General features: G+C 33.4%; 6 protein-coding genes across 9 annotated transcripts; 4 read left to right on the forward strand and 2 right to left on the reverse strand.

The window, feature by feature from the left end:
- The first annotated feature begins 1725 nt into the window (after window positions 1-1725).
- LOC25483000 (protein NRT1/ PTR FAMILY 5.2) lies at window positions 1726-7610 on the forward strand. Its single transcript, XM_013611624.2, has 5 exons — window positions 1726-1843; window positions 4664-4881; window positions 5067-5632; window positions 6270-7098; window positions 7587-7610. Exons 1-5 carry the CDS (start codon window positions 1726-1728, stop codon window positions 7608-7610), a joined length of 1755 nt encoding a protein of 584 aa, XP_013467078.2.
- A 224-nt stretch (window positions 7611-7834) lies between these two features.
- LOC25483001 (uncharacterized) lies at window positions 7835-12621 on the reverse strand. Its single transcript, XM_013611625.3, has 4 exons — window positions 12565-12621; window positions 11509-11590; window positions 10202-10786; window positions 7835-9987 (listed from the first exon to the last, which is right to left on the reverse strand). The coding sequence occupies exons 3-4, from the start codon at window positions 10784-10786 to the stop codon at window positions 8053-8055; spliced, it is 2520 nt and encodes an 839-aa protein (XP_013467079.1). The 5' UTR covers window positions 11509-11590; window positions 12565-12621; the 3' UTR covers window positions 7835-8052.
- A 2322-nt stretch (window positions 12622-14943) lies between these two features.
- Window positions 14944-20477, forward strand: LOC11424939 (protein NRT1/ PTR FAMILY 5.2). 3 transcript variants are annotated; one of them, XM_024771954.2, is made up of 5 exons: window positions 15008-15142; window positions 18254-18313; window positions 18410-18627; window positions 18732-19297; window positions 19385-20477. In XM_024771954.2, coding segments are annotated over exons 2-5 (1671 nt in total). In that variant the 5' UTR covers window positions 15008-15142; window positions 18254-18312; the 3' UTR covers window positions 20271-20477. The 3 variants fall into 3 exon arrangements, with proteins under 3 accessions (XP_003589962.2, XP_024627722.1, XP_024627754.1); XM_003589914.4 differs by lacking the exon at window positions 18254-18313 and having other exon boundaries at window positions 14944-15142; XM_024771986.2 differs by lacking the exon at window positions 18254-18313 and having other exon boundaries at window positions 15010-15138.
- A 45-nt stretch (window positions 20478-20522) lies between these two features.
- LOC11429298 (NADH dehydrogenase [ubiquinone] flavoprotein 1, mitochondrial) lies at window positions 20523-25793 on the reverse strand. The gene is made up of 3 exons (XM_003589913.4): window positions 25619-25793; window positions 22689-24165; window positions 20523-20893 (listed from the first exon to the last, which is right to left on the reverse strand). The coding sequence occupies exon 2, from the start codon at window positions 24152-24154 to the stop codon at window positions 22703-22705; it is 1452 nt and encodes a 483-aa protein (XP_003589961.2). The 5' UTR covers window positions 24155-24165; window positions 25619-25793; the 3' UTR covers window positions 20523-20893; window positions 22689-22702.
- A 6238-nt stretch (window positions 25794-32031) lies between these two features.
- LOC11429296 (casein kinase 1-like protein 10) lies at window positions 32032-38115 on the forward strand. Its single transcript, XM_003589909.4, has 14 exons — window positions 32032-32506; window positions 32601-32641; window positions 33984-34053; window positions 34387-34535; window positions 34632-34727; window positions 35069-35139; window positions 35573-35634; window positions 35749-35812; window positions 35896-35980; window positions 36293-36419; window positions 36512-36585; window positions 36672-36732; window positions 36996-37114; window positions 37244-38115. The coding sequence occupies exons 1-14, from the start codon at window positions 32428-32430 to the stop codon at window positions 37520-37522; spliced, it is 1377 nt and encodes a 458-aa protein (XP_003589957.2). The 5' UTR covers window positions 32032-32427; the 3' UTR covers window positions 37523-38115.
- A 26701-nt stretch (window positions 38116-64816) lies between these two features.
- LOC11424937 (MATH domain and coiled-coil domain-containing protein At3g58250) lies at window positions 64817-67751 on the forward strand. Of its 2 annotated transcripts, none has more exons than XM_024781990.2 (4): window positions 64817-64901; window positions 65137-65260; window positions 65379-65542; window positions 67001-67751. In XM_024781990.2, the coding sequence occupies exons 2-4, from the start codon at window positions 65139-65141 to the stop codon at window positions 67642-67644; spliced, it is 930 nt and encodes a 309-aa protein (XP_024637758.1). In that variant the 5' UTR covers window positions 64817-64901; window positions 65137-65138; the 3' UTR covers window positions 67645-67751. The 2 variants fall into 2 exon arrangements, with proteins under 2 accessions (XP_024637758.1, XP_003589944.1); XM_003589896.4 differs by having other exon boundaries at window positions 64869-64901; window positions 65130-65260.
- Window positions 67752-72089: the final 4338 nt, after the last annotated feature.

The following is a 72089-nucleotide window of genomic DNA, read 5'->3' on the forward strand; positions in this document are numbered from 1 at the left end:
GAACCCTTTACCTTGTCTGGGTATTTATCTGTAATGGAGTGATTTTGTCATTTGATCTTTTATTTTTATTTTTATTTTTTGTTACCCTTTGTTCTGTGGTTGTAATTTGATACTCTTTCAGCTGGGATTTTTGCACTTCTTGTGCTAAAATTTCCAGGCTTCAGTATTATATTCCATTTTAGCTTCTTCAAAAAAAAACTATGACATTGATTAATTTACCCTACATAAATAAAACTAACAACCTATGAAAGCATAACACCTGTAAGACTAGGCGTGTTTTGGTGTTCGACGTCGGTCAAAAAACTCATACAAGTGTCCAATTTTGTTATTTTCTGAGCTTTAACTTTCCATAGATCGGTGTCCGAACCGGTATCAGACAACTAAGACAAGTTTAAAAAATAATAATTTTCTTAAAAACTTTTTAGACGTATCTCAAACACATCTATAAAGATAAAAAAATGTTGATTGTTTAGTGATTAAAGATATTAAATTTAGTGATCAAAGATATTAAAATTGATTACAATGTTTTTAGGTTTTTCAATTATTGTAGATGGGCAAATAAAGGTCAAACACACTTGACTAGATCCACGTACCCGTCACAGCCTACACGTAGACGGACTATAACATGGACTCGCCCTAGTCCGCACCAGAATAATTACCCCTCAGAGGGAACCATATATAACTTTTTTATGATGGATCCAATTATAACTTTTTTTTAATCTACTTTTACGTGTCCCTTGAGAGTCATAGACCATTCACAAGGTAAAGACCGAATAAGACCCAACTCTATCTCCTAGGTCTATATAAGGTTACCATAAAGACCTTACATGGTATGCCTCATTCTAACACTAGCTACTCATCTCAATCACATATTGACTTGTGCGTTGGAGATCTGCCCCCCTTCATTCATCCATGGACCTCGGTCAAGCACCATCAACATATCATCATTCTTTCAACGGTTCCTCGTCTTTAGGTCTCACCGAATTAAATCCGATAAGATCAACATCTTGTTTTAATTTTTATTTTAAATGAAATAAATTGTTCAAATATTTTGATTCTCAATTTTGATCTTTTATAAATAAATGTAGAGGTGTCAGTGTCCAATGTTTTTTAGTTAGCGATGTCGATGTGTCAAATCCCGTCACCAAATATGCACATCATAAAACTCATACAAGTTCATATTGTGGGATTTGCTTTCATTTAATCTTTCTCGTTCAAGTAAATAAAAAAGCTAATAACTAATAAGCAAAAAATGAGCAATTAATTTTATTATTTTACCGTTTTACACTCTTCTTTCATTTATTATTTTCTTAGTTCACTTTTAAATAGTTTCCAAATATTACTTTAATAAAATAAAATATAAACTAGACACAAATGTACAAACAATGTATGTAAATTTCTATGATAGAAACCTGCATTTAAAGGTGGTCAGCTACAATTCTTATTAAGGGAAAAAGTTATTCCATTTTCTTTTTTTTAAGTTATTCCATTCTGGTTAAAACTTTGTTAATGTAGTGATTATATAACTATATTTTATATAAACTTTTTATAAAAATTGATTACAAATACTTTTTATATTTGGCAACAAAAAAAAAACAGTATTTTATTATTGTTGATTATATCAAATATAAATTGACAGTTAATTGGCATCAAGAACATAAATCTATCTCTATAAATTAGTGTAGTTCCTTTGTTAGAGAAAACAAATATAAACAAAAAATTATTATGCCAATGGACGAAGGCATCACAATTGAGTACACACAAGATGGGACTATTGATCTTAATGGAAAACCTGTTCTAAGATCCAAGACAGGTCGTTGGAAAGCTTGCTCATTCCTTGTTGGTATACCATCTCCCTCTCACACAAAATTTTATGATCATGATTTTCATTATGTCTTGTCAAATATATTTTCTTCATTGCAAAACTTTGATTTTTTTTTTTTCCATTAATATTCTCATATTCATTTATATATATATGAATAGAAGTCAAGCGGGCAATAAGTTGCGCCGTTAGCTTTTTTGTATGGCAAAATCAATCCTCGTAATTAAGATGAGAGTTAAGAAATACAATCTAATCTACCTTTACAAAAAAGAATTATTACACCTTGATATAATTAAGATGGGGTTTTACGAAATTGTTTGTAATGGAGTATTTATAATCTTTACAATGAAAAATAAGAGACTTCATGGTCGTGATAAAAATATACATCAATTTTTTAATAGATAGATATGAATACTTTTTTTTTTTTTTTTGAAGGAAGATATGAATACCTTAGTGGTAAGATTTTTTAATTTTTATGTAAAAATCTTAAGGATACATTTGATGGTTGAGGTAAATGAGACATGTCTCAATCATGTCACTTTATCTATCATGTCTCTTTACTTAAACTAATGTGATAGAATAAAAAAAATTCACCATTTACTCTTATAGAATATATAATATAAAATATAAAATTTAATATCTAATAAAATGTAATATATTTTAAATGAATTAATATAAAATATTAGTCTTTTTTATCATGTATCTTATAGAATATATAATATAATGATTTAATTGTGTGAACATTTTATGTTCAATCATGAGTTTGAATCTAAGTCACCACATTTTCCCTCACCAAAGTGAATATTGTTGGTCACTAGGCCAATAACAAAATTAAAAAAATCACCATAATGGTAACTTTGACATTTTAGAAAATCTAAAAAACTTTTTTTTGAAAAAAAAACTATTAAATATTATTGAAAATAATCTATGAACTATAATATTTAAAAAAAAATTATATATTATAATTTTAATTTAATCTTTTTGCAAATTAAATATAATTGTCACACATTGTAATTTTTTCATTTACATATAATATATCTATAATTATTTGATTTCGTAAAATATGTAATAGAACATTATATGGTATATTCTAATTTATCATCAGATACACATGAACAAACATTGGATAAGATAAGATAAAACATCATCATGTTTATATTATATCATTATCGCTAAAACATTAGTAAATGACTTTTAATAAAATTATATATGAAATTAATTATTTAAATTAGTCATATTGGCATTAGTTTTTATAAAACGATGCTATTATTCACTTTCCTTTTGATAAATCTATAATTCACTTTCAAAAGACACAAAACATTTTTAAAAGACTTGTAATAAAATTAAATCTAGTTTATATTATTTAAATAGGTAGTATGGACATTAACTTTTATGCTATTTTTTGACCAAATAAATTAGTGCTGTTTTTTACCAAATATATTAATCCCACTGTTCACATTCTTTTTGAGAAATGTATTAATGATTTTCAAAAAGTTTTTTTTTCCCGACAAAATGATTTTCAAAAAGTTAAAAGATTATTGTTTTTAGAATTTGATGTTGTCTTTGCAGCGATTCTTCAAAAGAAAGAACATGGTCAGCAGCAAATAATACTACCTCCGTCCCTGATTATAAGATCCTTTAAAAAAAAAAATTGTCCCTTTTTATAAGACTCTTTTGCTATTTCCAACTACATTAATTATTTTTTTACATACATGCTCATATTTATTATACATTTTTTTCTTCAGTCAGTAATAAATAATATGTTGAAAACATAAACCAACTCTCTCTCTTAAAGGATAAATTTTTAAAAACAATAGTAATTACAAACATATTTAATACAAATATCCACTATCTTAATTCCCGTTATTTTTTCAAAAGAACCCTATAATTATGGACGGAGGTAGTAGGAAACATGACTATCTTTTCTTGAGGGAGAGAAGAGAGAAGAAAGGACAAATGTAGAGGGATGAGATTGATTTAGAGTACCGTTAAAAAGAGACGAGAGATGTAAACACCTAAAAAGAAATAAGTAAAAGGAATGAGATAAAGGGTAAAGAAAGACAAAGAGATAGGAAAACGATGCAGACGGATAAAAGATATAGGTCCTTATATATCTCCTTATATCTTTCATCGATTTACATCGCTTTCCTATCTTCAAACTAATTGATTTAGATGATCAACTCATATTTTTTTGAAAGAAAAAAAAGGGAATATACAAATAACCACTGCAGACAGGTTCTTCCAACACAAGATGTGCATAAGATGTATTATAAACGGGATTCAAGAGTCAAATAACTATAATAGTTATGAGCAATAAAGTCTTTGTGACCTTATCTCAGTTGGTAAGGACAATGCATAATATATACAAGGTCAGGGGTTCGAAGCCCTGAGTCCACCGGTTGTGATAATTGAAAACGAAGGTTGGGTATGTTCGCTTTCAACCACCAAAACACCTGAAGCTTAATTTTATCACTTAAGGTTTACATGCACTCATCTCTGTGTTGAAAAATTCGTTTGTTTCTTTCTTTCTAAATAATCCAAACACTACTCAAGCCAAATAATATCAAAACCTCTCCGAATATTCTTAGAGAAACATGCTATATAGAAGTGAAATGTCAAAAATGATTTGACATCGAGCCCTTGATGCACGTAAACCTTATTTCCCAAATCATATATGATCACATTCATCTTTAAATATGCACTATCATATATTGTTTTTTTTTCCGATAATTCACTATCATATATTGGTAATAAGCTTCTCATATGTTCAAACCTTATTGCCATTTCCCATTGAATTGATAATTGTTTTGGTTGAATAAATTCATGACATGTCTCATGCAGTGTATGGCATATTTGAAAGAATGGCTTACTATGGAATATCATCAAATTTGTTTGTCTATTTGACAAAGAAGCTTCACCAAGGCACTGTCACCTCTTCTAACAATGTCACCAATTGGATTGGCACCATTTTTATGACTCCAATATTAGGTGCTTACATTGCTGATGCTCATCTTGGCCGCTATTGGACTTTTGTCATTTCCGCGCTTATCTATTTATCGGTACGTCATTTCATTACATGGTTAATGAATACAACAATGTGTTATAATTCATTAATCATCTACCGAGTACAATTAAGTATGATTTTCGATGTCATTAACCAATATGTTAGGAGTGCAGAGACAAAACTCTTGATTTGTGTTTACCGGTGGTATTATGCTAATTCGTTACTTTTGGTGATTGGCAGGGTATGTGTCTGCTTACACTATCAGTTTCCCTTCCAAGCCTAAAGCCACCTAAATGCCATGAAATGGATGTTACAAAATGCAAGGAAGCTTCCACACAAACACTAGTTGTGTTCTATACTGCACTCTACATTTTAGCAGTGGGAACAGGTGGAACCAAACCCAACATTTCCACCATTGGTGCTGACCAATTTGATGATTTTGACCCTAAAGAAAAAGCACTTAAGCTCTCATTCTTCAATTGGTGGATGTCCTACATTGTCATGGGGTCACTATTTGCATTTACAATTCTAGTGTATGTACAAGATAATGTGAGTTGGACTCTTGGTTATGCTCTTCCAACAATTGGCCTTGCAATATCAATCATCACATTCTTGGCAGGAACACCATTTTATAGACACAAATTGATTAAAGGGAGTCCTTTCATTAGCATGGCTAAGGTATTTGTGGCAGCTATAAGAAAATTTGATATAGTTGTTCCTAATGACCCTAAAGAATTATATGAGCTTAGTTTGAAAGAGTATACAAAGAAAGGCAAATTCAAGATTGATCTCACTCAAACATTCAGGTATAAATTCTAGCATACTTTCTCATCACTTGTAATATGGTATGATTTTACTGCTAGCAACACCTACTCATGAACACTCTTTTCAACCATCTCTTTTAATGTGAGAAGTTTGTGTAGGCCTCATCACATTATGTGAGAATGATTTCCAAAGTAGTGGGACTTACATGAATTTCACATATAGTGTTAGAAACTATGAAGCATGAATACAGACACTGATACCAGACATTGGAAATGACACAGACACTGACACGCCGACGCATGTCAGTGTCATCATATGTGTCAGTGTCTTGTCGGTGTCAGATGCCGACGTGTGTCTGACACTGGGACACGCCTAATCCGAAGAGTGTCCGTGCTTCATAGGTTAGAAACACACTATCTCTCTTACTGTGTAAAATTTATGTAGGTCTCATCTCATTATGTGAGAACGATTTCAAAAATAATTGGACCTACACGAATTTGATCCAGAGTGTTAGAGTCCGATGTCCAAAATGTGTCGCAACGAGGCATGTGTGGACATTGGTTCAAGTACTAGTCGTTTTAATGTCAATGTTCACATATTAGAGAGTGTAAGAGTAAGTGTTGTTGTCACTCTTCTTACTATGAAATATTGATTCTTGTGTTTAGAATGCATATGCAGATTCCTTAACAAGGCATGTGTGGACACTGGTTCAAGTGCAAGTGATGAGTGGATGTTATGCACAGTAACACAAGTGGAAGAAACCAAACAAATCCTTAGCTTAGTCCCTATTTGGGTTGCAACATTTATTCCAAGTGCAATGATAGCTCAAATAAATACCCTTTTTGTAAAACAAGGAACTACTCTTAACAGATCCATTGGCAACTTCCATATTCCACCATCAAGTTTAGCTGCATTTACAATTTTGACCATGATTATCACTTACATACTCTATGAAAGTTTCATTGTCAAGATTATGCAAAAGTTGACTAAGAATCCTAGAGGGATTACACTCCTTCAAAGAATGAGCATAGGGTTCATAATCCACATAGTGATAATGATAGTTGCATTCATGATTGAAAGACAAAGACTTAGTGTGGTCAAAAAACATGAAGTTCCATTAAGCATATTCATTTTGCTTCCACAATTTATACTTATGGGAGTGGCTGAAGCACTTTTAGAGGGTGCAAAAATGGAGTTTTTCTATGATCAAGCACCAGAAAGCATGAAGAGCCTTGGAACATCATACTCATTAACTACTACTGGAATTGGTAGTTTTCTCAGCACTTTTCTTCTCTCAGCAGTTTCACATGTCACTGAGAAACACGGTCGCCGAGGGTGGATTTTGAATAACTTGAATGCTTCTCATCTTGATTACTACTATGCATTTTTGGCTATACTAAATGTCATAAACTTTGTCTTCTTTGTGGTTGTTTCAAAGTTCTATGTGCATAGAGCTGACATTTCAAATTCTCTAAAAGTTCTTGAAGCAAAACTAACAGAGAAGAAAGCAAATTTCAATTGATTGGAAATCAGAAACAAGAAGAGTATATACTACAGTTTTAAGCAGTGGTGGAGCAAGCTGAAGTTTTACAAAGGAGTCAAATATAAAGAAAATACAAGTTATATTTTTAGGAATCATATGTTGATAAAAACCATTTCAAGATTCTCTATATGCATCTTGTATCAATATGTATAAATTGACTCCCTCTGGTCATAGGTATTTTATTACTCTTGTTAATGATTTTAGTAGACCTTACTATTTGAAAGATATTCATTGTGATCTACTCAAGTTTAAACATAGTAAGAATGTATGGAAATTAGTATCTCTTCAATGTCCCGAATGATACTTTGGTTATTTGATGTGAATTTTTTCCGGTTCTTTTCTAACCCTAAGATGGAGTAGAAGCAATTTCAAACAAAGAACGTGATAAGGAGACTTACCCTATAATGTTGAGTTACAACGATTCTACAAATTAATTCGTCAAAAGCTATAAGATATCAAACCATATTTTACCATGAAAAAGTTGCAATGGTTCCATCCATCATGGATCTCTTCTATATCATATGCTACGCTATTTAAGCACACTCCCGGTGTAATGTTCAATATCCATTTAACAAAAGATAGATATTTTGGTACCCGTCAAAATATAACTCAACCTATGTTGTATAAATGAACGGAAAACCAACACATAACAAAACTTCCAACACTCATAAAATAAAACATAACCAGAGAAAAGGAAATTTTGGAAATCAAAATAAACCAAATTTTTTTGTACAGTATGTCTAGTCATTTGGCAGCCTTAGAACTCAATTTGCAAGTAAGGCAAGAGAAGCATTAATACATTCAAAACCAATTTGATTACAAAAGTCAGAAACTCCATGATGACAGATAGGCAGGTAACTTAAAAAATTACCACTATTGACCTCTACTCTTTAACTTAACCAAGTAGCTTGAAAACATTTAGCTAACACTACGATCTCCAATCAAATGTTTTTCTTCTTGTGCTAAAACTGAATTACCATGATCTGAACAATGATGAATTGATTTGCCTTTTGTTTGAGCACTGCAGCAAGGATTGAAAGGATCTTCATGTGTCTGGATGTCTTTCTTTTTTTGTCTCTTTTGTACGTGCAGGTATTCATTTGCTATACATTCTAATGCTCTAACTGTCAACGGTCTGTTTCTAGTGCTTTGTCGCCTAGGATTTATATCAGGCTGTTTTTCCAAATAACCAACATCGGTTCTCAGAGGCAACTCAACTACTTCCTGAGTGGCAGCTGTTAGACATGGATCTTTTTCCTTTAGGCGTTGCTCGCCTTCCTCCACCGTTGCCATGATTTTGCAATTTTCAGAATTCGACAGAACCTGAGGTACGTTGAAACTGAAAGATTCACATTTCGCATCTTTAGCACTAGAAACCCTCACGCATTGATTACTGTCGTTGTGAATTCTTTTTACATTATCATCCTCTTCCAAGCTTCTGTCTTCAGAAGAAGCAGGTGAACTTTGACTCTGCTGATGACTAATTGGATCACAGACGATTGGGTTGGCAACTCGGAACCTAGAAGACGGAGAAAATCCAAGATTATCTGATCCCAAACCTCCTGAAGAATTCTCAACAATGCGGCTTTTCTCTTCCTTGGCACAAGCAGTCAATCTTCTCCTTTTAATAGGAACAACTGTATTATTAGAGTCACCTGATCTTACTCTCCGATTGAACTGATGCTTTATGATCCTCTTCAGTCGATTATCATCAAACTCACAGGCGTGTTGATTTGTTTGGTTTTCAACCATCTTATTTGCATCATTATCATTTGCTTGTATTTTACTAATAGCACCGCTGTTAGATACACCTCTGTGACTGTCGGTTTTATTGATTTTCTTTTTGCCGCAAATCAGCCTTTTAGGTTCCACCATCTTTGCTGAATCATAAGTTGAAGAGCCACCCTTACTTTCTCTCCGAAGACCAGTAGTCGTCGTGGGAGCATCTTCTAATTCAACTGGGGGACTTTTCAGTTGTTTCACTTTAAGCTTCAATACTTTTCCATCAGAAGGTCGATTGGTATCAATAACTGTCAATGTTGTTGCATTCTGTTCAGGGATTTTAGACATATCCGTGCTATGGTTTACTTTCCTCGTATATTTTCGCCCTTTATATTTTTTACCAGCAGCATCTACATCAACTTTACTCACTGAATTAACAGGCATAGATTTCAACTCCCTTAGATCAGATGGATTTCCGCCACGTACCAAACTGGTATCAATAACCATGAACTTTATACGATCATTATTGTAAGTAGAAGATCGGGGCTTGAGGTAACATTGGCGATGATCATCAGATACATCATCTTCATTTGATCCCTTTTCTGGCCCTTCCTCATTACAGCTACCAACTTCAGCTTCTTCCTCGAGCACGAGAATATTCGGTTCAGCTGCTACTTTGCTCAAGACATCACTAACAGAATCAAAGTAATGATGACCTTTTACAAGTTTCCTCCTCGAAAACTTCTCAACACCAGGAATAAGAAAAACCAAATAATCTTTGGAGGTAATATAGCCTCGATTCTTTGGTTGCTCAGAGTGCCAACCTCTTGCCAGTAAGCGAGGCCAAACAGCTTCCCAGAAGAGATCATTACATTTGGTTTTGCTCAGCCGAAACCCTCCAGTCAAAGATTGTATTATATCACTAAGTCCAAGAGAAGACAAAGCTTTGCAAGTTGGTGCTAAAAACGCCTTACGACTGTTCTTCACAGGCTCGACACCAAGCCTAGTAAGGTCTCCCTTCTCCTTACCAATACCTACTGCTTCCACAAGAACACCAACTCCAACAATAGACTTCAAAGAAGATATGTATTCTTCTAGAGAAGTTCTTCCCTCCACATATGACTTAGAAACCTGAGTATAAATATATGCAAAGTGAGGACTGGAGAAAATTATATGTATATATATATATATAGCTGGTGTAATGTAATGAAAAAAAAGGTACTGGTGTGGGCATAGAGGTTCAAATAATCATGGTACATCACAATAAGATGCTTCAAAAACTAGTGAAGCTTTGACTTCGTAACATTAAATGAAGGACTACACATGAGATGTAACAGTTGAATACCTGTGACAGAGTATCTTGCGATTCTTCAGATACATGAGTAATCAAGCGAGACAAAAGTTCATGTTGCCTCGGTCCACTAAAAAGTTTCTGTCCTATCATACGTTTCCCCCCCTTTTTTTTCCTGCACTCTGACCATCTACGATATCCATCAGTTTTGTAAAACTTTCCATAGTAAAATGAGAGTATTTCCCCCATCCGTTTGTTATCTAAGAATCTTTTTATCTGCATAAAATTCTTCCCAAAAATAAACAAACCAAGTAGAAAACTTTTTGTATCCGCGTCACTCCAGGAGCTACTCAATCGGCCAGGGGCCAATTGACATGAATTGATGTCTCCACGATATCCACATTCTTCATTAGGTATCCATGTGACTGGGATGGGCAAACCAATTGCAAAGGAAAGTGATTTATCATGCACAGATTCTGAATCAGTAGGATTCATTCTAAGCGAAAGCTGCTCCGATTTCTTAAGCACGGAAGGAATTTCTGCCTGGTACGCATGACCTATTCTAGGACTCAAATCAAGACCTTCGTGAGAAACGTGCTCCATGAAATTATCATCATCATTCTCCTCAAACGACGACATCTGCCAAAAATATGTATGGAAACAAAATCTGATAACTATAAACTCAAATCATGCCTTAAGAATAAATAAATGTTATAAAGAAAATGAGTTGTTACTAAGAAATAAATGTTATCTAATCATGGAAGTGAGTGTGCAAAAGCTTTGCGGCTTCAATCAAATAAATTCCCTATATGTCACCAGCATATAGAGATCAAGATAAACAATGATGACCACTGACATCATTTTTCCCTGAAACCAAGCTAAAGTACAGTATTACTTTATTATTACCTTTTTCACTTTATGTAAAGTGTAGTCAATAATCTGTTTATAGTTCATATGTACTGTTGTAATCATTAATCAATAGAAAGTTAGATTCTGTGGTTTTCCTGTTGTTGACTGATATTGTACAGGTGATAATTTTGTTTTGGTCTGTGAGTGAAATTTAAGAGACGATCATATGTATTGTAGATCTGGTTTGATCACTGGAAAACCTCTTTGTATCTCAAGATTATTAAAACATGAATGATTAAGTTTTACTTGTATCTCAGAGCATTCAATTGCTGAAATGTTCAAAAGTCTGTATTGCAAGGTTTTGTATTCAAATTAGTATAAAGAAACTGCTTGTTTTTCATAACTTTACATGGACTGCTAAATAGCCCTAGCGAAAAATTGAGGATACCATTACGAAACATGTGAATCATAAACATAGCCATAAACATGTGATCCATATTGAAGTGAATTACCTTTACCAAATGTTTCAATAGGATCACCTCAGCTTTTACCACAGTAGTGCTGGTTTTGCTTTACCTCGTTTGTTAATTGTTCCTGCATAGATCACAATTCACATCAAACTCAGTAAGTGTTAGGTATATGTTGAGAAAGTGTGATAGACGACAAGATTACAATGTTCGTTGCATTAATTTTTGCACCTCGTCTATAACTGAAGAAAATATGTGAATGATTGCAGAGACAAAATTATTCCAAAACCTTGCAACAAACAGCAAAATACGGGATAATCTAGAATCTTGAATTCTGAATGAATGCACTTACAACAAGAGAAAGTGTATTTAATTAGCAAATTATAATTTATACAGAAATGGAAGGCAAGCGGGCAACAAAATGTGTGCTAATCCATTTTGAATGACAAAACCAAAATCGTCTTAAATACAACATTGCTAGGCATAACCCTTTGAACTCTTTGTAGAACACATTTTGTGAGTGAATGATTGAATTGGTTAGTTTCAAATCAGAAGATTGTGCATCTGAAATGCAATTAGGGTTCCAAGATAAGAAGAAAAATTGATTAAGTGTCGAATCGCTGTAGCTAAAGGTTCACACTCAAAATGGCCCAACAACAACCTTCAAAATTGTTCTCCATTCCAAATTTCTCCATCTCTTGATCTTATAACACATTTATTGTTAAGCCATGATTAGATAACTAACTCAAATCATGTAGATTAGATAACATAATCAAGATGCATACTTCAAACATGAGTTATTATGTAACTAGGAATAAAAGTAATATACGGTATTACTCACCACCCATCATATATACTTATATGTTATTATGACACGCATAGGATTAGGATAACAGAAGCATGCAAGTTAAAGATATTAAGGATTTGTTGATAAGAGAGAAACGTGAATGAATGAATATTAGTGTTGTTGAATGCTCTAAGGTTTTGTTTTCAAAGGGTGCATAGTAGTAACAAAAATAAATAAATAAATAAACAAGACAATAAATAAATGGATGAATATTTGAACGTAGATGGAGAAAGAAAAAGGGAAAGAAAGAGAACCTGGTATTGTTTTATGATGACAAGAATGAATGAAACGACGACGATGTCTTGCAAAACCAATATGAAGAAAGCAACACAATACTTCTACTTATTTTATTTGCTTACTTTTTTATAACCAAGTCCGTGTGCTGTGGGTTAGACCCAAATTGAAACAAGAGTTTCTTCTTTACTTTTTTTTTATAATGAAAGATTTTGGTGAGTTGAATTTCCAGACTCACAAGTTAGGGCGGATCTCAAAGTTCAGCGATCGTTTATAATGTACTTACAAATCATTCATATTGACAACAAGAGTTTAACGTAATCGGTCAACTTCTTACCAACTAAGTCAATTTTCATTGGTTAAACAAAAATTTCTTATCACACCATGCTTCTCACATGTTCTTTGGTTTTGTCATTTTATACTAGTTTAAATTCTATAATTTGAAACTTAAGAATATGTTTCAGATTATATAATCTGAATCGTATCAATATATATACACACACGCACGCATACACTACTTAGCCACTTTTCATTGTTTCCCATTTTTTAAATTTAACCTAAAACCATTCAAAAAAAAAAAATTCGCTCCTTGGGTCAAATTTCAACTAAATGTGGTCAAATCCTTTGAATTTTAGATGTTTCATACAACAGCACAAGAGGTTAGTGTATATTTTCTCAAAATCTTGTGGGTTTGATTTTTTTTTTTTTTTCCCTTTCTTATGGATTCTTCATCATTTCCCTTTCTCAACATCCTTATTTTTCCTCCATTTTTCTTTGCCATTAGTTTACCTCCCTTCATCACCATTCACTTTCTTGTGCCCTTTTGCTTGATTTACTTGCTTGGTCACTTCCTCTGAGCTTCTTTGCTTGACTCTCAATTCACCTGCTTCCAAAGATCCTCCAAATTTGTTCTGAAAACCTTCTCTATCTTTATCACCTCAGTGATAGTTGCTCCACAAGATTTCATTTGATTCTTGTTTTGACATTTCAAGCATATCATATTGGCAACATAAAGCTTGTCATCACCAATATACACTTTCTCAAGAGTATCCCAAAGTTGTTACCTCCTCAATGTTGGATCAACACAATGATTTCATTTTTTGCAAACCCTGGAACAACATCATTCACAATTTCAAGCACATCTTGAAATCACAATATCACCTTCATTTGGGCGCACCAACGATCGTAGTTGTAACCTTTGGATATATTGCGAATAAAATCATGGGTAAGTGGAAGTTTATTATTTTCCTAAGAATTTTTTATTCTTGTGAGTTAATTTTTTAACTTTGAAACAAATATTGGAATCTACCATTGCAACCTCCACATTCCTGGGAATAATTTTTTAAACCATTAACAAACACCTTTATAGAAATATATCTTTCATGTTATTATATTCACAGAAATCTCTAAATATGACTTATAACAAATGCCCCTTAACTTTAACAAACTCAATACAACTAACTAGCTAACACCTTACTTGATTGGCAAGTAAATCAACAAATATAACTAACATTGATTACTTGGCTAGCAAATCAAAATAACAAACTAACTAATTATCATCATTAACGAACTAACTTACTTAGCAGAAAAAATGTCAGATTTAAGAATATAAATAAAACTCTTGCAAAATCTTACTCGGTCCAATTAATACTCACCCCTAATGATATTACTCATTGGGGAAAAAATACTTACTCTCTGTTTTAAAATACATGTCGCAGTCAATCACTTCACACATGTCAATACACAACTATGGTCGTTGATATCTTTAAATACCATAGTAAAAAATTATAAAAATATTAATCGAGATAAATCGAACAACATTTTTTTTTCTTTTGGTCAACAACATTTTTTTTTCTTTTGGTCAGGTAGCTTAGTGGCTAGAATTCACCTTATAAGGTGAATAAGTGGGGTGTCCGGGGTTCGAACCCCGACCCCTACATATAATAATGCATTGTCCTACCAACTGAGTTATGCTCACGGGACAATCGAACAACATTTTACATGCTAACATTTGTTTTTACATATAAGTGAAAAGATAGAGTCAAAGAAAGATATGTGAATAATACACTGTACATATTGTAAAAATGCGACATGTATTTTGGAATGAAATGATTATTATACTTTGTCAAGAGCACGTGGATGTTATTGAAATAGCTATCATTACTCTCTAAAATGTATTTATATTTCTTAGTTAACCACACTAAATATTTTTATATTATAGCTTGTAAAAATTCCTCATGACATATATAGATTTTTTCCATTTAATCCTTTTAATAAGCCCCTCGATACAATGATAAGCCAAATACCAAATTTTATTGATATTTTCTTACTGACCAAATTTTATTGATGTTAATTATTAGATTCAAGATTGTCATTTGGCCTCTGGAACATGAAACCGTCGTATAAATATTATTACCATATATAGTTTTATTGATGGGAAAAAAAAGTAATAATTGGTTTGTTTGGTGATCCTCTAAAAAATTAATATGCCAATGGAAGAGAATATTGAGTACACACAAGATGGAACTGTTGATCTTAAAGGAAAACCTGTTCTCAGATCAAAAACAGGTGGCTGGAAAGCTTGCTCCTTCCTTGTTGGTAGCCTCTAGCTCTCTCTCTTTTATACACACTTTTAAAATTACATCACTTGTATATTAAGGATTTTTTTATAAGAAAAATTATGGATGTTTTTATGACCATATATATAACTTAATTCGGAATGGGTCCGGGAGAATTCTCAAATATTTTCACAAAATTGTAGAACTAATCATGTCGTACCTGAGTACGGCACCTCTGTTGACGGATGTCTTCTTATCCGGACGAATGGGGGTGGTGTATATACACACACTCCGACGGTCAAGTCATTATAAGTGGCGTGGAATGATAGGTATATGTGAGTAAAGTGAGCGTACATGACCCAATATCTATGAGCTAGTATTTCTAGAGTAGGTTTAAAGGTTTTGATCCTAGTAACTTTACTCGGGCAGTAGTTCATGAAGGAAAATCGTTGTCCTTGAGAGACACTTATGAGTGTTTGGTCCCGTGAGAGATTAGTGTCACGGACCAGGTTAGCCGTTCACTCTTGGCCTCATGTGTTGTATGTACCACGGCCCCCAATAGCTCCTTGCGCGAGAGGCCCTTTGAGATATGTGTTGTTGGGGTCGGCCCATACTCGAACAAGAACATTGTAAATATTTTTTCTATCACGTATCTTATTGACTAGAATTTCGTGAATAAATGTGGGATTTGAATTTTGAACTCCCACTGAGTTATACTTAATCCATATAATAAATAAATACAATTATTATTCCCGTGAGCTTAACTCAATTGGTAGGGATATTGCATATTATATGCAGGAGCCGGAGTTCGAACCCCAGACACTCAACTTCTACACAATTAAATTGTGTGAGCTCTAGCCACTAGGCCTACTTGACCAAAAAATAAGTAATCATTGTGTTATTTAGTATTTGAGTAATTTTGATGACTTTGATAGGCTTAAAAGTAAACCATTGCGTTATTTTTGGTCAGGCTTAATCATCTTTTAAACCTTCTTAGAGCTATCATCTCTTCAACTTAATCCCTGATATCAAATACCTAAAATAAGTTTATCTTTACTACACGTTTTTCGAGACACTTGGCAAAAGGCTCATCACATGTTGAAAGAGTTCTTTTAGCATGCTTTGTTCTTATTTACACGTTTTTCAAAACGCTCTCATCGCATTAGTAACTCTTAAGTAAAACACACTTAATTATGAAGTTTTTTTGTTTTATGCTCCCAAGATAAGATGCATATTATTGTCATAGGTAATATCATCAATTTTTATAGGCAATTCACACACGCAATCTTAAGATCCCTATCATTTAGATTTAAATTTTGCTTTTCCCCCTGCACAAAACACTCACGCCCTGCAGCCTTTTCAAATTTACTCCAGCGCGGGTTAATTCACGCTAGTTTTTAAATTTCAAAAGCATGCTCTTTTGATGCATAAACATGATAGAAATGCCTTGCTAGAACCATCCATACATCATCACTGTCTCATTCAATTCAATACCCAACAAACCAAACCATTCCCAATCCGTGTCACTTCTCAACCATTAAAACTAAAACAAAACAAGGCTGCAACACGTATTAAAGAATGACAAAATTTTTAGTTTGTTGAATCTATCTTTTATTCATGGATAAGTATTGCTCTTTTGAATATGTGAAAACAAACTCAGCCTGAGTTAACTCACGCTGGTGTTTAGAACGTGATTTTTCAGCGTCACTTAAGTCACGCCATGTTAATTAACTAACGCAAGAGTATTTTAGCCATGGTTGCAGGGCGCGACTGTTTTGTGTTGGGAGGAGAGCAAAATTCTTTATATTTTGAGTTCAATTCATCCATGGACCTATTCGCTTAAAAGCCTGCCAAGAGCCACTTTTATCCTCTCAATCTTAGACATCGTAATTTCACTATGACTATCCTTTTTTTCAAAAGCAATAACATTTAGACATAGAAAACTGACATATACTCCTCCTCATCAAATTAAGAGCATATAGAGGTGTCTTATTTTTATTTTCTTATAGACAATATGCTCATCCTCGTCAAAATAAATCAACAATCTCATCAACAATGACTTTAATGTCTTATTTTTATTTACACGACATATGCTCTTAGTAGTATGTATAAGAGATAGTGATATGCTCTTATTATTTTTTTAATAAACATTTTTTTTTCATATATAGGTGTGCTCGACAGAGAATATCTTTATCTCTTTATACACATTACTAAGAGTATATGTTGTGCTCTAATTTAGTTGTGAACTTGTGATATTCGATAGTTGTGTTTTATAGGTTTTATATGGATGATTTTGAGTTTTTGTGACATTGTTGATTTTATCATATCTCTCCTAATCAATCATTCTTTCTCTAATCAAAATAATTGACTTTGATCATTTATCTATCATTCTTTTTCATCAAAATACATTAAAATGATCAAAGTCATCGAAACTCAAAGTCATCCACGTGTCTCAAAAAACGTACAGGTAAGAACAAAGCACGCTAAAAAATCTTTCAATAAAATGTTGTTTTGAAATGAATGAATCAAAAGTTGGTAGGCATGTCACACTTGAGGGACAGAAGTGGTTGTCCATGCATATGACTCCTAGAATGCTTTTAGGTAAAGGGACATTTGAAGGAGGGCTTATCAGAAATGATTGATACTACTCATGTCAACAAGATGCATTGTTTAAAAAAACAAACAAACTTAGAAAGTAAAAATTGTATGGTTAAGTGTGTTTGACTTGGATCACTGGTGTGATGGATGGCCTTTTAAAAGGTTCTTAGAAAGCGTTCAGACCAAGACAAAGTTTACTAAAATTAGATTGAGATGTTATAGTACTCATAGAATGGAGAAAACTATTATATATACACACACACCATATGGATAAAATTTCAAGTTCTATGAAATTAGTAAAGTTCTCATTTTTGTTTTATCAAAAAATTGCAAAGATCTTGTTCCAAACTTGACAAAATGATAGAGAAAATTTCAACTTCACATGACTAAAGTATCTGGTTAATACTCGTTAGGAAGTAAACTCTCTATCTCATAAAAAGTGTCACATTTACATTTTTTCTGTCTCAAAATAATTATCCCTTTATAATATCAATACACCATTTATTATTTTTTTCATTATTATACTCTGATTTATTGAATTTTACCATTGAAGTCAATCTAATTCATCAATTCCTTAAAGACCGGATACACAAATATGAAATTTAATGAGACAGTGAGTATTACTGATAAGGTTGTGATATGTATAAACCTTATTACACATTGAATTGAATTGTTTTGATCTAATGAGTTCATGACATGTGTCATGCAGTGTATGGGACATTTGAAAGAATGGCTTACTATGGTATATCATCAAATTTGATCCTATATCTGACAAAGAAACTTCACCAGGGCACTGTCACCTCTTCCAACAATGTCAACAATTGGGTTGGAACTGTTTTTATTACTCCCATAATAGGTGCTTATGTTGCTGATTCTCACCTTGGTCGCTATTGGACTTTTGTCATTGCCTCCCTTATATATTTATTGGTATGCCTTTCATTTACATTATTATGTGCAAAGTCTTGCTGCTTGTTAGTATTTCTCTGATTCTTTTGGGTTGTTCATAATTCATGAGTTTTGGTTAATGGCAGGGTATGTGTCTACTTACACTATCAGTTTCTCTACCAAGCCTAAAGCCACCTGAGTGCCATGAAATGGATGTGACAAAGTGTAAAGAAGCTACCACACTACAGCTAGTTGTGTTCTATGTTGCCCTCTACATTATAGCAGTGGGAACAGGTGGAACCAAACCTAACATTTCCACCATTGGTGCTGACCAGTTTGATGATTTTGACCCAAAACAGAAGGGACTTAAGCTCTCATTCTTCAATTGGTGGATGTCCTGCATTGTTTTTGGGTCACTATTTGCATTCACAGTTATAGTGTATATACAAGATAATGTGAGTTGGACTCTTGGTTATGCTCTTCAAACAACTGGATTTGCAATATCAATCATCACATTCTTGGCAGGCACACCTTTCTATAGACACAAATTGCTTTCAGGGAGTCCCATTAATAGAATGGTTAAGGTCATTGTGGCAGCTATAAGGAAATGGGGTGTAACTGTTCCTGAAGACCCAAAAGAACTATATGAGCTTAGTTTGGAAGAGTATACCAGTAAAGGGAAGTTCAAGATTGATTCCACTCCAACATTCAGGTACAAGTTCTAGCCTACTTTCTCATACTTCTGATGTGTGGTTTTACTAGGAAATGTTGATTCTTGTATTTACAAATGCATGTGTAGGTTCCTTAATAAGGCTTGTGTGGACACTGGTTCAAGAACTAGTAGCGAGTGGATGATATGTCCTATAACACAAGTAGAGGAGACCAAACAAATCCTAAGTGTAATCCCTATTTGGGTTGCTACATTTATTCCTAGTGCAATGATTGCTCAGATAAATACCTTGTTTGTAAAGCAAGGATCTACACTCGACAGAGCCATTGGCAACTTCGATATTCCTCCATCAAGTTTAATTGCAGTTACAATCTTAACCATGATTATCACGTATATAATCTATGAACATTTCTTTGTCAAGATTATGCAGAGGTTGACTAAGAACCCTAGAGGGATTACTCTTCTTCAAAGAATGAGCATAGGATTCATAATCCATATAGTGATAATGATAGTTGCATATTTGGCTGAAAGACATAGACTATTTGTGGCCAAAGAACATGGAGTAATTGAAAATGGAGGACAGGTTCCATTGAGCATATTCATTTTGGCTCCACAATTTGTACTTATGGGAATAGCAGAAGCCCTCTTAGAGGGTGCCAAAATTGAGTTTTTCTATGACCAAGCCCCAGAAAGCATGAAGAGCCTTGGGAGTTCGTATTCCTTAACTACTACGGGCATTGGTAGTTTCCTTAGCACTTTTCTTCTCTCAACAGTTTCACATATCACAAAGAAACATAGTCACCAAGGGTGGATTTTGAACAACCTAAATGCTTCTCATCTTGATTACTACTACGCATTTTTGGCAATACTAAATGCCCTGAACTTCATTTTCTTCATGATTGTCTCAAAAATCTATGTCTACAGAGCTGAAGTTTCAGATTCTCTAAAAGTGCTTGAAACAGAGCTCAAAGAGAGGACAACAGCTATAAGTGTCAAAACAGATATTAGAAGATAATTGTGTTGTGTATATGAAGGGCAATAGGGTGTTTTAAACACCACATTCTTAAGAACAAATTTTGAAAATGTTATATAGCTTAACGATCATGTCTCTGATTATTTTTTATTTTCAACTGTAGTGTAAAAGTTTATTATCCTTCATCTGAACAATGTATTGATAATAGTGAATGTCCTATTGCTAATAATGAATATATTTTAGCTTATAGATTAATAGACTTCATAAAAGCAAGTTAATATTGGTTGTTGAACATTGTCATACAAATAAACAAATAGTCGATCCAAATGAAGTTAATCCCAAATCAAAGCCATTGATATCCAGTGGACATTATCCCTCATCATTCATTGATAAATAACAAACATAAACATGATATGTTTCTCAAAATTAATGACAGTATACAGATATTATTAACAAATCACATGAAAATGTGCCAAATGACAAGTCTAGGTAGCATAGTTTATACCGGCCCAGATGATTCTCTGGTATTATCCAGCCATAATTGCTATGGCATAAAAGTAAAACGAAGTAGCAATAAAGCCAAAGGAACCTGAGCCACCTATCTTTCCAAAATGACTGGCACTGCTTTATTTTGATTTTAGCTATCATCAGTACAGTCACAACCCCTACACATAATACAATACAAATGAAAAGAAAAATCAGGCATCAAACAGGCAGATCTTCCCTAGGAAAGATGAAATTTTCAGCATAATTGGTATTCAAATATAAAATTTTCTTTCACATTTAGATGGATCAATCTGACCCGATTTTCCAATAACAAAAATCCCAACATATTAAGAGAGAAAAACTATTTATATGAACCTAGCATTTTTCAGGCTAATATTTTTGGTCAATAGCTAGAGTTTTGACATGTGACAAAAACAAAACAACCTAAACATAAAACTACCCACGATAAACTCTAGCACAGAAAAAGATAGAAATCATTACATACTATAGCTCCACATGGCATAGCTTTTTTTGAGTTAGACGCTACTTAATAATAATTAATGCTAAAACAAGAACTGTAGAAACAAAGCTAAAGTTTTGGTGATTGTTATTTTTCTGGGTTTCTTTTTTATGGTCAGAATTTGAGCTAAATAATAAAAGGTCTCCTACTTGATTTGAAAAGCTCCTTTCGACTAATTTCTGAAAAAGTTCTTTGCATCTAGTTCTTATAAATAAAAGAAAACCTCCTTTTATAATTAAGAATTTTCAAAAAAAACTGTTTGGCCTAACTTCTTCTTAAGAAGAAGAGAAGTCAAAAATAGGTCAGACCAAACACAATTTTTTACCCAAATATATCTTTTTATATTAGAACGTGTATTCCTATTAAAGCATATCACACAAACATAAATATATGAACAACATGGGAACTGAATGTTACACAAATCAAAGCTATGAAAAAGGAATATCCAATTCAGCCAGCCATATATGAATTTCTAAAATAATTCCAAATACAAGCCTCTAAGCAAAAGAAATGTGTTACTGCCCAGGAACTACTTTAAAAACTAACTTCCCATAAAATTAACCAAACCCTTCAAACTTTCTTTAAGCAGTCAAATTTAACAAGCTACATCCTTTTCTTTGACGGAACAAGCTGCACCCTTAAAATGAGATTTCAACACTAAACCAATTGTTGAGACTCGAGAGTCCCACATTAGATGTGATATGGCCTAAACAATGTTTATAAGTGGGAGGCATTCCTCCTATTACTGCTTGGGTTTGTGTGGTTGAGTTGAACTCAAGAGTTTGTCCTAAATCCAGTCGGTCACCTGTTATCAGGCCACGGATCATGCAAGTTAACTGCAATTTGGCCTAAACAATGTCTATAAGTGGGAGGCACCCCTCCCCTTACTACTCGGGTTTGTATGGTTGAGTTAAGCTCGAGAGTCTGTCATAAATTCATTAGGTCACACGTTATCGGGCCACACGGATCACGCTCCAGATGCGCAGACATGGTCGTGAGGGATGGTTTTGTTGAAAGTCCTGCATTGGATGAGATATGGCTTGAAAAGGTGTTTATAAGGGGGAGACATATTTCACCTTACCAGCCGGCTTTGTGAGACTGTTAGACCTAACCCAAATTCTAAGATAAACATTCAACAGCTATGGTGTTTATAAGGAGGAGACATATTTCACCTTACCCACCGGCTTTATGTGACTGTTAGACCTAACCCAAATTCAAAGATAAACGTTCAACAGCTATCACTTCATAGGAATAACATACTACCATAGTAACAAGCTCTCACATTTAAGTTTTCCAAAGGCATCTCTCATACCTATCTAAACAACTAACATATTAATGTCTGATCCTTCAATTTAAGCTAAATATATTTTTTCATCTATATACCCATGTGTTTATGAGCTATTTTAGTAAATGGGATTAAAAGCAAAATGAGGGTAAATAATTTAGTGAACAACCTTGGTCTAGGCCTCTAACCAGTGGCCTGCAGCAACTCCCTCTGTGCATTCTCTTTAATCCTTCTCTCAAGCTCGGGCCTGAAATGCCTGATAAGTCCCTGCACTGGCCATGCAGCAGCGTCACCCAAGGCACAGATTGTGTGCCCTTCAATTTGCTTAGTCACCTCCTGAAGCATATCAATTTCTTCTAGCTTGGCATTACCAACTTTCATTCTTTCCATGATCATCCAAAGCCATCCTGTTCCCTCCCTGCATGGTGTGCACTGCCCACAGCTTTCATGCTTGTAGAAGTACGAGAGCCTTGCAATGGCATCCACAACATCAGTAGACTTATCCATCACAATCACAGCTGCAGTCCCCAACCCTGACCCAACAGCCTTCAACGCATCATAATCCATCAGAACATCATCACATACATGTTTTGGAATCAGTGGAACAGATGATCCTCCTGGAATAATAGCAAGCAAATTGTCCCATCCTCCTCTAACACCTCCACAGTGCCTCTCAATCAATTCCTTCAGTGGCATACTCATTTCCTCCTCAACAGTGCAAGGCTTGTTCACATGTCCTGACACACAATACAACTTTGTCCCAGCGTTGTTCTTCCTACCAAAACTGGCAAACCATTCTGGCCCACGCCTTAAAATGGTTGGAGAGACAGCTACGGTTTCCACATTTGTGACAGTGGTGGGACAACCATACAATCCTGCATTGGCTGGGAAAGGAGGCTTCAATCTTGGTTTACCTTGTTTCCCTTCAAGGCTCTCCAAGAGAGCTGTTTCCTCACCACAAATATAAGCTCCAGCACCATAGTGGATATGAACATCAAAATCATAGCCTGAGCCACAAGCATTCTTACCCAAAAGACCAGCTGCATAAGCCTCTTTCCTAGCCTTTTCAAGATTTAAACGTTCATTCACATATTCACCCCTGATGTAGATGTAAGCAGCAGTAGCCCTCATTCCCACTCCAGCAATTAAGCAACCTTCTAACAACTTATGTGGGTCGTGGCGCATGATTTCCCTGTCTTTGCAGGTGCCAGGTTCACTTTCATCAGCATTAACAACAAGGTAAGAAGGACGACCATCAGATACTTTTGGCATAAATGACCATTTAAGGCCAGAAGGAAAACCGGCACCACCACGTCCGCGGAGACCAGACTTCTTCATTTCATTAACGATCCAATCAGTACCCTTAATTACCAAATCTTTAGTGCGATGCCAATCACCACGTTTCATGGCACCTTTCAGGAAAGGATCATGCAGCCCATACAAGTTGGTAAAAATCCTGTCCTCATCCTTAAGTCCACCAAAATGGGTTTTCTCTGGAGGTGGAGGTGGTGGTGGAGGCTGCGGAGTACTTGCAGTTGAGGCACCCTGAGTGCTAAATAATCTAACACCAAGACCCAACTTTTCGCTATGTTGTCGAACCAACACTGCCCTCTTTAAAGAAAGAATGCCCCTCATGGTTATCCAACCTGAAAATAATTTCAAGTTTCCAAACAAAACATTTAAGTTAATCAATGCAAACCAAATTGTCCAGAGCTAAAAATAGTCAAATAAAACAATGCTACAAAAATTGGCTATCAACTTTTGGGCTAAACAATAAGATCAGAGCACGTGAGTCAAAAAACAAGTTTACCCACTTAGGCCCTGTTTGGATAAACAGTTTATATCACAAGCACTTATTATGATAAGCGCTTATGTATAAGCTATTTCTAAAGTAAAAAGGTAAAATAAAGTTAAATTGTTTTCGTATAAGCTGGTTTTATAAGCTATCTTGGAGAACTTGTGAAAATAAGCTAAAAACAACTTGTGAACAATGTCATAAGTTTCCCCCAAACAGTCTTACAAAACTTATGTTAGTAGATAAGCTCAAATAAGTCGATCCAATTAGGCCCTTGGTCGTTATCAGAGTTCAGACCGAAAAAAAAAGAAAAAAAAAAACAATTTGGGTTAATCAATTCAAACCAAATTGTCCAAAGCTAAAGATAGTCAAATAAAACATTACAGTTCAAATTTATTTTTTTTAAGAGGACAATAAATTAAAATTGACTATTAACTTTACGGCTATCCAATAAAATCAAAGCACATGAATCAAAATTCAGACCTCAAAAGACAAACTTCCAAATTACCAATTAGTTATAGGCCATAATTGGATAAATAACTTACTTAAGTGTTTATAGCAACACTTATCGTATAAGTGCTTATGCATACACTACTTCTACAACAAAAGCTAAAACAAAACCATAAGTTGTTTTCATAAGCTATCTCAAAGAGCTTATGGACATGTGATAGGCTGTTTCCATAACCTCTTGAAACAATCTCGCAAGTTTTTATGACAGTAAATAAGCTCAAATAAGTCAATCCAAACACACCCATAACCAGAGTTCAGACAACAACAGAGTCTTATCCCACTAAATGAGGTCGGCTACATGGATCAAATTACCCATAATCAGAGTTCAGAGACCCAATTGAAAAATCAAAAGCATAAACTTAAAACACTCAACAACTTTTTGATTCATAACATGCCATATTAAACAAAAAATCCAACAAAACAACCTCCATCAAGCCCCACACATTCAATCCCAACCCAATTCAATCAGATGTAAACTAAATCAATAAATAAATACAAAAAATGGATTTTGGGAAGATTACTGAAACCCTAACAAGAACAAAAAGCGTTGGGGGTAATCTGTATCTACAAATCTAGGAAGAAATAAATTGTGGGTAAGATTGAAATGCACGTGAATTGCAAGCTTGAATGTGTTTATACCAAAAATTGAATGAAAACTAAATTAAAATTATAACATAGATTTGAGCTTAAGCTTAAAAGTAAAAGAATTAGCGTAAATTAAGATAAGGATAAATGGGTTAAGAATAAGATGAAAAAAGAATGAGAGGATGTGAAATTGAAGATGAAGGATGTACCTGCGGATCTAAGAAGTGTTGGAAATGGAGAACCTTGTTGTTCTTCTTCTTGTTTTGTTTTTTCGATTTAGCTTTTTGTTTGGTAGAAAGAAAGAAATAACACGAGTTGGGTTGTTTGAACTTTGGGCTTTTGTTTAGCCACGTTGCATACTTATGAAAAGAGGTTATGGAGATTTAAATGATGAAAGAGATAATTAGCAACAACCAAAAAAATTGATCAAGGGTATGTTTGTATTGACTTGTAAAATCAGCTTATTTATAGCTTATACGAAAAATAATTTAACTTTATTTTAGTAAGAGTATGACCAACGCTTTTTTAACATTCTCTTTAATATTGTCTATCTTATTGTATGAAATCAATGTGGTTTGTTTACTTTGAAAATGAGACTCACATAAAATGGTAGAATTTATATTGATTTCACTCGATAAGAGAGTGGATGTTATAAAGAGTGTTGTTAGCACTGCTTTTATTTTAGTTTTTGCAATCAAAATAGCTTATACATAAGTGTTAATACTTGTGTGAATTTCATCTTTCAATGTGAATCCATGCGGAGACGGCCTTTGGGAATTCGCATACAAAGAAGTTTTTTCTGTGGGGATGTGGATGAGGGAGAAAGTTCCTTTGAGGGTAGTGCGAGTATAGCTGTCAAAATAGGCTACCTGACTTGTCTAGAGCCTTCGGGCCTTATCAGGTCGGACCAAAAAAACCTATTGAAAATATGGGCTTGAAAAAAAAACTATCCGAGTTTGGCCTTATAGGGGACGACCAATATTTTTTGAAAAAGTTAAACTAACCCCTCAAATTGACACCAAAGAGAATCGAACCTGAGACCTTGAGGAGGAGCACACTCCCAGATCCCAAGCCAATACTACTAGACCAACCCAAGTGGTATTGTTAATGTTTCAATGTGGGACTTCAACTTCACTTATATTATGGTATAACATATCTCTTTTACAAGCTACTAAGCACAAACATGATGTAAAGCTTTAGGATATTTTGTTACTTCTCAACGTAATCCTCTTCTTTTTTTTAATGAAGAAATATTGAAGTATCATGTTTCATACATGATATTACCATGATGTGTTTGAACTCTTTAGTTAAACTGGAGAGTTTTTTAAGTGTGTGATTGTTAAGTGTTAAATATAATTAAATAGTTATATTTGAGCAATAACAAATTTATTTACCTTAATGGTATTCATAATAATTATAGATATTGTTTATAGCTTTCATGTGACACGATTTTTAAACCAAAAAGATAATCATAACTTAAGATTTTGTCACAAAAAAAGTTAATATGAGTAGTATAAAAGCAACTTAGATACAATGAGCATAAGTGTATATCAAGCTATCTCATTAACAAAGACGAGTCAAATTATATTTAGCTCAAGTTGAACGCATTTATTTAACGAGCTTAATTTTTATGTCAAATGCAACAGAGTTTATTTGTTTGTTCTCAATAAGATCTATATATAAGCAAATTTCTACATAAGATATGGTAAATATCAATTCTCAGAGCTCTCAATAACAATTGGTTCTTTGAAAACTTCTCACTCTAAAGACATGTTCACAGATACCTTAGAGATACTTGTGAAACATTTATTCATAATTTGCTCAAATTACAATTTCATATTAATCAGTTCACCATAATAATAGTAATATATTTCTGTTTAATGATTTTTCATGTACCATTAGTCCTGAATTTAAATAGTAAGCAAATTCAAGCTGCATATATAGCTTCAAAATGTTGAAAAGAAAACACAACATAGGCTGATTTCATAAAGGATAATTTCATTGATAAATAATAAGGAAGAAAGCAGGGCATAGGTAGCAAACAACATCCATTGATCATCCAATTCCATTTGGAATTATGAACTTAATATTGTTGGAACAAAATTGATTTGTACAATTCCTCTAAGGTTTTGATGATAACAAAGTATTGACGAACAATTGGATATATTAATATTTGTTCAAATGTGCAGGATCATAGAACATATCCATCAAGAGATTGAACATATATTAAAGCGTCGGAAGCACAAGAGAAGCTTAAAAGAATATGGTAGAAGATCTGAAGAAAGGTCAACCGAAAGTCAACATCTTGGATTAGAAGAAAATGACGTCTCTCAGAAGCCGAAGATCAACCTCATTAGACTCGATGAAGATCATCAGACTCGAAAGACCCCTAGACTCAACAGATCGTGAGGGACCCATACTCCACGTCAGATTTGTCGTCTTCTATAGCTATCTCCATCAAAGGATCTGAGTATAATTTTGTCTTCTTCTGATCACGTGTAGAAACAAATAAAGGACTTCAAGGACAAAGAGAATGAAAATATACTTCTAGTTTCAACAAAGGATTTTCGAATGACTATCCAACAAAATTATTCAAATTAGGCAATGGCCCAACATCCTTGATTTGAAGCTTCTCAATGACTCTTAATGTGCTAACACTCTTATTCAATGTCTTTCAAATCCCTGCCTATATAAGCAGCTAAATGGTTAGACAATCTAATATTTATGTATGATAAATCTTAAAATTTATATCAGATCTCCTCACACTTCAAATTAAGGTGATATGTTGAAACGGAAGAGAACTCCAGTCTATCAGTATGTTAGGCGTAGTCTTTAAGTCATGTGAGTATGAAGGTTTATATTATAAGGTATCTATGACAATATTTGTGTACATATGGTCACAAATGAGTAAAAGCATAATTTATACATACATAGTTAGTATAGAGTATGAGATGTAAATATGTATTATAACCTACATTAATAGTAGATGACAGGAGTTCTGAAATCACACATCAAATAATTTGCAATAATATAGTTAACTTTGATTAAATTATGATAAAATATAAATAACACTACGATAAAAACATGTAGACTTACAGATCGGTAGTAAAGATTAGGCTTAATTGCAGTTTCGACACTCTATGTTTCAAGAAGTTGCGATATTGGCCCCCTAACTAAATAAACTACAAAACCGCCTCCTAAGTATTGACTTTTTTGCAGTTTTGGCCCTCCAGACCAATTTTAACAAAGTCAATGCACACATGGACGCCACCTTAAAATGCAAAGGTCTTTAGAAATCAACAAAACAGAAAGAAAAGTAAAATCCTAAAATGCAAAGAACAAACCTCTTACAAATCATCTATCGAAAAAATACCTCAAAAGCAAAGCTCAAACCTTTTAGTAATCAATGAAATGAAAAATTAAATTATAACCGTAAATGCTAGGTTAAGTGGCTTGGACAAATCATGCATCTGAAAAAGGAAAATAATAGTTCAAATGCAAGACTTTTATGAAATAAAATAAAAAATATGTCATGCATGGTTTGAGATATATAGAAAAAATGGTATTGATAAAAAAGAATGGAAGCTAACATCAAGAAATATTGAAGTTGAACGAGTTGAAGAACTTCAACTTTAGTAAAGAAGAAAGAAATGATGAAGAAGATGTGAAGGAGGGAAATCAAAGACATGACAATGACATCATCAGTAGATGTAGAACTCTAACTTCGAAATCACCCATATTACTTTACGAATATGCCCTTGTTGAGGGTAAAATTGTATTTTCTTATATATTCTTAGATGGTTAGTAAATTTTTAGAGCATATCAGCTTGGCGTAATGAGTGGCAGCTGTTGGTGCAACATCATGAAGATGTTTATGTTCATCTTAATTTTTATCCCAAATTCTATTTAACTTTGCAGACATTTGTGATTAAATTCTTCATAATTTTTCATATATAGATGTCCATTGTAAATTGCTACTCACTTTAGCTTCCAAGAGGATGTTTATTAATGTTATTTTTTATATTTTAAGGTTGTTTACTAATGTTGTAAACAGTTACTCTTTATTAGCTAAAACTTATAAAAATACATTCTTTCATATATTTTATATTCTAAATAAATTTTTTAAAAAGTCACGTGAATATATAGTAACCAAACATCTTACACAAACAAGAAATCAAAGTAATTATACGTGCTCATTAACCAAATTTGTTATATACCCTATAAAGATTTTTAAGAAATATTTGAACAAGTAGTATCCAACATATGGACAATATTCAATTATTTGTAAATCCATTCTTACTATATAATTTCATTGCATTCGCTACCACTACTAATCTAAAGTAGATTGATTTCTTTAAGTTGTAAAAACGATTTTACTGTTAACAAATACCTATGTGGTCAGTTTCAGCAACATTGGGGGAAATGTGTCGAGGAAAACCAAGAAAGACTGAGTTCAAAACAATTCATATCAGAGATGTTGTAACTCATTAACGTTATTTAATTATTGTTACTTTTTTTTAATTGTAATTATTAATAATTGGATACTAATGAATATATCTCCATGTTAAAAATATTATGGGACTAGAGACATACAATGACATATATCCTACTTTTGTGTATATTTTTGGTTAGGAAGTTTACCAAAACTAGAAGGCTTACGCATGCATTTACAAACATATTGTGATTTGGAATGGATCGTTGGATCAACAACTTATAACAAATGGATGGAGTGAGATTTGTGAATTTACAACTTATAATACCAGCGTCACGAGGTTGTTTTCTCCTCTTTTTGGGATAATATGTTTTTATTAAAGTTTTTGATCAACACAAAATGCATAGGAGGTTAATCCTAAAAATTAGGCATGTGCATATATTAGACATTACAAAAATTGATGCAAGTATAAAGTCACCAATTTCCAAAAAAGATTCTACCTTGCATTTTTTATTTTAAAAACATCCCTTCATCATTAACACTAGCGAAAAGACGGACACTCACGTGTTATTTTTTATTGCGATAACGTTTGAAAATTATGAATAGTTTTTTTTTATGAAATTTTGATTTTGATTAAAACTAAAAATATAAATGTTTGTTGCTTTTAAGTTATAACAAATCAACGAAAAACAAAAATTTCTTGAAAAAAATAATATTTTACAGGAGGGTGAATCAAAATAAAAATTTTACAGGGTGAAAACCAGAAATGACCTATATTACAGGGGGGTCAAGACCTATTAACCCTTTTATTTATATATAGTATAATTAAATAACATTGCATACAGGTTTGCAAATATTATAAAGTCTTGAGTTGATCATACATTTTCAAATGACTTTCCTTACTTTGTGATTAATGAAGAAATCATGTTGCTCATAAGTAACTTTTTCTTCTTTAATTTGATCGATTTAGAAGAGATCATGTTGCTTGTAAGTTTACAACAGGTAATTTTCCTTACTTTGAGATTATTGAAGAGAGCATGTTGCTTATTAATTTACGAATATTATCAGTTTAAATATTTTTTCTGATCGAATACCGAACGAAACCATTACTCACCTACCCTATTCTAACTCCTCCTAGTGGGCTTTGAACCCATAACGTTTGAGTTTAAGACTTGTCTTTTTCCATTATAATTTTTTTTTGACAAAAATAAAAGATATTCATTTATTCAAATTGATAAAGTACATCGATACAATACAAATTCAAATTCGCTAAAAACAAAAAGTATGAATATGTGAAAAAATCACAACATCCATGTTATTAACATAAAACGGCAAAATACCTATGCCTACAAATATGACTAATATGACTGTATTAAACACTCCAGAATATTCATGTTTCTAGATCTGCAACGTTGACGATGCCAAAGTCATTGTCATTGATAAGATTTGCATTTCTTCAAAGCTAATCTTTCAACCTGAATCAAATAAACACCGCACTAAGGTGAGAAATAAAAAACACACCACACAAAGACTCGAAATCAAAACAAACAGAGTCGTTCAGAGACGATGAAATCACAAAAACAAACGAAAGAAAACAGAAAATATGTTAAATCACTTAGGGCCCGTTTGGATTAACTTATTTTAGAGCTTATATAAAACAGCTTATGTAAATAAATAAGTTTTTATGTATTATTTATAAGTTTTTAAGGTAGTTTATGAAAAAATCGTTAATGAAGATACAATTTTCGTTAATGAGAGCTTATAAATTAAAATAAAAGCTTATTTATTTACATAAGCTATTTTTCATAAGCTCAAAGCAAACGGTGCCTTATTCAATTAAGATATAAGGAAAAACAACTCGGATGAGTGATTTTTGTGTCAAAATTGATCCTAAATCAGCCCTCCGACAAGAAGAAGAAAGAGATGACGACTAGGGTTTGAGAAGGAGAATATCCCTTTTTCTATTATAAAATTAGAATTAAAACTATTGTTTTTTTTAATAAAAAGAATAAAAAAAATCATCTTAAAATTAATTAATTAATGTATATACTATCTTTTTTTTGATCAAGCTGTATATATATTAACTCTAACCTTGAATTTCTTATTTTGTAAAAATAAATAAATAAAGAAATACCTTGAATTTATTAGTTGACAATTCACAATACTATATAACAATAATAGAATAATTTAATTTAATAATGATAATAGCACATTCCACCACAATCATTCACACTTCCATTCTCATCCATTTTCCTTCTTTCCTACAAAATCTCTACAATTTCGGAACTCAGATCATTTCCTTCATCTCCACGCACAGATCCAAATCCCCACTCTTCTCTCTGCGTCAATATCGCTTTTCACCCATTAGATTTTTTTTTTTTTTTTTTTGTATAAATTCATTTTCTGGAGTAGAACAAAGTAAAAGGGTTTTCTTTTCACAACCCAGATTCGTTCTTACTTCGATTCAACTAGTGATGGGTCGCTTTTAGTTTTTTCGTTTTCCATCCTATTTTTATAAAAATTGGATTTTTACTTTTTACAGTTGTAAAATTCTGAATTTTGGGGTGTGTTTTTATTGGGTTTGTTATGATGGATCTTGTTATTGGTGGAAAATTCAAACTTGGGAGGAAAATTGGAAGTGGGTCATTTGGAGAAATTTATTTGGGTATGCACTTTATCAATTTTTATACTTTTTATTTTTTTATTTTTTTTTAATTACTGTATTTTTTGTTTGAATAATTTGGACTTTTTTGATTCAGGTGTTAATGTGCAAACTCAAGAGGAAGTGGCTGTTAAGCTGGTGAGTGAAGTTGTTATGGATTCATGTTGCATGTTTTGGAGTTTTTATGATTCATGTTGCTATGTTTTTGTTTTTAGATTTGTGAATCATGTTGCTAAGTACATATGTACACAAGGGGAAAGCATGTTTTGGAGTTTTTATGATTCATGTTGCATTGTATTGAAGTAACGGTATCTTCTTGTTTTATAGTTTTGACTTGAATTGTGTTGGTGATTGCTTACTAGTTAGTTGACTTTTAAATGGAAAATTTTAGTTCTAATTTTTGTTAGCGGGGAGATTGAATCCACAATCTCCTTATTACTCCGATCACTGTTTAGGGATGATGATGAGTAGAGTTTGGGCAGGGAACAATAGTACTTGTTCCCTTATCCACAATTGGACAAAATACCTGTATCCACTATAGCATAGACACTTTTGATCCAAGGCATGTGCGGTGTCTCATATCGTGTCATTGTCTGACTCGACACTGACACATGTGATTACGTTCAATTGTGTCATTTTTTTAAATAGACACCTGTGTTGATGTGTTCGTGTCAGTATGGTGTCCATGTCTTTGTTAGTAGTTCATTATCCGCATCGGTAGCAACTTCATTACATGTACTTGTACCTACTAGTTACCTAAGTACTTGTACTCATACACGTTACCCAGATTTTGTAGTTTATGTACTTATGTACTTATTTATGGAGTTTGCTTTCCCCTTGTGTCTATATGCATGACCACATGAGTCTGCTTAACTATGCACTCCCCTTCAGTTATGTAAATGTTACATAGATATGAACTGAGTCGTTGGTTTGCGTATTTTGATGTGCCATCCCTTGCTTCAAGATTTGTATACTTCTATTAGGCACGTGATAGAAACTGGTACCAAAGAGAATTTATATATGAATAGTACTAGACTTTTATTGATCACTTCTCTGAAGAATGATTCTCAAAACAGAGGAAGTTGTAATACATATTACAAACACTCACAATCTTGACAGAAATAGAATAAGGAAACAACGACAACAATTTCCCACCAAGATGTTCAAGAGCTTGGTCTCTCTCAATCAAAATCTAATCCAAAATAAGTACCCACTGGCTTTTCATTCCATTTCCCTATTTATTCAATAACTGCCTAATAGTATCTGCTGCCTAATAATTTAATAAAAATACTAATAAGATGTCTAACATCATGCGCTATTAGCCAATGACACTTTCTCAAAGTTGGGTTACTTTAAAATATGCAAGTTTTGGCTTTGTGCTTTATGATGGTTATTTGTTGGTGTCCTATGTTTTTTTCTCGAAGTGCATAACTTAATACATGCGCTAATACTTTTCTCTACGTTTTCATTGGCTTCTCAGGAACCTGTGAAGACAAAGCATCCTCAACTTCTGTACGAGTCCAAATTGTATATGCTTCTTCAAGGAGGAAGTAAGTTTTCGTTTTGCCTTCCTAATTTATACCGGTTCAATTTCTTTTCGTGCTGCCAAAAGTGTTGTTAAATAGCGGCTATAGCAGCGCTATAGCGCAGTGGAATTTGAACAGATCATTTTTGTTCTGAGATACGCTATTTAGTACAAAATGCTGTCAGTCGGTGCTATAACGGCGCTATAGCACTATTGTGTAGTGGAATTCAAACAAATCACTATTTTCTGCGGTATGCGATTGACAGCACTGGCAGCCAGGATTTGCATTTGTTTACTTTTATGAAGCAAACATAATAGTTTGAGTTCATCTGATTAATGTGTTAATTTATATTTGAAGCTGGAATACCGCATATAAAGTGGTCTGGAGTTGAGGGTGAGTACAATGTCATGGCCATTGACCTTCTTGGACCCAGTCTCGAAGACTTATTTAACTACTGTAGTAGAAAATTCTCTCTTAAGACAGTGTTGATGCTTGCTGATCAACTAGTAAGTATAGCTTTAATTTCAAGAAAACCATATTTTTAACATCAAGCTAAAGCATTTTACTGATTTACCTTCAATGTGATTTACCACTTTACCTAGATAAACAGAGTAGAGTATATGCACTCTCGGGGTTTTCTGCATCGTGATATAAAGCCCGACAATTTTCTGATGGGTTTAGGCCGCAAGGCAAATCAGGTATCTAATGTATCACTTTTCTGCATTTATTGTTATTTAGGCGCATATCTGCCAGAGAATTTAAGCATGACATACCTCTCTAACTGGCATTGTTCAATTTCTAGGAATCTGATTATGTTGTGAACATTTTTTATTTTCATTTTCTATTTCCGATGTCAATTACAGGAATAAAAAATGTTACTTTGTCAGTTTATTTTTTTACCGAAAAACAAGAAATGGAAGTAGAAAATAGAAATAGAAACCAAATAGGACTTTATTATTTTTGGCAGCCGTTCACTAAAATTTATTGTGCTCTTATGTATCCTATGTCAAGTTTTCTGATTTTCTTGTAATTATTACAGGTATACATTATTGACTACGGCCTTGCAAAAAAGTATCGTGATCTTCAGACACATAAGCATATACCATACAGGTACCTAATATGAAATTTGGTTGGGATTTCTAGCTTGTTTTCCTTTGATTCCCTGAGTATATTTTGTCATTGTCTCATCTTTCTACAGTTACCTTTAAGTTTACATGTTTTTTATTTTAAGCGTTTCCTTTGTATTTTTTTTCCCTTTTGGATTTCTTAATTTGGAAGTTTACTGTTGTTAAGTGTCTAATTTCTGTGATACTTCATATTCAATTTTTCATCTCTTCACATTTTGTTTCAACTTGAAAGCCAGTTTTCATTGAGTTTTGTGCCAATGAATGTGCAATAACAGATATATCGACTTTTTCTAACTTGGCGTTGTTACCTGTAGAATTACATTTCTTCATTTTCTTTAAATTGAAACAATAATTACTGTCTTACACATTCTTCCATTCCTGTTGCATGAATGGCTGCACTATTTTTCTTTCAATAGGGAAAACAAGAATCTCACTGGAACTGCTCGATATGCAAGTGTTAACACTCACCTTGGAGTTGGTGAGTGAGGCAGTTTATTTCAGAAACTCATGAATAAGCTTTTTTTTTCCATTAAAGTTCTAATTTAAATAAATTGGTTGTACATTTACATCTCTTGTTCCGGTTATCTTGCAGAACAAAGCAGAAGAGATGATCTAGAATCACTTGGTTATGTACTAATGTACTTTTTGAGAGGAAGGTTAGTTGGACTCGGAGATTCTTATTTATTTTATTGTCCTCGTCATTGTACTTTCTAACTTGGTATATAATTTCTTTTTCCAGTCTTCCATGGCAAGGAATGAAAGCTGGCACTAAAAAGCAGAAATATGACAAGATAAGTGAAAAGAAAATGCTTACTCCAATAGAGGTACTTCAATGCTTTTATGAAAAATAATACTCTACTTCGATGCTTTGGATAATTGGTTATGTCAGGACGAGGTCTTATTTTCTACAGAAATTAGTCGCATTTCATAAGTATTATTACTTTTTTGACAAGAATTCATAAGTATTATTTGTTTACCATTATTTTTCTGCATCATACATAAATATTTCTTTGTAAGAACCATATTCTTTACTTGAAATAAATTTTGTTTGAGCAGCAAACTAATCAATTAAATATTTTTCCAATTTTCATCTTTCACAATTCACAATGAATTTACAGTCTGGATTTTGGTAACAGGTATTGTGCAAGTCACATCCAACAGAATTCACATCATATTTCCACTATTGCCGATCATTGCGGTTTGAAGATAAACCCGATTATTCATATCTTAAGAGACTCTTCCGGGACCTATTCATTCGAGAAGGTTATCTTGTAGATGCATAAGCTTTTTTGTTCCTTAGTTGAAAATTCTTCTAAAGCTTCGAAAGTACCTTATTAGAAATTGCGTGTTTGTAGGTTATCAGTTTGACTATGTATTTGATTGGACTATATTGAAGTATCCACAAATTGGATCCAGTTCTAGAACACGGGTGAGTACTTCTATTGGTTTTCATCTTCATTTTTAACTTTTGGTTCTTGTTCTCATTGATTTAATTTTACGTTGTATTTTCAACAGCCAAGTGTGAAACCAGTCTTAAACCCAGGACCATCTGGAGAGCGATTAGAACGGCCTTCAGGTTTATTCCTATTGCAAGTTCTGAAATCTATTTCATTCTGAAGCATTTCACTGCTATGCTGAGAACACATTAAATAGTTTTGATTTCTGATTGATTCATCAGTCTTCAAGTTTCACTTTTCTGCATGTATGCTCTTTATTAACCACTTGTTTAAATAATATGGATGTTTATATGATACACTGCAAAGGTTGTGCTATTTTAATTCTACGCTGTAAATGAAAAGACTCTGATCATTGGCTAATTCCTAATCCCTTTTATTTTAGTCGGACAAGAAATTCGAGATAGATTATCAGGTGCAGTGGGGGCATTTTCAAGAAGGAATGGCTCTGCGCAAGGACTGCAGCATAGGTCTCTAGATAATATGCCGTCTTCCAAAGACGTGGTTAGTGTTTCTTCACATGATTTTCTTTTTGTATGGTTTGTCTTTTGTTTTGTTTTTTGGTTCAGTTTTTAAATAAATAGTGACTGACTTCTAAAAAATTTCTTGTTGTCCAACACTGGATCTTTGTAGCAACCTGATTCTGATAGGGCTCGAAGTTCTACTCGTAATGGCAGTGCTTCAAAAAGGCCTATGATATCAAGCAGCAGACCAAGCTCTTCTGGGGAACCTAGTGAAAGCCGGTCTAGTCGATTGATCTCAAGCAGTAGTCGTCTATCGACTACTCAGAGGGTTCAACCAGGTCTTGAATCAAAATCATCCTTCACCCGTACCGCAGGGACACGAGGTGGTCGCGATGATACACTCAAGAGTTTTGAGCTCCTGTCAATTGGTACAGGGAAAAGGAAATGAGCGAAAACTGTCGATGGCTGCATTGTCTTATCCTTTTTTTTTTGAGACATCCACCCTTCACACCTGTTCATTTTACTCAATATATTTCTATCCTGTGTTGGGGTCCATTCATGGCCAAAAGCTAATTGATATTCCTCAATGAAGCGTTGGCAGATCCCTCAAATACTTCTTCAGATGCTCTTCCATGATTATCTAAGCTTGGTTCCATTCATGAAGAGTCTTTATCTTTAGGAATTTGTTTATACAAGAGAGATGTTAATTTGTAATAAATACACATTCTCTACAATTTTTCTGTTGGACAAAAGGGTAAAAACTGCAAAGTCTAATATGCTTTGCAAGTTTTATAACCCTTCCATTGCATCTGGGACCCCTCTAATAGTGGGTGGCTCCGAATTTAGATTGAAGAAAAACATGAGACTGATGTGTATCAGTGAACAAGAATGTTTGGAGCCTCCTTAGGTTTTGAAGTTTTTGCAGGCATCTATGAAGTTGTTGTACTCTTTTAAGATAATGCTGATTATGTAATTGATATTAAATGTGATTCATAACTTCTGTATTAATGTTTAACTAGGCTTGTTTCGCCGTTTGTTAAACACACACTCCATATGTTCCATTTGTCTTCTACTCAATTGAAAGCTATGTTTCTAAAGTTTGTCTCCAATTCTCGAACTCCCCATTTATTTTCTCTCGTCTCTTCAAGAAAGATAATATTCTTAAAAATTAGAATGATGAAAGGTGTAGCTAGCAGTTTTCAACAAATAGATGTTTGAAACTGATACTTGGTGTAGCGTTTAATTATTTATTGGGAAATCCTCTATGGCCCTCCATACATATCTTCGATAGTCCGAATATAGATAGACCGATTCCACTTCTTTTCTACGCCTTCTCAAAATCAATGAAGGCTACATTCATTTAAGTCTTTTCTATCCATCCGATATTGCTCTGTCACTAATTGCAAAAGCAAATTGCTTCTATGGTCGACCTCCTGACACATCAAATCAAATTGATTATCTGTAGTTTTGGTTTTTTTTTTCTCTTATAACAAACAACACGTCCTCTTCTTCATCATTCTCTCTGGGTTTTTAAAACTCGTTTCTAGTTTTTTAGTGTTGCAACAACATAAAACTCACATTGAAATCTTCAGGTTGAGTAACAAAATCTAGGTGAATGTCCAGAATATTGTTGGAAACATAGGAAAAACATAAGAGGGTTGTTTCGAAAACAATTCTAGAAAAGAACGTGGATCACTAAGAAGTGAGTTGAATTTGGAGGAGGGTGGGGGAGTTGACTTAAGAATGTAGCGGCCACAATCAGAAGCCAAGGCGGCGTCAATACATAATGTGGCAACTGTCACTAATTCGAATCCAGCACTTCACTTTAAGTAAGGTTCTGGTTCCCAATCTCAGAGGGAAAAGTAAAGACCAAGTATGAAACCGTTACAAAGAGATGAGAAAAGGCTGTTATTAAATACACGGGCGTGCCGAAAAGCATACCAAAAGTTAGCATCTTCTGTCTTGGGTTATATTTCTGCCACTCTTAATCAAGTCCAAGGTTAGACCTTCCATTTGGACAAACTTCATATTGTCAGTGCAGTCACTCATCATCCATGTTTTGTTTTATTTGCTTCATAAACCTTGAAGACTTATATTGTAATTTAAGGTAATTAAAGAATTCACTTATCTGTATGCTCATATATCATCTTAAAGTTTTCAGTGTGAAGAGTATGGATGTAAAGGATGCTGGAAAGACATGCTTGATACCATGGAGTCTGCTGTAAAATCATAGTATCAAACTTCATCAATGGGCGCTAGAGTTTACTTTCTTCATGATAAAGAAAAGACGTAGACCATTAAGTATCCCGCAATCGTATCAATTGTAAATATCGATAAGGTATATACTTTCCTATTAAATTTTCAAATGGTTTTCATGCTGTGGTTTTTCTTGGTTTTTACCTATATGCTCTTTGATATCCGATTTATAAAGTTCCATGTGTTATTTTGATTTTTAACCTTGTGTATCATTTCATTTTCCAGGCCTTTTAATTACCAAAAACACACAGAAGCTGTGTTTCATTTCTTAGGAAGTATGCCGAGGAGGTCTTTCGACAAAGCAGGCTGCCAAAAACATCATTGCTTATCCAAAGGTAATTTTTTCTTTCTGAATGCATTAAACCTCTGTTTGGACAAATAACTTAATTAAGCACTAATTTGCATAAACACTTATCAAATAATTGCTTATGTATATGATGTTTCTTTAACAAAAAAAGAAATAAAGTCAAACTGTTTTCATATAAGCTATAATTGTATTCGTAACCTATCATGGAGCTTATGAGAATAAGCTGAAACCAGCTTATGGAGATGCCATATGCTGTTTCCGTATGCTCTCTCAAACAGTCTCGCAAGTACTTATATGTCGGTAGATAAATTCAAACAAGTCCTAAACATGAGTGTTAATCTTATATAGAAGACAATATTGGCTGTTTAAGTTCATAATTATTCGGCAACTTCAAATCGTGGTTACATTTATTTTTTCTGGTAAATTCAGTTGGAATTGCTATGTCTTGATCACCGTGAATTTCTTAAATGATGTTCTGTGTTTGCGGTTCTGGAAAAGCAAGGACAATTGAAATGGAAACATGAACAGTTTAATGGTTTCTTTGTTCAATCAGAGTCTCTATGCTTGACTGCTGTATATAAACATTTTTTGGACATGGAATAAAGTAAGATTCCTTTTTACCAATCATAACAAAAATATTATTTGAAAAGTTTGTGGCCATTATAATTTGAACACTCATACACCCACTATACATTGAGAGAGAAGAGAGAAAGATGATGTGATATGTTGAAAAGAGCGAGAAAAAAATGAGTGTGAATTCCCTTAGCGAGCTCAAAATGAGAACAAAAAAGTGATGGTTCAGAGGCTAGGCTCAGCGGGCTTAATGGACTGAAAGTGCAGCAGCCCGTAATCCCTCCACTGTCAGGAGCCAGAGGTATTCGCTGCTCTGTGAAACCAGCCTCACGCCATTCCCTCTCGTCTAGGAACCAAGAGACATAGGCCTTCGCACAAGTCCCGTGGACCAACTCTCAACTTGGAGCGGGCAGGCCAGCATATTGCAGCCAACAGACCAGCCCAACAAGCCGTAGCCATGTTCCATCACTCTAATGCTCCCACTCGGGTCACAAGTTGGCGCTACCCAACTCAGCAAACTGCCTAGCTTCTCAGACTTTTATATAGACTTGATTTTGTTATAATATATCCGATGTGGGACATACAAATGCTCAGACAAGTGAAGCAAGATGATATAATTTTGAGTAAAACAGTATCCACCTAAGATGCTCAGTCATATTATTTGGTTCTAATTGAAAACAACTCATGCATGCATATTTCAGTAAACCAGTATCTTCTATTTTATTTTATTGTTCAGTAAACAAGTTTTTAAGTTTAATCCCTATAAAATTTTAATGATTATTTTAGTCATTCATAATATTGTAGCTTTTGAGAACAACCTCGATTTTGAAAACTTTTTAAGAAAATGTATATTTTTAGTCCTCAACATAATCCTTATAAAACGTAAATAAGGACTAAAGGGGAATAATTTTTTTCGAAGATTAAACGTGAAAGCTCATGATTTTGTACAAACTAAACATGTTTAACTCTTAGGGTTTGTTTGATAAGACATGATTTTAAGCTCATTTCAAAGATATGTTTGATAAATGTCACTTTATCACGAGCTTCTAACTTATTTTTTTCTAGTTTATGTCTGTTTTTTGATAAGCTAATTTAAGAACTTATACTTTAAAGATTATATCTTATCATTATTTATCTCAACTTTACCCCTACAAATTTAATTGGAAAATAAAATTAATTAAATATATCAGTTTTATGTCATTTCATATTTATAAGTTATTCAATCGTAATTTTACCAAACATTGCAAATTCAATCAGCTAACTTATCCACTATCATCTATAAGCTAGTTTATCAGCTATCTGATAGCTATAAAGTCATCCACAATAAACTAATGTATCAATTATTCTCTATTTTTAACCAAACAAGCTTTATTATTATTAATATTTATATTATTATTTAATTAAAATAAAATAATTAAAACCTTATGAACCATATCCAAATTATCTTCTCTGAACTAAAGTATAACACCGAGTACACCGTAAATATTAACAACACTCAAACAAATCTACAAGGTTTTTTTTTTTTTTTTTTTCCTGGTGCATAACTAAGCTAATTTTTATCAAAACAAAAATATATAACAATTACATGTTTCGCATGAAATGTGCGAAAGTATTTCGCACCATCCAGCATTTTTCATAACTATAAGGATGCTATAAGGATACTCATCAATAGATGATTCAGGCCCCGTTTGTTTTAGATTATAAAAAAAGGGATTTTTCTTTGTATTTTTAAAAATAGATTTTTTCGAAATTTAGTCAAAAATAGCACTATAAGTTATTTTAAACTCATTTGATATAAATTAAAAAAGAGATTTTGGCATTCACTAACTTAAATATTCACTGTTCGAGATTTTACATAGTAAAAATCATATATTTTTTCAAAATGATAGTTTTCAAAAATGATTTTTATGAAAAGATATTTAAATTTTTTTAGAGCTTTTTTCAAAATTTGGTATAAAAAAAAAATTATAACAAAATGATGAAATACTTAGAATGACATTTTAAGATAAGCTATTCAAACGGATTTTTCGTTTGAAGCTTTCCTTAAAAATTTCTTTGTTAAAAAAATTATAACAAAAACATACTACACTACAAAAATCTATTTTAAAAAAAAGCTTTAACAAACGGGCCCTCAATGATCTTAATGTCAAGGCTCTCGAACTCGAATAATTTGTATCATAGCTTGTATTAAGTGGCGTATCCAGAACTCTGAGTCAGGGGATGCAATTTTTTTAACTCATTAAATATATGATTATAATTATAATTTTGCCATCTAAAACGGATTAACAATGCAACTTGTTCTCGATCTTTCCTTCATTTCTATGTAATTTTCTATATATATTATTTGAGTAAAATCAAGATTTTAAAAGATTTTTATAAATAAAAATGTTCATGATAAAACTATCTATCGGGCTATCTATATCTATCTATCCATCTATATCTGTATATAAAACAAGCTTGATGATGTGGCATCTCTAGATTACCATCTTTGTAAACAATTTGGGTTTATGTTAATGATGATGTGGCACCTCTAGGACTACGAAAGTTTCACACTTTCTCTTACAATCTTGATCTTCATGATAAAAAATTAAATTAAATGAAAGTTAAATAGGCAAATGTAACCACTACTATATATCTTCCAAGGCACATGGAAAGGTTTACATAGAGACAAAATGTAAGGCACCATTACAATAAATGTCAATATATTACATAACATTCTCTCAAGAAAAGAAATTACAACATTGAAAACAATACCAAAATGTACGTATGTATAAAATGAACTTGTCTATGCTTCCATGCTGCAATCTCACCCTTTACTTAAAAGCTCTTGTTAACCTAGGATTTTGCTTATGTGACAACTCTAGAAACTAAGTTTCGGTGTTCTCTAACTAGGATAGTAATGATGTGTCACTTCTAAAAACACTTCTCAACCTCTCTTAAAAACTTCTCAATCTCTCTTATTCTATCATCATCATAATTATGCTCCGCTAGATCAGTTTAAAAGGATACAATTTCTAAAAAGATTATATAGAAAAGCAAAACGTTCACTAAGCTTATACTGTCATATTCTTTCTTATATTTTAAAAGGTTTTTTATATTTGCTCAAAAAAAAAAGAAGGTTTTCTATGTAAAATTATATCTTTATAATACTGGACCTTGCATATATTATGCATTGTCCTTGCCAACTGAACTAAGCTCACGGGGATAAATACTCGTTTCTTATTATATTTGTTAATATAGTATCTATAAATATTTGAACAATATTTTATTTTAAATAATTAGCTAAATTAATTAAATTTTACTTTAATGTAATAATTTTTGTTAGAAAAGATCTTTGGATTTATATATAAAAGGCTCCAAAAAATTTGTTGGGTATTTGCATTGGCTGCATTATTGCTAAAACAAATATTCATGTTTGTGTTGTTGGATACGATGTTCCAACCCTGTTTGTATGCGCGCCTTTTATTATTTAAGGAAACCATATTTCCTTATCTTATTGACCAAACAATGCGCATATCTTTACAGAATCAGTTATGGAATATTCCTAAAGATGTGATTATATTTTAGGAAATATTTGAAGCTGTATTGGACATTCATAAAGATGATCCTACATTTTAGGATTTTTCATATTTGTCTCTGATTCCTATTTTGCAGATCAGTTGACCAATCTGTTTTGTTCTGAAGCTCAACAAGACTATTTGACCCATATTGACCTAATTGATTATTCAAGCCGTCATTCTAAAAAGTCTAGATTTTAGGATTTTGAGTATTTGTGTGTTCTACTCTTGTATCGTGTTGATGCAAGTTTAGTTCTGTTTTATTATGAGCCTTTCTTGTATCAGTTTGATACATGTTAAGGATTGTGTGTTGAGTTGTAAACTCTTGTGTGCTACGCCAAAGCTTTTAAGTAAGGTTGTAGTTGTTTGTTTGAAGGTAACTTCATCATTGATTTGAGGTGTTTAAGTATGATAATCACAGGGGCTGTGATTGACTGTAGGATAGTGAAATGAGATCTCAGATCTAGGAGTTCTTAAGTTGAAATCAATACGGGTAGGTCCTAGGTCTTGTGTTGTAAACGTGGTTTGCTGAGAACATTAGAATAAGGACTACACTAGTGAATTTTCTTCCTGGCTTGGTAGCCCCCATAGTAGGTGTGTTTGTCACTGAACTGGGTTAACAAACTCGCTGTGCCATTTACCTTTTTGTCATTTATTTTTCTGTGTTTTATTTATTTACGTGCGTAATGTTGAAACATTAACCTGAACATCTGACTATTGAGTGGCAGACGTTGAAACATTGGATAAAACATATTAAAATCTGTAAGCTAGAATTTCAAATTTCCTTTGGCATATTAAACGTTCTTTAACAAAATGTTCAATCCATGTTTCTTTTAGTATTCTACAAATAAAAACATTAAAAAAATATTTACAAGATGAATGTTTGATGTGTCCTTTAATATTCTTGGAAATGTTACCTACACAATAAAAATAAATAAAAAGCATTCAAACAAAATCCAATCACTTATTTTGTGATCAATGTATGCGTCCCTTAATATTCTTACAAATGTAACCAACCCACAAAAAAAAATAGTGCTTAATTTTTCAGTTTCACTCTTACCTTTATAACCTCCACTTGACACACATATTTTCATATCTTTCCTCCAGTTGACACTTTTACTCGCAGTAACTTGAGTTCAAATCTTGCAAATTCACTCTTACCTTTATAACCACCACTTGACACACATATTTTCATATCTTTCCTTCACTTGACACTTTTACTCGCAGTGACTTGAGTTCAAATCTTGCAAATTCAAGTTTAAACAATGTATTATGGTCACACTCACACACATATTCAAACAATGTATGTATTACAAGTCTTTCTAAAGCTTGCATTTCCTACACTCCTCTAGTAATTTTTCCTCCCACTCTCACAAACGCCTACGCCATCTCCAGCCCTCACCCCTTCCCCCCATCTGAGTAAAAACATGTCCCTAACAGTTATTGATTTATTCAAGGCTAAATCAAATAACCTGCTAAAGCGAACTCGAAAAGAAGCATCACCACACCACCTATCGTGCCAAAAAAGAGTATCCTCCCCATCACCCACACGCCTTAATACACAACCCTCAAACCAACCGTCGCCACCACTGCCTAACCCAACCCTGAAGGAGGGAGACTTATTCATGAAAAATGCTCTAATTCGATCTCCTACTTAAAAAACAATTCTCAAAGTCTTGAACCTACGATTTACTTTCAAGTTTCAAGATTGAAGATGGAAACACTAACATGCGGTTTAGACCGTCGGGTTTATAACAACCCTGCCTCAACGTATTTTTCATTTCATTTCCATTATTAATTATATAATTCTATATAATTATTTGTCTCTTCAATTATATTAAAAAATAATCCATCTTTTCAATTTATAACAATTTTTCAAATGTTTGAACCTCATATTGTGACATTATTTCTATCAGTAACCAAATTACATTTTTAAGTGAATAATTAATTAACTAAAATATTTTAAACACTTATTATAATTCACACTTCTGTTACTTTTACCCAAATAATCGCATTAATTTTTATAGCTTATTATTTTTGACAAATTATAAATTCAAGTATTTATCACCAGAAATTTGAAAGAATAATGTTATTCAATTTAAATTATATACAATTAATCATAATCATAGTCTCTATGGACAAAGGAAAAAGAATTGTCCAAAAGAAAAAGACATGGGCAAAGGAAAAATAATTGTCCAAAAGAAAAGGACAAGAAGTTAGAGAAGATTTTTTGTTTTTGTTTTGGAGCAGTATACAATATATAATTTACTTACAAAATGCTTAGACACTTATGTTTTTGGAATTTATGATCCTACTGAATTAAATAACAATACCTAATAATCAAAATTCAATTAAACTAAGGCAGTGCAAATAGAAATATGAAATATGTTGTATAACAGTCTGCTGGTTAGTCTTCTAAAGTCTTTGGTAGGTGCAAAAGGAAAAATTGAGGGTGTGCAAATATCAATATCAGTATATTAATAGGCATACAATGAAAAAATCCAGGGTATGCAGGTGCACACCCTCGAGCCCAGGTGGCTCCGCCCCTGCCTGTATTTCATTTTACATGTGCACGCTAATAAATATAGTATACCTGACGTCAAATTAATGTGAAAATGAGAAAGAAGATGTGAAAAAATGATCAAATATATGTTCACATCATCACCATTTTTTTCCTTATGATGTACAAAGATCAGACAAGGCGCAACCACATAGCATACTAAGAATTTAATATTCTACCGAATCAAATATTTAATATCAGCTGTTGGAAAAGACTACTTCTAAGTCACAAATTGTAGAGTGGTAGGTGTTGGTAACTTAAGTTCCTATGAGGAAATGTAAGATGTTGGTAACTTAACATAACGCGGCAACTGTCTGAGGACATGCCAGTGTAAGTAACTGCTCCACACCTTTACATTTAGACTCCATCTCTTTACAGTTGTATCTTGAGATGGCGATCTTGACGATGACTGATGCCACATGCATATAGAGCCGTGTCTCGAGCGCATTGCATGCATCGAGTCTATGTGAATTGATGAATACGTGCATTGGTGAATTATGTGAATTGGTGGTTACGTGCATTGGTGAAATTTGGTGAATTATGTGAATTTGGTGATTTGATGAATCATATGAATTTGTGATTGGTGAATGTGATAATGAATTTCTTGCTTATCCTTCTGAAAGGACGAATTGTATTTGTTGAGTTGATTAGACAAGAGTTTATGTGATTTATATGATTGATGTGAAATATTTATTCTTAATGTGGTAAAGAGATAAGTTTGTTGATGACTTTAATTAGAGATTAATTATGTTTGATATGCCATGATAAGGGAAATGATTATATTCATGTGATGTTAGTTTTCTAGTAGTGATGAATATGTATATGTGTTATGCATGAAATCCTTGAATGCTTATGTTTGATTATGCTTTAATTGTGGAATGTTATCTAACCCCTAGTGGTCGTTTGGTTGACCACCTACCTTATCCATGTGGATGGGTAGACGACGTGCAATATTCGTTGCTTAGCTTTGCTTGGTGAGTATGCTGGAGGATAGCTTTGAAGCTACCTCATCTTGTGCTTTTGAAGTCTTAGAGTCGGGCTCTGATTAGGGGTGTCTGTCTTTTACTTAAGTTTATGACTCTGAGATTTATTCACCCAATTGTTGAGATTTGGAGATTTAGTTTGGTGTTGTAGTATGATTATGTGACATGACTACTTTAGAGAATTTTATTATCTGTTGATGAGTTGTATAATATTATTTCTACTGCGATGTTTTGAGAAAATTATTTATGCATGTTTGGATTTACAAAAGAAGTAGCATCTAAATCCTTTGCATGATTTGTATTATTTGCATGATTTATCTCTTTAAGGGTTTAGGGTGTTACAATGAGTGTCCTAAGATTCACAGATGGGAAACCCCTTTAGAAACATTGGTCTTCATTTCCTCTGGAAATTTAGGAATGCCAATATAAATTCTATGTTTCAATTACCTTTGAGGTAGTAAGACCCCACACGTGAGGATCACCGTGTGACCAGTATGTGCAACTAAACATTGGAGGGATAAACCAAAATCAACCGAGATATTATAGACCCCGCATGTAAGGATCACCGTGTGATCAGCAGGTGCAACTTGACAACCAATTAGGTTAGAACGTCCCAACGACCTCATCACTTGTATAGTCTACTTAAGATAACTAAACACGACATGAATATTATTTAATATCCAACGAATAAATAGTGGGGATTCAAAGAATCCTAATCGCTGCTTATTTTTCTACAACCAAAACTGGTAACTTGCTCTGTTGCAAACAAATAAAAATTGCAATCCTTAACCATTAACTCTTTTATTTTATATCTTCAAACTAAAATAAGTAATGCGAGTTGTTTAGACATGTGTATATGATACTATACTTACCACTTTACTACTTGATAAATGATTTAATACACTTGCTTAATCCGACCATTAAATTTTTGGCGTCGTTGCTTGAGATTGTTGATATTTTCGACTAAATAATTCAAATTAGTTATCTGTAATTGTTATTTATAAAAAAAGAAGAAGGGGTATAGTAAGAATAATAATTATAACTATAATTATTATTATTTACAGTTCCTCCTAAAATAGTGCTACTTGGGTATTTTTGTCTATGATTGTTTGAGGGAACAAATAATGAATCATTTTTCAACAAATCAGGTCAATCATTTCAACGAAATCTACCATATGGAGTATAATGAGCCTCATTCTGATTTATGGGATTACGAGCAAGCCAAGTATGGTTTGATGAAAGAAGCCATGCATACTGTATTGGCTGAATTAAATAAGCAAATTGAGGCTTATGCGGATACTGAAGTAACAATAAACATCGCAAGAAAAGGAGGCTTGAATTGTGAGCCTTTTTAAAATTATTTCTGAAAGCTTAAGTTAAGATTTATATACTCAAGAAATTTCTTGGTGTATGTTAGTTCAACAAGATTAGAGTATATAACAATTAATTGTTTGGACCAGAATGTTCTGAAAAATGATTATAAGCATAATGAGAAAAATGATGTTTAAGTTAAAATGATTATTTTAACAAGGACCAGAAGAATGATTAATATAATGCTAAGGGCAAACTCTCTGTCACACTCTATTGAACACACTCCCATTCATTGGTCCACATCACTAACATTTTAAAATGCTTTATCAGTGCCTGTCTCACAAAAGCATAATAAGGCATGACCTGGAAAAGCCAAAAGGTTCTCCTCAGCTTCTCTCTCCAATTCCTACCTCTCAACAACACAAAACCTTTGAAAAACTTAATGTTATCTTTATAAATTCTAGGATCCTTCTTGGATGTGTTTATGAAAAAGATGGAAAAAGATACAATTTATAATTTTTTTCCTCTTCTTCCATGGGTTGGATCGACATGTATTGTGAATTTATGTTTGTTTTGGAAGAGATGAATTTACGGTTCACGCCTATCATTAATCCAAAGTATAGATGAAATTTCCCTTTCTTTGAATATGACACGCAATACTATATTTTTTTTGACCCGTCGACATTCACCCAGGATAAAAATGGTTGTTAAAACTAGTATCTCAAGAGGAAGCACTATAGATTGTGGGGCCAAAATTAAATGGAGTATATGAAAGTGTAAAAGAGATTGGATCTGTTATGAATTATTTACCACCGCCAAACAATTATGAATTCAAAACCGCTACCAAGTTGGTCAAAGAAATAAACCATTTTAAAAGTTTAAGTTATCAAGAGAAAGAAGATGTGGGGTAATCATGATTGAATGGAGTTTGCAGAAGAGGATGTCTTTAGAATGGCCAAAGTTCATTACACAATGAAGGAACAAGAAAAGGAGCGGTCGAAAGAACGTGCAGGGAAGGTGACGATGATGATTTGGAATAAAAAGAAATAAAAATACAAATTGCAGTGAACATGTATAACCGGTAAAAAGGTGATGGGTGAATTTTTTTTGATGATGTGGACCAATGAATGGGAGTGTGTTCAATAGAGTGTGACAGAGAGTTTGTCCTTAGCATTGCTCTAAGACAGGAGCAGACAGAGAGACAGAAGAGCATGATAAAACAATATTATAAACTGAATTTAAACTTTAGTTAAATAATTAAGCAATTGTTTTATCTTGAACCGGAACGTTCTGGAGGCAGTTTAATATTATGCAATAATAATAATTAATTAATTTAAGGATCAGAGAACTCTGTATTAATTTTATAGTGATTAATTATTACCAGAATATTCTGGAGATTAATAAATATTAATACAGATGAGATAGTGTGTGTATTGTGTAACTTTAAATAAAAAGAGAGAGAGAATAATAACACAAGAGAATTATCCTGGTTCACCAAATCCGACTACTTCCAGAGTTCGAGTCCCCACACCTCGTGTGAGATTATCCACTATAATTATCTTGGTAACAGAAACTTCTGAGTAGCACTATAAGGTCTTGATCACACCAGATCAGTCCGTTACACCTGTATTATCAACTTCGGCATGCTTCTACAATTCTTTGAACCAGCAAAAGAAAGGTTGGAATTTTCTATCTCAAACTATTAAGCTCAACATACTTGAGAATTACAACACACTTTGTATAATGATATTTGGTTTGGATAAAATAAATACTCAACACTTGTTTGAGATTTTACAATAGCAAATTCGAAAGAGAAGATGCAAGAGATATAGTGAGAGAGCTTGAAATTTGCTTTGTTTGCGAGGAGCTTTGTTTGTAGTGATGTTTTTCACTTGAGAGAATATTTTCTTTCAAAACTCTTGCCTTTAAAATTCAAAACCACTTGTATTTATAGGTGATGAGTGTCTTGGTGATCAATGGTGCAAATAGAGTTGTTGGACACATTTTTGATAGCTGTCCAAAGTCCTAATTGATTTCATTTTTCTTCTTAAAAATAGACAGAATGATCTCAGAATGTTATGTCTGATTTGCATAACTTTGCTTGCACTGTTGCTTGCTTGCGAGTGAGAGAACCAGCTGTAATGAGCTGTTTTACTTGTTGCTCAATTCTGATTATGTCATGTCCTTTTGCTTTAGTGATGTCAGGTTTTAATAAGCCATGTGCTCTTATCCATGAGTGAAATATTTTATTCTTTATGGGCCTTTTGCATCCAAATGGGTTGAATTCTTTTCTTATGGCCCAAGAGACATCTTTCAAATAATAATCTTCCAGGCTTACTTGTTGCTGCAAACTTGTTCACTTTTGATGTACTGTTTTATCTTCTTCGTATATGCCAGAACGTTCTCAGTACATTCTCATGATCTCACAAAACGAATTAGTAGATAACAAGATTAAATAAATATACTCCATCCGTCCCTAATTATAAGACCCTTTTGCTAAAATCACGGGAATTAAGAAAGCGGATATTTGTATTAAAGTTGTTTGTAATCACTATTGTTTTTACAATTTTATCCTTAAGAGAGAGAGTTAGTTTATGTTTTCCATATGCTACTTATTGCTGATTGAAGAAAAAGATGTATAATAAATAGGGGCATGTATGTAAAGAAATAATTAATGTAGTTGGAAATAACAAAGGGGTCTTATAAAAAGGGACAAAAAAAATTCTCAAAAGGGTCTTATAATTAGGGACGGAGGGAGTAATATATTTGTAATCTTTAAAACATAAAATAAGGATTTTGTCTCAACATATACCATTAGGGAAACAGAGGAGGAATATGTTGCTTTAATTGATCTTTGGTGTGATTGTGTCAAGGAACTCGCTATGGAAAAACAAGGTGAAACTTTTCAAGATGAAGACTTAGAATCTCTTGAAAATGATCCTAATGACACCACGTCTTGGACAATAGGACATGAGCGAGTTAAAAAGGAAAACGCCCAAAACAAATCCTCCCATGAGACTGTTGTATAGGATGATTTCTGGACATTTGTAATGTTTTCTATATTTGAGTCTGTACTCAGAGTTTTCCTGAAACATAGCAATTTTAGGGGGTTCTTGATGTAATTCACGAAGAAATCATGCAAATTGGAAAAGCAAGACATCCGACGATTTACGTGGTCCTTGGGAAGACGAAGATTGAAGATTTAAGAGGCCTCATAAGACGTTACAGAGGGTGGAATTATGTTCCCAAGTTCCAAGACATCTTACATTGAAGGAAACACCAAAACAGAAAAATAAGACAGGCATTTCAACCCTGAATTTACACTGAAGCGCATGGGCGCTTCAGAAAAGCACCGAGGCGCATAAAGGTGGTTTACAAAAGAGCCATGCACATGCTATAAAGCGCCCAAGCGCATGTGGACTTGCAAAAAAAAAAAAACTCACTTTTTGTGACTTTTTCGCCCTTGAAAAACCCAAAATTTTTAGCCCAACTTAGGTGGAAACTTTCCCCATAAATACCGCATTCCACATTGATAATTTATCGTTCAGAACTAGAGCAATTTAAGAGGAAGGCGATTCTAGGAGTTAAGGAGAAGTTCTATCTTTTCCTACCTTTTCAAGGATATGTTTTTATCTTTTTGTATCTTATCTTTAGTTACCAATTTGTAACTAATTAGTTATAGGTTAGAGTTCTAAGATGAACTCCTATTTATTTTGTTGGATAATTATTTAATTATATGTTGTTTATTTAGTTATTTTATGTTCGCTATTTAGTTTTAATAGTCTAGATTTCTTTTTGTAGTAGACGCAACCCTAGATTGATACTTAGGTTGTGACAAGGCCTAACATTGTTATTATTATTTGGATGCTTATATCTTGATATTTATGTCCTTATACTAATAACTATTTGTCTAGGAAGTAATTAGTTAATAACCAGCGAAAGATACCAAAAGTGAGTTGACCATAGTAGTAAGTACTTAGGAGGTAACATTACTAAGACTGAGTAAAATCTGCTGAACCTAGGAGATAACTAGTTAGAGATTACGGAAACAAACGGTTGCTTGAAGGAAATACATTGGATCTAATAGAACCATTCTCCTCGACCCTTGGTAAGGTAGACACTGATAGAGCTACCCATTTGTAGAACCACAGAGAGGGAGAGTGTGCGTTGAGATACCTAAGATTCATGGATGGGCTAACCTAATGGAACTTTGGTACTTCATAGCCTTAGGAAAAACTAGAAGGCTAATTTAAGTTCATTTTTCAATCACCTTTGAATTAACAAGACCCCACACGTAAAGATCACTGTGTGACCAGCATGTGCAGTTAGCCATCGGAGGGATAAACCTATAACCAACCAGAGAGTAAGACCCCGCACGTAATGATCACTGTGCGTTCAGTTGGTGCAAGTTGACGATTGACTAGGTTAGAAACGTCCCACATCCTCATCAATTGGATAGTTCACTTATAATAACTAGATACGACAAGTATGCTAATTAAATATCCAACAAATAAATAGGTGTGATTCGAAGAATCATCTGACCGCTGTTACTTTTTTGCAAGCAAAGACAGGTAACTTGCTATGTTGGAAACATATAAAAATTGCAAACCTCTTAACCCTTATCTCTTTATTTTATCGTCAAATTAAAATAAGTAACGAGAGTTGTTTGGACGCAACGAAAATCCTTGTGGATACGATAGTCACTTATCACTTTATTACATGATAAACGATTTGGTACACTTGCCTAATCCGACCATCAATATAGACCCAACACATAAGGATCATCATGTGATCATCAGGTGCAGCTTGACTACATACTAGGTTAGTAACATCCCAACGATTGTATAGTCTATCTAAGATAAATAAACGCGACATGAATGTTATTTAATATACAACATAATAAATAGGGGGATTCTAAGAATACTAACTGCTGCTTACTTTTCTGCAACCAAAACAGGTAACATAAAAATTGAAAATCACTAATCCTTTAACTCTTTTAATAATTTGTCAACTAAAAATAAGTAACACGAATTGTTTCAAAGAAACGACAATCCTTGTGGATACAATACTCTACTTTATCACTTTATTTTTTGATAAACGATTTGGTACACTTGTCTAATCCGCACATCATTAACATAAACATAAATCAAATTGCATATGATATTATCAAAGTACGAACATTATGACATACAAATAAATTATATGTAACATAATTATTTTACATATTGATAGTTACCTTCTCAAGCACCTACAAACTAAATTAACGCATCGAGGTTTTTCTCTTTGAAGCCTACACCCAACTTGTAGTCTATTTTCTATACAATCAAAGTCATCTTTGCAATGAATACGTACTGCAATGTCAAATAACAATAAAGTATTTTTATTAAAAGAGTATGAAATATTATGTGTAATATAAATAAGAAAATGAGAAAATAATGTCAAAAATTACTTACTGCAGTCATTTACCGCGACATATATAGAAAGAAAGATTATCAAAGCATAGACAAACTTGAAAATGTGAGTCATTTTTCCTTAGTTTACATGTAATCAGTAAACATTGGATTAAACATTTTATAAGTACAATTTTATTGCTTTGTTAACGTCGATTAACTTTTTTATTAAGTTGTCTCTAAAGTATTGTTATTTAAATTGCTTTGTTAAAGTCAATTAAATTGTCTCTAAGTTGTCTCTAAGGATTAAACATTATGTTGTTTATTAAATTGAAGTTATTGTTAAATGTCTCTAAGGTATAACAATGTGTCGAGCTTATTCTTTAGCTCACTCAATTAACTAGATAAGCATAATAAAGTTCTCAACTAAATTTTTTGATGCCCATAAAAAATTCATTAGTTTTTATTTTTTAGCCTTTCATGATAAAGAAGGGACAAAATACTCGAAGAAAAACATTCGTGATGAACAATGAAAAAAGTTATCTTTCAAAATCATGCATCAGAGAGGTTGATAGATGTTTGGAAAGTCTACCAAATTGGGTCAATAAATGATAATTTTTTTTGAAGGTAATAAATGATAAAATTTGTCTCCATAGAGATTGTGATCAATCAATAAACCCATCAATAAGAACGGAAGTATCCTTAACAGCAATAAGAACGGAAGTATCATGGATAACTCTATAGTTGCAAAGATTCGACGTCTTCTTCAGATGGATTGTGAGGTGGTAGTGCGTCACTCTTATCAAGAAACAAATCAGTGTGCAGATGCTTTAGCTGATCTTGGATGTTCCTTGCATACAAATATTTGTTTTTATGAGTCTTGTCCGACTCAGTTTAGTCATTTAGTAGTAGTTGATGCTTTAGGGGTTTTTATCCCTCGTTTAATTTCAGTATAGTTTTTTCTCCTTCCGGGCTTTTTAGCCCTCTTTGTGATAAAAAAATAAAAAATAAAATCATCAATTTTAACAATACTTAAATGATAGCTTAAGGATGGGGTTTTCATAACAGTATGGTGTGCAGATTAAAATTAAAGTGATTAAAGAAGGTGAATAAAAACTACATGGGTTGTTTGAATCCTTAATTAATTTGTATTAAAGTGATTCTGGAAGCAGCTTATGTCGGTTTGCCTATGTCGTATTATTTGTATTTAATGTCCTAAAAATTTTAGGAAACATATATAGGTGTGAGGAAGAGACCTTGGGGGAAATTTGCTGCAGAAATCAGAGATACAGCAAGAGGAGGAAGAAGGGTTTGGCTTTATGCTTCTTGAAGATTATGGCTGAAGACTCTACTGGATCAGATGTATTTGTTTAGCCCGATGAATTATCAAGCCCATGCATTTTCTGGCTCTATAAAGGAAGACCCAAACCTGCGAGAAGACTACTGAAGTCGTAATTAATAAACAATCTTAATAGGGTTGTGTATGTCCTTGTTATTTGTGAGTCACTATATATCTCCTTGATGCACTGAGCTAGACTGTTTTATTGAGTTGTACGTTGTTATTTGTTAACAACTCTAGAGATTTTAAGCAAAAGTAGGTATTGTGTATTGAAGTTGCTCTCCTATTTGATTGTAATTGTTGATTGAAATCATGGATTGTTTGGTTGAGAGAAAGTGAGATGGGCTCTCATATCTAAGGTGAGTCTTAGGTAGAATACGACGGGATAGTGATTAGGTAAGAAGGCACTGAAAAAACCTCTTAAGTTATGATGTATTAAAAGATCAATTGGATATGCTAATATTTGTTAAGGTGTGCAGGACTGTTATCTCGATTTTGGGGTATTAAGTCATTAATTAGGCTTGAACCTCTCAATCTTTGATATTCTCTATTTTTTTCTTAGGAAGGGTAAAATTGAGAAAACCCTTAGAAACTCTAAGTTCGGGGGTCGTTTTCGTTACGGGAAGGTGTTAAGCACCCGTAACGACTATAGTATTCTATAGGAACCGCTTTCCTAGCTTTATGTCTACACTTTACTTTTATGCTTATTTATTGAAAAGAAAGTTTATTTAGTTTAAGAATGGAGGGAGGAAATGTTTGAGATTTTATTTTATTGGACTTGGAGAGGTTTTGACCTCTTGCCTACATACCCTTTTAAGGGATCAAAATTCCATGTAGTTCTCTTCCAAAAGTATTTTTGGTGTGTTTCAATTGATTTTAGTTTTTGAAAATGGTTTTGAAGAAGAGAAAGAGGCCGTAAAGGCATGAGAGGAAAAGATGGTTAATTGTTGGTTCAATTATTAACGAAAAAAATGTCTAAGTAGAAATTAAGATTCATTTGAATTTTTGATTAAGAAAATAAAGGAAAATACAATGGAGTTTTGACTCCAAGGTTTATTAGGAAAGATTTGAGTTATGGAGTTATTTCCGGGAAAATGATATTTTTTCTAAGTATTGCATTTCCTAAACATACATCTAAGCGGTAAACATACAACGTGTGTGCGTGTCGGTGTACATCATTATAGAGAGTCCATTGTCCTTTACACTTTGCCCTAGTTTACATGCTATGGTCTTGCAAGAAGCTAAAAGGAAATTAAACTACCTAGAATTATTACATGTCCATTTAACATAAAAATGAATAGGAATGAAATGATGAAATGCTATAAAATGGATGAGACATAGAACAAAAAAATGGTTAGTAAAATAAAGGCATGAAATGGTAAGGAAAAAAAGTAAGCAATTGAATATGAGATAAAACGGCAAAATGACGACAATAACCAAAATATAAAAGGAAACACATTACTTGAAACATGAGAAACTAAAAAATCACATCTAAAACAGTAAAACAAACACATGATCAGAGGCATATTCATCACAAAATTGCATATCAATCACTCATAGCATATATCAAAATATTATGAACAAAAATGTGGCAAAAATTCCCAAGAATCAACTTAAAAAGAAAAAAAACTAATCAAGAACTAACACACACATTTTTATCAATTTCTTAACATGAAAAAATATCACAAAAATATAAAAAATGTATCAAGAAACACATAGAAAATTTTTAGGAATTTTATAAAAAAAATAAAGCAAGCAGGAGGTCCACATAGCAAAAAACAGGGGTGTGCATAGCAAGAAAATAGCAAAAAACAAGGAAAACCAAAAGGAAAAAAGCCCAAGCCCAAGCCTAAAAGGTCCGGACGCACAGGAACCACAAGATTGATCCAGGGGATCAAACCCTAGATCCAACGGCCAGGAATGAGGGGGATTGGACCGGTCCGGTTCACTGGCCTATAAAAGGAGAGGCGCGCCGGTTTTTTTCATTTTGCAATACTCCTTCTCTCTCTAACTTATCACTCTCTCTCACTAGCCTCTCACTTCCTCCGCCTGATTCATGGATGAACGGCCGGGGAAGATGAAGATCTGGCCGGAATCTTCATAGGTCCGTCGGAATCTTCATCTTCTCCGGTGAGATCTCCAGTTTCCGGCGACCTCTAACCTCACCAGAACTTCAAGATTTCTACATCAATCAACTCGCCTTTAAACCCTAAACACGAATCTAACGCCAGAAATCACATGCAAGGCTTGAACCTTTGTAGATCTACATTTTTGTTACGGTTTTGAAAATTATTTTTTAGGTTTTCAATTTTTTTGAAAGAAACTGTTTGAAACTTTGAGGATCTACATAGATTCGTCCTTATTGATGCTTTTTAAGAAAGAACGGTGGAGTTGTAAGTTTACCTGTGATTTAATCGGAGATTTCGAACAAGAAACTTTTAGAAATCTTCGATTTGATTCTGTTTGTTGATTTTTGACTTGAAACCGAAAATAAATAAGTGTTTCTTGCTGGTTTGATTCCTTCTTCTTCTTCACCGGTTCAGATTCTTCATCTTTTTCTTTCTTCTTCTCAAAAAAAGATATGTGATCGTGCTTGAGTTTGTCACCACTTGGTGATGAATTCGCACTTGAATTGCAGAGAAAAACGATTCAATGATGAAGATTCACCATGAATCACTGAGAATCGATGAAAATTTGATGAATTTGTTCATGAATTTGGTTCTGGAAAATTAGGGTTCTTCCTTGTTCTTGATGGTTTCTGAGTTTTGATCTAACTGAATGGAGAGAGAAATTGGAATTCTGTTTTTGTGATGTGGCGTGTGTTGAATGGGTCTGTGTGGATTTTCTCTGACACTGTGCACTATTTATAAGCTGCCACTTGTACTTGAGATCCAATGAGATGGTGACACCTGGACTTGTATGGCTCGGCCTTGGACTTGTTGTGACCTAGGGACCTTTCTGCAAAAAAGTGAAATTGAGGACTAAACTGCAATTAATAATAATGGACTAAAATGCAATTTTAAAAAGTTTTGGACTAAAGTGCAATTCTAGAAACTTGTTTGAGGGACCAGAATGCAATTAAAAATAAAATTGAATTAAAATTGATAAATTGGAAAAAAAGTAAAGTGAAATCGAAAATAAAATCAACTAAAGGACTAAAATGAACCAATTACAACAATGAGGTATTTTAAAATACCTCTCTGTCGAAATTTTGATGGGAAAAGACCAAAATGCCCCTAGGGACTAAACTGACTCAAACTGACTCAACAATGATTTGTAAAACAATGATTTGAAATGATTTTTTAATAAAGACTCAACAATGATTTGTAAAACAAGTTGAAAAGACTCAGAGACAAATACAGGGACTAAAATGGGTTCCACTGCAGGAAATGACCAAAATACCCTTCTTGTATGATTTTTTGCAAATATTTGAATTAAAATGCAAGAAAACAAAGCAACGATTCAGAGAGACTTTTTTAATGACTTGTAACACAAGAAAGGACACTTTGGATGGTTTTATGCAAGAAAATCACAGACAAAATCACAATTGAAAATACTTTGAGACAGAGACAGTAAAAGGTGCAGATGAAACAAAGTAAAGGTTCAGAGTAAAACAACAGTAAATTGACAATTATCAGTAGTAGAAAAGAAATTTGAACGAGTATTTTTAGGTCCAAAATCAGGGTATAACAAGGACCATATGCAAAAATTTACAAAGTCTTAAATATGCATTTGTTAGCTGATGGTTCAAGAGCCAGAGGTATTTGCTGCCCTATGAAACCAACCTCACGCATTGCCCTCTCGAATACTATACCTATGCAAAGATTTACAAAGTCTTAAATATGCATTTGTTAGCAGAAATGAATTCATATAGAACAACTGCAAAAGCTTACACATCTATCTTGCGAGAAATATGTTCGTATGCATTTCAGTACAAAAGGAAATGGACTAGTCTTATGTCATAAGCTCTCCCAAACAGTCACACAAGTACTTATGGCAGTAGATAAATTCAAACAAGTCCTAAAAATGAGTGTGAATCTTATATAGAATACAATATTGGTTACATTTCTTTTTTCGGTAAATTCAGTTGGAATCGCAAAGTCTTAATCACCGTGAATTTCTTACATGATGTTCTGCGTTTGCGGTTCTGGAAAAGCCGAGGACAATTGAAATGGAAACATGAACAATTTAGGTATAGATGTTGCATCTGTATTTTGTGGTTGAATGATTGATATTAAATCTACCTGTTTATGCTTTTGTTTGATCAGTTTATTAATGTGTCTAATCCATCTATTTTTTTTTTTGGTCAAGTAGCCTAGTGGCTAGAGCTCACACAATTTAATTGTGGAGAAGTGGAGTGTCCGGGGTTCGAACCCCGGCTCCTGCATATAATATGCAATATCCCTACCAACTGAGCTAAGCTCACGGGGATGTGTCTAATCCATCTATAATCCATATAAACCTCTCTTTTCCCAAAACTCTGTAGATGTAAACAAATATATCTTTCATTTATATTTAATAACATCTGTTAAGATTACAAAGCCAAAAAATTAGTTTGTTAATTTCTGTTAGATAGTTAGTTTTGCTCTAACAATTCTCTACGCTTGACTGGTGCATATAAATATTTTTTGGACAATGAATAATGTAAGATTCCTTTTTACCAGACATAACAAAAATATTGTAGTATATGACTAAAAATTGTGAAGTTGGGAAAACTTGGAATCGTGACACGATTTGGGTGGTGTGTCACGATTCTCCAGGTCGTGACACGATTTTGAGCAAACGTGGCTCGATTTTGGGAAACATTTTTAGGATAAGGTTGGTCGTACCTTGGGTCGTACGCATCAACCATGTCTCGATTTTGGCAACCATGACACGATTTAGACAACAACAGAGTACTATTTAATTGTTTCAGCTTATTTTTGAGAGAGGGCTTCAAGAGAGAAAAACTTGGGAAATCAAAAGAGGTAACTTTAGGGTTGAGGGTCTTTGATTAGAGTTCTCTTGAGTTGGGAAACATTGTAAACACCTTGGGTGAGTGAAAATCATTGAGTGTCTTGTTCTTTGGTGATATTGGAAAGATGGGTAAAAATTAGGTTTGTTCTTTGTGAGCTTGTTGAAGCTAATTTCTTGTAACACATTTGTATCTCTTTTTAAGAACTCATTGATAGTGCATTGAAGAGATAAATCTCTCATCCAGAGTAGGTCAAGTTGGATCGAACTAGGTAAACATTTATTGGTGTGTTTGTTTCTCTTCTCTCCTTATCCATTGCTTGTGTTTATGAGCTTTTCTATTTGATTCCTATATTAGATCTAGGTGTTGTTGTTGTTGCTTGTGTTTACTTTGATATTAGTTACTACTTTCCTTTGCTCCACACATCTAAGTTTATTGGTGAGTTTTGAGTCCGAATTCACAATTATTATTTGAAAATTTTTTGGCCATTATAATTTGAAAATTATTATTTGAACACTCATACACCCACTATAGCTTGAGAGAGATCACGACGGGACATGTTGAAGAGAGAGAGAGAGAGAGAGAGAGAGAGATGGTTCAAAGGCTAGGCTCACTGGGCTTAATGGACTGAAAGTGCTGCAGCCTGTAATCCCTCCACTGTCAGGAGCCAGATGTATTCATTGCTCTGTGAAACCAGCCTCAACAGACCAACCCAACAAGCCATAGCCATGTTCAATCATTCAAATGCTTCCACTTGGGTTACAAGTTGGCGCTACCCAACTCAACAAACTTCCAAGCCTGTCAGATTATTGTATAGACTTGATTGTGTTATATTTTATCCGATGTGGGACTTACAAAGGGTATTACCAGCAACAATTTGAATTTTCTGATTACCATAATAAGAATGTAATTGTGCAAGTATTCAGAGGAACCCGTCATGTGATTGGATGCACTCGAATCAAGAAACCATGGACGAGAAACATTAGGAGACTTACCATGAATTCCAATGTTTGAAAGAGCAGCAAGTACAATTTGTTGAATCTTTTCAGCTGTAGAGAATCACCATCAGATGCACTAGTAATTAAGGTATCAACTGCAGAGATAGTAGTGACATGTAAAGCTTGTGTCAGATGTTGTGTTCGCAGTGGAGGACGGATGGGACAATCAGAGATGAAAGGACCTTTTTGCTTGCAGTAGTTGTAAAACTTAATGTTACAGTTGGGAGCAACCTGTCCAAATTGTTTGCAGGTGAAATATTGTACTTGTCGCATATCACATCCTTTACCTCTACTCTGAGTAACATATGCAATTGGCACAGGTTCATATATGAAAGCATCACAAGACATGGTTCCTCGAGTAAGGAGACGTTGTTCCTCTCTAAGAAGTTCACCAACACAAGTATCCAAAGAAGGAACACTATTCCTATTCAGCAATGCAACTCTAACTACCTCAAATTCCGGATGAAGCTTCATGAGAAATTGATCGCGCCTACTAGTATTGTAGACCTCTTGGACATCCGCGAGAGAAGCAGCCTTGGGAACATTAACATGTATAATAGTAGAGTGTTCTGTCCACAAATTCAAAAAACCAAATAATACTCTTGAACAGACAAATTACCTTGTTTGTAATTGACTATCTCTAACTCCAACTGAAAATGGTTGGCTGCATTATCCTGATTATAAATACGCTCCAAATAGGTCCACATCTCTTGAGCAGTTGAAAAGGAACGTAAATTATTAATCATCTGAGGATCAATGGAGTTGAGAATCCAAGTGATAATTTGAGCATCTTTGTATTCCCACTTTTTTAAAGCAGCTTTTTCTGTCGATGCCTTAGAAACATCGTCGAGGTGACTTCCTAATTTATTTCCTTTGACATACATCCTAAACTGAAATTCCCAAGCAGGATAATTTTATCCGGTAAAACGGACACAAAAATTATGCTTTTCTTTTTCGGAAGCCATGAAAACGGTGTAGCAAACAACAAAAAAAAGAACACGTGATGAAATAAATAGGCAAGGAAAGTGAACGTGGATTATAAGAGATGAAGGCACGTAAGTTAACAAAAACGGTGGCTTTGGCTTTACTTGTTCTTTTCTTTCTTTTCGGGAACAAGTAGTGCTGAAGAGTTTAGACTAATGACTCAAGGAATTTGTGTAGGTATGTGGATTCTTAAAGTCTTGAAGGAACTAGAGATAGTGGTAGAACTCTCATTGAAATTGTAACAACAAGGCTGCTTAAGCATAGCTCACAATCCTGTACAACATGATCGTACAAAATATATTGAGATCGATCGTCATTTCATCAAAGAAAAGATAGACTTTGATACTCTATACTTGCTGTTTGTTACTTCAAATCAACCTAAAGCCGATATATTAACCAAAAGCTTGGAAATAATACTTGATCAACAAGCTGTACATGATTGGGGGAGGGAGGTGTTGAAATATTTCATAATTAATATTAGGGAAAATATTAACCAATACCCTTAAAAAAATATTGTATTGAAAATTGTGCATTCTATTTTTTGAAAGTTAAAAAAATGTTGTTTTGAATGCAAAATTTGATTTTTTTCTTTCTACTTTTAGTCCTTAACTAGTGCCCCGAGACACCAGTTAATAAGACCCTTAATCTTAATATTATTATTATTATTATTATTATTATTTATTTTTCTATTTTAATGGTTAGTTATGTGTCATTATATTACTCCTAAAATAAAGGAGTTGACTCTTGTATTTTACTCTTATAAAAGGAGTCCCGTTTCTTCATAATAATATAGACAGTTATCATCCGTATACTCTATCCGTTTTAAAATGAGAGTCGTTTTAGTCAAAAGAATTTGTTTTAAAATGAATGTCACTTTCAGTTTCCAATGCAATAATAACTTTTTCTTTTCAATTGTACCCTTCAATTAATACTATGTTACACTACTTTCAAAGTATTATTTTTTCTTTAATGAAAAACAAACCATTAGTTGATTAGGATAATTTGGTAAAATTGCTATGACATTTAACTATTTTATTCCATTTCTTAATATGTGTGCAATTGGCTAAAACGATACTCATTTTAAAACGAAGGGAGTGATTTTCTACATGTGAGAGTTAACTTAAAATCAGGATCTGCAGGAATCGTGGCACGATGGCTGGGCAACGTGGCACGATTGGAGGTTTCAAGTTTGAGGCAAAGCACTAGAAAAATCGTGGCACGATGGGGTCGCATCGTGGCACGATGGTGCGCTAGCAGCAAATAACAGAAACATATTTTTGGATGCAGATTTGTTCCAAATTTTAAGCGATACTTTTACTATAAATATAGACCTTGTATCAGAGTAAACTTCGAGATAGAGGGGGCTGAAACAAGGGTTTAGAAAGGCAACAACAAAACTAGGGTTTGTATAGAGTTTGTCTCTTTGGAACAAACACTAGGGTTTGTGGGTTGATTCACCTTGGGAAACACTATTAATATTGAGTCTCTTGGTTACGGGAAGAGGCTGAGACTTTGGGTAGAATTAGGCGGGAGACTTATTCTTGTAACCCATTGATTTCTCTCTTGTAACGTTACTCATCATATAGTGGAACAGAGGGCTGCTCTCTCCCCCAGACTAGGTCAATTTAGACCGAACTGGGTCAACAAATTCTTTTGTGTTCTCTCTTCTTTTTTCTCTTGTTGTTGTTTTCTACTTTTGCCTTGTGATTATAATTGTTCCATACACTTTGATTTTGGTTGCCTGATTACCCCTTACTCCACACATCAAGTTTGTTATTGGTGTGATTTTTAAAGGAATTTGCAACACTACACCATATGAACTAGTAAAAAATAAACTATAAACTCGCAAGAAGTGACAATTACAAAACATAACTTTTTTAGTGAGATGAACTTGTAAAACTAATTCAAAAATAGGTCTTATCAAACAAGCATCATACTCCCTCCGTCCCAAATTGTATGAAGTTTTGGGCATTTCACACATATTAAGAAATGTAATTAATATTGTGTGGAAAAGAGATATTATGAGTTGTTTTACAAAATTGTCCTTAATAAATAATATGAGAAAGATAAATAAAAGACTTGAAAGAAGAGAGAGTAATAAATAGTTAAGGTTATAATAGGAAAAGTAACATTAATGTTTCATTAGTATTGTAAAGCGACATACAATTTGGAACAAATATTTTTTCTAAAATAACATATATTTTGGGACGGAGGGAGTATGAGGTATCCACGAATATATAAATATGTAACAAATTAAGAGTACAAATATCATTTATATCCAACTTTTGTAAGTGTAACAAATGAGCACTATTGTAAGTTGTGCCTTGCCGAAGTGTAAGTGTAACAAATTAAGATACTCCTCCTTGTTGTAAGTTGTGCGTTGCCTTTCTCGGGAGCTAAGTCGCTCGTACAAGTAATTGTAATGTTCTTTTTTTTTGACACAAGTAATTGTAATGTTCTTAATTACCGCTATAATTGTAATATTACTAAAAAGTGATTTTTTTCTTATAATATTGACCCGAGGGAGTATATAAATAGCTGTGCTGGGCAACCGTTAATATTCACTTTTCCTATGTGTGACGGGTGCTGGGCTCTATAGTGTCGTTAATTATCATGTAAGCGATCAACTTGATCTATGTATTATGTACTATGTTCTTAGTATTTGTCTTGATTTTAATAACTAAGCATTTTTCACCAGCGGTTTTTTTTCAATTTTTTTTTTTTTTTTTATCACCAGTGGTTTTTTTCAATTTTCTTATCACCAGCGGTATTCGTCATGGTTAATCATCAATTTCTGTTAATTAAGAATTGTTTCTATTTTTTCTTTGTGTGTTCTTCTTGAGTTTACAGCAATGGACGGTCAAGAAACTAGTCTTGAGATATTTGAGAAGTTCACATGGAAGATTGAGAATTTTTCCCGCTTGAATGTTGATAAGTTATACTCGGAGCCTTACGTTCTTAGTGGATATCCATGGTACGTCATTTGAATGAATCACAATTTCCACTGGTGGATAGATAGATTAATAGATTATATACACTCTCTGACATGATTTATTACATTTGTGTTTTGATCTTATTTGGTTTTGCTTTAGGAGGATTGCTCTCTTCCCAAAGGGGAGTAGTAGTGCAGTCGACCAGTTAGGAATATTTTTGGAGGCTATGAAGACTGCTAATATGTCTGAGGGATGGAAGAGAGATGCGAAATTTAAGTTTGCTGTATTCAATCAAGTCGAAGACAACAGAACAATCACAAAAGGTTTTTTCTCTCCTCTTCCTCCATCTTGCAAAATTATTAAGTGTATGTTTGATATCGGCTATGCTAGAATTATGATGATCCAATAGGATTTTACAGAACATGGGCGGATCCAGTGTGTTACCTTGCACCAATAATCCTATGTTTATGTAATTTGCACACCTTGATATGTTTAATTTGCACCTTTAGTCAAAGGTTTTTCACTTAGACCCTAAAATCTCTCACATGAACGTTAACTTATGTATCAATTTGGTCCCTTATGTTTTACCTGTTACTAGTTTAGTCATTTCTGTTAACGTTTTTTTGAGAGAAACTAATAAAAAGGACTAAAACTAATAACAAAGCAAAACATAGGGGACCAAATTGGTACAAATTATAGTTAGGACCAAATTGAGACAATCAATTAAGTTAAGAGACCGGGTGATTGAATAAGCTTTTTTTTCTTATATATTTTTCCGTTTTCTATATTTTTTTCTTCATCTCATGAGAGAGTATGGCACTATGCCTATAATCCACAGAAAAAGACTAATGACTATAATCATTTAGTACCTATTGTTGGTGTTATTTCTATTTTAAAACTTTAGCTATTGCCTTAAGGGCACTCGTTAACATTTGTTTAGTGATCCAAAATTCGGCTGAGAGGTAGCTAAAGTATCACAAAAAATCGTGTTTAAAAAATAATTGAACTAGTGTCCGAATGATTCGTCATATGAAACTCCTTAACAACTTGAGCTCAATCACTTAGCTAAAATAAATGAGATATGCTAACAAATGTTCTTGGAGCACTTGTTTAGAAGTCAAAATAAGAATTTTTTTCTTAGAAATTGTGTATTCAACCTATTGAAACTTTGAAAAGCAATTTTTCTACATAAAACATGTAAATCATTTACTCTTTTGAATGTTTAACAAATGTCCTTGTTAACATAACCCTAATAGTAATATATATCTTCTCTATTTTTTCTCTTGGCTAAAATTAACACGTTATTAAGAGTTTATAGACATTAATTTTAATTTATCTCATTGACATATCAAATAATTTATGATTAATGTCAAATTTTATATACACATGATTTATATTATAATATCTATCAATCCAATGGTCAATTTTATAATACATTTATATGGTAAAAAACATTATCTAAGATCATGTGATTAAGTTTAACACCATGGTGTCAGTTGCTCATGTCCTTATATATATAAATTGTGCTAAAAAATTTGCACCCCTGAATCAGGGTCCTAGATACGTCATTGTTGTAGAAGCTACAAAGTGAAAAAGAGACTGGTGTGATATATATGATAGTTTTATGATGTGATATAGAAGCAGAGATATAGAGAGAATGTGTTGTATTTTTTTAATATATGTTCATAATGTGATGCTCGCATTTTCCCTTTTAAACAAGTAATTTGATTCAAGTAAGAAAAAAATAAACTAAATTTTACTCTTATGCTTTATCTTGACAGAAACTAGCCAGGAGTTCAGTGCAAGTGAGGATGAATGGGGATATTTTTCTTTCATGACATTAGCTGCGCTTCGTGATCCTGGAAGGGGGTTTATTGTGAATGATACTTGTATTGTTGGTGCCGAAATTTTTGTTTGTAAGTCAGCTCATGAGAAACAAATAAATCAAACCGTTAAAATGGAAGTGGAACTCCCAAGACCAAAGCCTGAAGATCGAGGCCCAAATATTGAAACTGTTTCACCAGTTTCTTCCCTAGTTTTTATTGAACCTACTAAAGATCCTGACGCAGAGTTGGTGTTTGCTGCATTAGGTAAAGTTCTGTATTTCCTTAAGACTAGAAAAGCGAGAGACATGAATGAACAAGCTTGTAAGGATCTTCAAGTTTTATGGGAGGAACTAGCGAAATTTAAATTTGATATTACTTGGCTAGAATCGCATGTTCACTATGCTTTAGGAATAAAAAGATACATGGAGAAAGCTCTGGAGGCTGAAAAGATGAAGGAGAACATGGTAGTTTTAGAGCTTGAAATGGAAAGGCTAAAGGTTAAGTCGCTTGCAGCTGAGATGAATCTTGACATGGAAAGAGACTTGTTGAAATCCAAAGGTTTCAAAGAATTAGATTTAGATTCTGAATTGGGACCATAGATTTATAGCTAAATTAGGATTTATTTCGATGTCTTTCAAGATTTATCTTCAAAATTATTATATGAAAACGTGTTTCCTAATCCAATATATGATACCTTTATTCTCCATCTGTTCTTTGTTTTAAGTCCTTACTTGAAAATTACTACGCAAAATATGTGGATTCACACGGGTCTGCATTTTTTTTTTTGCTTGATAGATAAAATTGATATTGTTCTTGGTCATCGTTACAAAAAGGATAAAGGCATTATTATTGGCGAGAGATATGAGTAAACTAAAGGTATTAAAAGTAGTCATAATCTAGGCTACAAACAAATAACAAACTCAAAATATGAAAGCACAACAGCTCTCATTCATGGACGTCGTTTCGATCTCGGTTTTTGCAAGCCTTTGCAAGCTATGCCATCTTCCAAAGGAAAAAAAGGTAAATCAGAAACAGAAATGTTTATGATAATGATACATAATACCTTGTTAATGGAATCAATTGAATAGTCATCTCTTGGCGTAGGATCAACCGGTTTTCTTAGACCTATAGGATCTCTCTCCTTATCAATAAATTCATCAAACTTGCATACACATCATAGCTTTTTTATAACAAAAGCACAAACACACACACACACACACACACACACACACACACACACACACTAATTACTTATGTATAGCTAAGGATGCTACAAGGCTCTTATACTCATCAATATATTCAATGGTCTTAACCTCAAGGATCTTGAACTCAAACTCGGTTCAGAGGCTAGGCTCACCGGGCTTAATGGACAGAAAGTGCAGCAGCCTGTAATCACTCCACTGTCAGGAGCTAGAGGTATTCGCTGCTTTGTGAAACCAGCCTCACACATTGCCCTCTCATCTAGGAACCAATAGACATCGGCCTTCGCCCATGTCCCGTGGCACAACTCTCAACTTGGAGCGGGCAGACCAGCATATTGAAGCTAACTGACCAGCCCAACAAGCTGTAGCCATGTTCCATCACATTAATGCTCCCACTTGGGTCACAAGTATAGACTTGTTTTGGTTATAATATATCCGATGTGCGACATAATACTTTGACAAGTGAAGTAACTGATCCAAAATTTGCTGCTAGCCAACATTGTTCTAGACCATTAATGTTATTTGGTTCCACACTTTCTTTGTAATTAAAAACAAATCATGTATGCAAATTTCAATAAATAATAAGGTTTACAACCATTTCAGAATACAACTATATTATGTTTCACATTTGAGTTTCATTTCAATTTAAGCCATACTTCATGTATATGTTTGAATTGTGTTTTAAACATGCCTTTGTTATGTTTCATTTTTTGGATAAGTTTCCAGTAACATTTGTACTTTTCATCAGGTAAATTTCAATTATGTTCTTAACAAACCAATTAGTTTGTTGCAAGCTACTTTGAGAGGTTTCAAAAGCCATTTTAGTCGAAGCAATAAAAGTTTGTTTTTGGCAAGGTTCTCAAGTGAAGAGTTAAGTACTAACTCAACCTGGCTCATAGCTTAGGAACTCTCTATGTAAAACTCTATCTAAGTTCTCATATAGCACAAGCTAATGAGCCACTTGAGTCATGTTCTAGATGTGGACTTTGCCTATTCTCTTATGGCGTGACGTCTTTCTAGTGTCCTTTTCAGAAACATTTTCCCTCGTTCTACTGTTTCCGACTTTCGACACCACTGTTTCATGCAACTGATCCCTACTCCTCAAGACTGGCCAAACCCACCTAGAAGGACCTAGGCACGGGCAAGAAACATATTGACATAACTCTATAATAAGTTCTACAACCAGTGCAGAATACAAATGTATTCAGATTCACAATATAATTTCATTTCAATTTGAGTAACGCTCCATATATATAGAATGCCTCAATGCTTCGATATATGTCCTACCTCCATCATCATACCATAATTGAGTTTCATAAGATAAAACATAACACTCATTCTTTGACAAAGTTCCAGAGCTAAGTTTATGTAAGACATGGCAAGCAATGCCATCTGCCAAAGGAAAGACAGGTACATCAAAAATAGAAGAAATGTTTTTGATACATAAATACATTGTTAATGGAATCAATTGAATAGTTATTTCATAACCTTTGACCCATCATCTTTCTTAGACCTTCTACCGGATCTACCTCTTGATAAAAAAACTTCATCGAGCTGCCATACATATCATCAATTGTTTTTTTATAATCAAAATAGAATATTATGAACACATATATTATCGCAACCGTAACAACCGTGCTTGCTATTTAATTAAATTTTTCACAAATAAATGGATCCAATAGAGATCATAGACTTAATAATCGAGTGGCCGTTAATGTTTTTCTTTCCTTAACGAGCAAAAAATGACCACTAAAAAGTGATGGTTCAAAGGCTAGGCTCACCGGGCTTAGTGGACTGGAAGTGCAGCAGCCTGTAGTCCCTCCACTGTTGGGAGCCAGAGGTATTCGCTGCTCTGTGAAACCAGCCTCACGCAATTCCCCCTCGTCTAGGGACCAAGAGACAGAGACCTTCACCCATGTCCCGTGGCACAACTCTCAACTTGGAGCGGGCAGGCCAGCATATTGCAGCTAACAGACCAGCCAAACAAGCCGTAGCCACGTTCCATCACTTTGGTGCTCCCACTTGGGTCACAAGTTGGCGCTATCCAACTCAGCAAACAATCAAGCATGTTAGATTGTTATATAGACTTGATTTTTTTTATGATATATCCGATGTGGGACGTACAAATGCTTCGAACAATCATGCCAATTCCTTCCTTAATTTGTTTGTAATTACAAACAAATCTTCTAAGCAAATTTCAATTAACCATTATCCATATTATTGTATTCAGATTCACAATATAATTTCATTTCAATTTGAGTCACGCTTCATAAATAGAGAATGCCTCAATGCTTCTCTATAGTCCTACTTCCATCATCATACCTTAATTGAGTTTCATAAGATAAACCATAACAACTCTCATTCTTTGACAACGTTCCAGAGCTAAGTGTGTGTAAGACATGGAAAGCAATGCCATCTGCCAAAGGAAAAACAGGTACATCAAAAATAGAAGAAATCTTTATGATACATAAATACATAGTTAATGAAATCAATTGAATAGTAAATTCATAGCCTTCGACCCATCAACTTTCTTTGACCTTCTACAGGATTTCCCTCTTGATCAAAAAACTTCATCGAACTGCCATACATATCATCAATTGTTTTTTATAATCAAAATACAGTTTTATGAACACATATATAAGGTACTGAATAATTATGTATGACTAACTATAAGGCTGCTAATTTTCTAAACACATTCATATGGTACTACATTATTTTTTGAATATAGTTGAATTGTTAGCACTAAAGAGAGAATTAAACTAAGGCACGGCAGTTTAAGTCTTGCAAAACATATGGAAACCACTTACATCACAACATGTCATAGCATGTGCAAGAAATTCAGCCTATGTCAAAGATTTTGATACCATGTGGTTTTAGGACTTTCGACTAACCAAATGAGAGTCGTAAGAGATGCAAAATGCTTTGATTACAAATGCTTTAGGAGAAATTAGTTCTTAAGGAAAAACTCTCGAAAGATTTTTAATCCCTATAACATTTCAGAATTTTGAATTTATTCTCTTACAAATTTATTTTCTTTGTTTTTTTGACTCTATAATATTACAGGAGTTAAACATATTGAACTTGAAAAAACTAAAAATGCATAACGATTTCGAGATCATTCTCATCCAATGTGATAAAATGTAGCTTTGTCAAGCCAATGCACAATATGCAATGTATCTCTCCATAAATTAAAAAAAATATAAGGATAATAAATATGGAGGTTACGAATGACAATAAACTTTTACTTCATGAAGTAAATATAATTATTTTTTTGGGGAAAAAATAAATAATTGTTCTCGAAATAATATAATTTTTTGAAGTTGATCATATTCTAACCACAAAAAAAAAGACCTTAATCTTTTATTTGTAAACATATATTATCACAACTTTAACAACCGTGCTTGCTATTTCATTAAATTTTTCACAAATAAATGGATCCAATAGAGATCATAGACTTAATAATCGAGTGGCCCTTAATGTTTTTCTTTCCTTAACGAGCAAAAACTGACCACTAAAAAGTGATGGTTCAAAGGCTAGGCTCACCGGGCTTAGTGGACTGGAAGTGCAGCAGCCTGTAGTCCCTCCACTGTTGGGAGCCAGAGGTATTCGCTGCTCTGTGAAACCAGCCTCACGCAATTCCCCCTCGTCTAGGGACCAAGAGACGCAGACCTTCACCCATGTCCCGTGGCACAACTCTCAACTTGGAGCGGGCAGGCCAGCATATTGCAGCTAACAGACCAGCCAAACAAGCCGTAGCCACGTTCCATCACTTTGGTGCTCCCACTTGGGTCACAAGTTGGCGCTACCCAACTCAGCAAACAATCAAGCATGTTAGATTGTTA

Source organism: Medicago truncatula, chromosome 1, assembly GCF_003473485.1.
Source record: "Medicago truncatula cultivar Jemalong A17 chromosome 1, MtrunA17r5.0-ANR, whole genome shotgun sequence".
Lineage (NCBI taxonomy): Eukaryota > Viridiplantae > Streptophyta > Magnoliopsida > Fabales > Fabaceae > Medicago > Medicago truncatula.

Excerpts from the sequence above, each read along its gene's own strand:
- LOC25483000 (XM_013611624.2), top strand. The coding sequence starts at position 1,726 with ATGCCAATGGACGAAGGCATCACAATTGAGTACACACAAGATGGGACT. Across the intron at positions 5,633-6,269 it reads GATCTCACTCAAACATTCAG|ATTCCTTAACAAGGCATGTG; the intron begins GTATAAATTCTA and ends ATGCATATGCAG. Across the intron at positions 7,099-7,586 it reads CAAAACTAACAGAGAAGAAA|ATATCAAACCATATTTTACC; the intron begins GCAAATTTCAAT and ends AAAAGCTATAAG.
- LOC25483001 (XM_013611625.3), bottom strand. The coding sequence starts at position 10,786 with ATGTCGTCGTTTGAGGAGAATGATGATGATAATTTCATGGAGCACGTT. Across the intron at positions 9,988-10,201 it reads CGCAAGATACTCTGTCACAG|GTTTCTAAGTCATATGTGGA; the intron begins GTATTCAACTGT and ends ATTTATACTCAG.
- LOC11424939 (XM_003589914.4), top strand. The coding sequence starts at position 15,031 with ATGCCAATGGAAGAGAATATTGAGTACACACAAGATGGAACTGTTGAT. Across the intron at positions 18,628-18,731 it reads CCTCCCTTATATATTTATTG|GGTATGTGTCTACTTACACT; the intron begins GTATGCCTTTCA and ends GGTTAATGGCAG. Across the intron at positions 19,298-19,384 it reads GATTCCACTCCAACATTCAG|GTTCCTTAATAAGGCTTGTG; the intron begins GTACAAGTTCTA and ends ATGCATGTGTAG.
- LOC11429298 (XM_003589913.4), bottom strand. The coding sequence starts at position 24,154 with ATGAGGGGCATTCTTTCTTTAAAGAGGGCAGTGTTGGTTCGACAACAT.
- LOC11429296 (XM_003589909.4), top strand. The coding sequence starts at position 32,428 with ATGATGGATCTTGTTATTGGTGGAAAATTCAAACTTGGGAGGAAAATT. Across the intron at positions 35,813-35,895 it reads ATGTACTTTTTGAGAGGAAG|TCTTCCATGGCAAGGAATGA; the intron begins GTTAGTTGGACT and ends TTCTTTTTCCAG. Across the intron at positions 37,115-37,243 it reads TGCCGTCTTCCAAAGACGTG|CAACCTGATTCTGATAGGGC; the intron begins GTTAGTGTTTCT and ends GGATCTTTGTAG.
- LOC11424937 (XM_024781990.2), top strand. The coding sequence starts at position 65,139 with ATGGACGGTCAAGAAACTAGTCTTGAGATATTTGAGAAGTTCACATGG. Across the intron at positions 65,261-65,378 it reads GTTCTTAGTGGATATCCATG|GAGGATTGCTCTCTTCCCAA; the intron begins GTACGTCATTTG and ends GTTTTGCTTTAG. Across the intron at positions 65,543-67,000 it reads CAACAGAACAATCACAAAAG|AAACTAGCCAGGAGTTCAGT; the intron begins GTTTTTTCTCTC and ends TTATCTTGACAG.